At 48.9% G+C, this 56132-nt stretch overlaps 4 protein-coding genes across 9 annotated transcripts in view; 1 reads left to right on the forward strand and 3 right to left on the reverse strand.

Annotated features, from left to right (window-relative positions):
• SPATS2 (spermatogenesis associated serine rich 2) overlaps window positions 1-4713 on the reverse strand; it is a 133617-nt gene extending 128904 nt beyond the window's left edge. For 2 of the 4 annotated variants that reach the window (XM_057701433.1, XM_057701431.1), the window contains exon 1: window positions 4426-4713. The gene's annotated coding sequence lies outside the window, so the exon portion shown is untranslated. Of the gene's footprint in view, window positions 1-4421 lie in introns of all 4 variants that reach the window. The other 2 variants (XM_057701434.1, XM_057701432.1) reach the window with 1 other exon arrangement.
• Window positions 4714-14912: 10199 nt separating this feature from the next.
• On the reverse strand, window positions 14913-20572 carry DNAJC22 (DnaJ heat shock protein family (Hsp40) member C22). Of its 3 annotated transcripts, none has more exons than XM_057702822.1 (4): window positions 20312-20572; window positions 18591-19548; window positions 17464-17645; window positions 14913-15210 (listed from the first exon to the last, which is right to left on the reverse strand). In XM_057702822.1, exons 2-4 carry the CDS (start codon window positions 19428-19430, stop codon window positions 15195-15197), a joined length of 1038 nt encoding a protein of 345 aa, XP_057558805.1. In that variant the 5' UTR covers window positions 19431-19548; window positions 20312-20572; the 3' UTR covers window positions 14913-15194. The 3 variants fall into 3 exon arrangements, with proteins under 3 accessions (XP_057558805.1, XP_057558804.1, XP_057558806.1); XM_057702821.1 differs by having other exon boundaries at window positions 14913-15230; XM_057702823.1 differs by lacking the exon at window positions 14913-15210 and having other exon boundaries at window positions 17178-17645.
• A 10879-nt stretch (window positions 20573-31451) lies between these two features.
• C1QL4 (complement C1q like 4) lies at window positions 31452-34166 on the forward strand. The gene is made up of 2 exons (XM_057703247.1): window positions 31452-31988; window positions 33948-34166. Exons 1-2 carry the CDS (start codon window positions 31452-31454, stop codon window positions 34125-34127), a joined length of 717 nt encoding a protein of 238 aa, XP_057559230.1. The 3' UTR covers window positions 34128-34166.
• A 1377-nt stretch (window positions 34167-35543) lies between these two features.
• Window positions 35544-42145, reverse strand: TROAP (trophinin associated protein). The gene is made up of 15 exons (XM_057702518.1): window positions 42044-42145; window positions 41641-41795; window positions 41352-41538; window positions 40660-40817; window positions 40436-40573; window positions 40163-40245; window positions 39430-39482; window positions 38861-38964; window positions 37796-37912; window positions 37605-37688; window positions 37446-37505; window positions 37071-37205; window positions 36289-36922; window positions 35823-36016; window positions 35544-35677 (listed from the first exon to the last, which is right to left on the reverse strand). Exons 2-15 carry the CDS (start codon window positions 41782-41784, stop codon window positions 35630-35632), a joined length of 2139 nt encoding a protein of 712 aa, XP_057558501.1. The 5' UTR covers window positions 41785-41795; window positions 42044-42145; the 3' UTR covers window positions 35544-35629.
• Between the last annotated feature and the right edge of the window lie 13987 nt (window positions 42146-56132).

Genomic DNA, 56132 nt, shown 5'->3' on the forward strand with positions numbered 1-56132 from the left:
AAGTTAAATATTGCTAAATGTATTTTAATGTGCTTGCTATATGTTTTGAAAAGTAAATATAATCAGACATAAGCTAAGAGACAGCCATGAAAACTGGATAAATCATTTCCTTTTGAGACATTTCCAGTGCAGTGTCCCGCAAACTGGACAGAAAAAGTCAGTAGAGGAAACAGCAGCCCTTGAACATAAGGTCAAGTGCTACCTTCAGGTGAACACACAATAAAACCACCATTTGAATCTAACCAGGACTTTCCTGGTGGCGCAGTGGTTAAGAATCCACCTGCCAATGCAGGCGACACGGGTTCCATCCCTGGTCGAGGAAGATCCCACATGCCAAGGAGCAACTAAGCCTGTGAGCCACAACTACTAAGCCTGAGCTCTAGAGCCCATCACAACTACTGAAGCCCGCACACCTACAGCCCGTGCTCCACAACAAGAGAAGCAACCGCAATAAGAAACCCATGCACCAAAACAATGAGTAGCCCCCGCTTGCTGCAACTAGAGAAAGCACATGCGCAACGAAAACCTGATGCAGCCAAATTAATTAATTAAAAAATACAAGTTCCACAAACTTTCACAAAAAATTAAACAAAGGATTACCATATGACAGATATCAAACAGATATTTGTACACCAATGTTCACAGCAGCATTATTCACAATCGTCAAAAGGTGGAAACAATCTGTGTCCACTTTCAGATGAATAAACAAAATGTGGTATATATGCATACAATGGAATATTAGCCCCAAAAAGGAATGAAATTCTGACACAGGCTAAAACACTGATGAACCTTGAAGACACTGTGCTAAGTGAAATAAGCCAGACACAAAGGACAAATACTATATGATTCCACTTATGTGAGGTACCTAGAATAATCATATTCCTAGAGATAGAAAGTGGAATGAATAGTTGCCAGGGGCTAGAGATGGAGGAATGGGGAGTTATTGTTTTTTTTTGGGGGGGGGACTGTTTTTTAAATTAATTAATTAATTAATTAATTATATTGGCTGTGTTTGGTTTGGTTTTGTTTTGTTTTGTTTTGCTGTGCTCAGGCTTTCTTTTAGTTGTGGTGAGTAGGGGCTACTCTTCGTTGTGGTGCGCAGGCTCCTCACTGCCATGGCTTCTATTGTTGCGGAGCACGGGCTCTAGGTGCGTGGACTTCAGTAGTTGCAGCACATGGGCTCAACAGTTGTGGCTCACAGGCTCTAAAGCGCAGGCTCAATAGTTGTGGCGCATGGGTTTAGTTGCTCTGTGGCATGTGGGATATTCCTGGAGCAGGGATCAAACCCGTGTCCCCTGCATTGGCAGGCAGATTCTCAACCACTGCGCCACCTAGGAAGCCCGGGGAGTTATTGTTTAATAGGAGTTTCAGTTTGGGAAGATAAAAATGTTCTGGAGTTGGATGGTGGTGATGGTTACACAGCAATATGAATGTACTTAATGCCACTGTCCTGTACACTTAAAAAAATGGCTTAAATGGTAAATTTTATGTTATGTATATTTCACCACAATTTTAAGTAACCAAGCAAGAATGATGGTCAAACTTCTGTGGCAAAAACATATCAAGAAAAGTGGTAAGAGTCTGCAACAGGCATGCTTCACTGTCATCCTCCAGAGCCTAGATGACTTGCCTGAAAGTCAAGACCTCAGAATAGGAGGGATGGACATGCCATTTTCATGTTGCTACAGATATATATAAATCAATATCATATACTGGTATATATAAATGGGAAGCTATACTAGAAGGTGAGTTATATTCTATAGGAGGTCATTTGCTAAATAATGAATGGGCTCCCCTCCTCAACAATTAAATCAGAAAAACATAGGCTTGACCTTCCAGTCTCTAATGTAAGCAGCAAGACTGAAATAATTTTATTTCTAACAAAGAAGCACAGTGGATCCTAAAGAGTGACTTCAATTTCCCAGTTTTAACATGGTGGCTCTACAATGGAAACCGCAAGCAGCAATATAATAACAATAATAATAATAATAATACAAACTTCTTTCACCACCATCATGAAGTTAACTTAACCTTTCTAAGCCTAATTTGAAATATGACCATAATGCTCACAACTACCATAAAAGGGTTGTTTGAAGATCTAATAAAGTTATATACATAAAACACACTGAGTTCAGTCCCTAGAATACCTAAATGCTCAACAAATAAAAATTCCCTCCCCTCCTGCAATTCACTAGTATCTGTAGGCTTTGCTGCTCCTGGATCAGCCTCCACAGGCTATGCTGATGTTTTGGCCATTAACCTCTGGCTCCTCCCTCAGGCCCCAGCTGTTTCTCTCGGTTCTAGCTGTTTTACTCCTGGTTTCTAAGAGGATCCTGTCTATATTTAGAGATAATGCCAGTACCAACTGTGGATTCAACAGGTGTTTGGAGGGCACTTGAGCACTCAGCAGTTTTTGATTGTTTTCCAGAGTTAATTGGTTTTGGCTCCACAACTGGCTGTCTTGACTTCTACAAGGAAGAGTGCCACGTATGCACAGTACTTCAGCAGTACACTAGACTAAACAGAAAATTAAGTGTTGCTCACAGGACAAACTCTTAGCAAGAAGATGTTTTTGCCTATTATCTGCTCCCCAGAAGATCTGTTAAATCACAGGGGCAATAAACCTTCAATAAACTCTACAGATGTAGCCCATCAACCCAATTGTGTCTAAATCACTATATCAGACCCTGGTTTCAACCAATTCATGCTGCTTGTACTACAACAGAGATCAGGAGAAGAAAGCAAGTAGAACAACAGGGAAGATATAAAGATAGCATCAAACAGACCTGGGTCTCAATTCAGCTTTATTACTACTAGTTTTGTGACCTTAGTAAGTTATTTAATCTCTTAATTTATAAAACAGGAAATGACTGTGAGGATTAAATTAAATGACATAACACACGCAAAACAATCTTAGCACCTTGCCTAGCTTACCTTAAGAAGTCAATAAAGAGCCTCACCATCACTGGTGAGGAAACTGCACTCATTTCTTGCTTTGTTCAGTTTCCATAACACGGAAGAAAAGTGACAATTTAGATCATTATTTTTGGACCCTTATAAAATAGCCTAATTCTACTATCTGAGACCTAGCTGAGAAATGTAAACCAAAAAATTCCCAGAAATCTTAGATGAGTCAGCAAAACTTAATGCCCCCAAAATAAAAAGCTTAATGTGGACTATTTATGAACACATAATGGTAACTGCAGTTTCAAAATCAGCAATCTTGTACCTAGTATCATTCAAAATTTGATCTGGAAATCCAATTATCAAGGAAATGTAAAGATCATAAACCCAGAAATACTTTCCCACAATATTTTCAAATCACCTTAATTCAAACTGGAAGGTACAAGACACCCTGATAATTTGAAATCAACATCAAGAATCTCGAGGCAGAACCCAAACTATCTCCCACAAGCATAAAACCAGTAGCAGATGATACATGATCATTTCTCAGCAAGAAACTGTAATTCTAACAAAGTACAGACAACTTAGATTTTATCAAGGCTGTTCATCACCTTTTGGTCTAAATGAAAACAAACTTTTGGTTCTCCTCCAAACACCCTAAACTCTGCATTATCAACGACCAAACTCAAAGCAAGATGCCTGTTTTTAGTGATCTGTCCTCTCCTGCTTCATTAACCGCAGGTAAATTACATAGAGAGGGGAAATAAATATTACAAGTACGTCTTATCAATGAAATGGACTCTAAGGGATAACCAAATTATTAAAAGAGCAGCTTGTACTCCTTGGCAGAGGGATATGCCAGAGAAAGATCCACCTTCTAAAAGAACCCAGTCATCCTGGATGAATTAGGAGAAAAATGCCACCCCAGTCCACCTACTCTCTAACTGGATTTATCCTTCTGCTTTCATTCAAGCCCAAACCACATCTATTTTATTTCTTTGCCCCCTTTGCTTTATTTTCCGTTCCGTTTCCCACCCACCCCCATTCCAAGAGTGCCCTCCTACCTCTTATTTTCAAATCCCCTTTGCCCCCAAATCCTAAGAACCTCGGACACCCACGCAGATGACCTTACACATCCCCGCTGAATTCCCAGTTCACTGTACTTCTCTTACCAAATGACCCATTCTTTCATTCCTTTCCATCTCTCGTTGGTTCTTAAAATCCAGTACCCCACACACGCTGACATCAGGGTCCCCCCTCACCCCATTGTTCCCCCGGCCTATGCCTCTGGAAACCCCCCAACTCGGACCCGTGTGCCTCGGCCCGCCCCACCGACCCCAGAAACCTTTCACCATCTGGGCACTCCAGGTCCCAAAGGGTTCACGTTCCCCTCCTCTCGGCATCCCAACCCCCAACAACTGCCCCCTCCCCCGTGCCCTCCCTCAAGCCCGCTCTCTGCACCTCTGTGCCCCGCTTCATCCCCCACCAACCCCTCTACCCAGCACCCTCAGCCTCACCTACCCCGGGCCCCCGCAGTCGCCGCGTCCCCCAGTTCCGGCTCTACGTCCCGGACGCTCCGGGGTCTGAGAAGAGGAAAAGAGCTCCTCCGCCGCCTCCTCCTCCTCTTCTAGAGCCGCCGCCGTCGCCGCCGCGCTCCTCCCCCAGTTCTCCCGGAGCCGGACGCCGCCCCGCCCCCACCGCCCCTTTCCCCGCTTCCCTCCTCAGCCGGGCGGCGAGCAGAGAATCGCAGCCGTTGGCCGGGGGCCGGAGCGCCGGCCGATCCACTCCGACCTCCCCGGGGCTCCAGCTCTTCGCCCCGCCCCGCAGCCCGCTCGGGCGCGTGCGCGCCGGCCAGCCAGCGCACAGGGCGCGTGCTCGCGCCGGCGCGCACCCGGAGCGCCGAGCTCGAGGCCGTTGCAGCCAACGGGCGCGCGAGCGAGGCCCGGGCGCGAGGCGGCCCTAAAGCCGGGCACCTGAGCGCGGAGTGGCACTGGGCTGGAGGCGGCCTGCAGTCTGTCGGGTTACCGCTCCTCTCGTGACCGGGTCCCTCGCGCCTCGCACCGCCTGCTGGATAGCGTCGCCGGGGATTGGGAAGAACGAAGAAGGGAAGGGACTGGAAGCGGGGGTCGGGAACAAACTAGATGGAAGAAGGGACGGGTGGGCCACGAGCTCGCGCCCGCGTGCACAATGGCCTGTGCCCAGAAAGAGCCGGGCGGCGTGGGGTGGGGGGTAGTGCGCGGGGCGTGCAGTGGAGGGCCCGAGCTGGAACTGCCGGAAAGAGCCGAAACTCTCCCGGAGGTTGCCGAAGGCGGCCGCCTGCAGGGGAACCTCGAGAGGGGCTTTTCTCACTGGGTCCCGGCCGGGACTCTGTCTCCCAGGCCGCTCACTGTTTCGGCACTACGACTCGCCCCTCGACGGCTTAACATCACTTTTCACTTTGCCTCCTTCCCAGCCTAAGTTTTACTCCAAAAGGCCATTTCAGAGCCACCAGCTGCGGGAAACGCCCGGACATCCGGACTTCGCGGCCGCTCAGCCTCCTGGGAATCCGTAGAGGCAGATGCGGGGTGGTGGCGGGAGGATGCGCCTCCCAGGCCAGGCGCAAGGTAACTTCGGGAGCAAGTTGAGGGTCCTCTGCCCTGTCCGCCAGACACACCTGCCCAAGTCCATTTCTGCGTCGGTTTTCTGGCCTGCTCAGTTGTACGCATCCTTCTGTGCGGCTGTGGTCAGTTACACTGCCCAGATCTTTGTGTTAAATACTCTTATGTCTCTGTGGTTAGATTTCCAAGCACCCCAGTGCCAGAACCATCTGTAATATTTGTGCACCTTTCTAGCCAGTGTCTTTGATGTATTAAGCACTGACCTCATTGCTAACTGATCAGCGATCTATTGGGAGTGGATAGAAGCTGGGCATTTAAACAATCAGCATTGAAAAGGTTAATCAGAATCTGCCCCCATGTACTTATTTTTTGAGGCCAAAGCATAAGGGGCTCTGGACAGGTGCCAACGACAAGCCAGAGAGTGTATATGAGTATGTTTAGACACCATAGGCACGGTGTAGTTTTGGTTTCCACAGGTTTGTTGTTGGAGTTGCAGTACAAGCAGGTCTATATGAAGTCACCTGATCCTTTGGTTTTTAACTTTGCACGGAGTGCAAGGGTCAAAAATCCTCTGGAGTCCACTGACCCCTGGTTAATGATGCCTAACCTAATCCAACCATATCATTTACAGATCTAAAGAAATGGAAACCTAGGTCATCCAACTAGTTAGGGCACCATGTGTTGCTTACTATTACTTACTATTGAACTTTATTTCGAAGATTTAAATAGAAGCAAACCATAAAAATATCTGCTCCCTTTTCATTTACTAAATTGGTCACCCAACGAGTGGGAGTCATTGTTCTAGGTCTGGGTCACTTTCAAAGAATAAAACTAGATCATTATCCTCAAGGAGAGTATCCAGTTGTAACAGAGGATAAAAGCTATTAAATAATTAACTAAACATGTGATAAGTACTGAAACAGAAAAGTGCAAAGTGGTGTAGGAACAAAGAGGAATGAGTGACTAATTCTTCTACAATTCTCTTTCCTTCCCATACAGTGTAGGAACGGGATGATATGACCCCGATTAATAGGAAACTTCATACTAAAGAATGGGACCTGAACCAGTAGGATCCAAGATCTTATTCCATGACTGGTTTCACCTACCAAAAGTCACTTGGGAAACACCATTATAGGGCCTCATGCTGCTGCAAAGCCGTATAGTTTCTTCTTCGTGAGGAAAATTAAATCTCCACTCTTGGAAACCTTACAGTCTATTAGGAAAGACATGATGCCTTTCCTAAGAGAGTCCCTGGTCTAATGGGAGAGATTTTTTATATGTGGATGTACCACTCAAAAACAAGGGAGGTGGATAAAGGAGCATGCCTAGACAGGAATCTATAAGAGCTGTTAAAACATCACTGGAAATTGAATGGGGTGGAATCATATCTCCTCTAAACAAGAGTTCTGAGTGTTGTTGAGAGGAGCAGATTGCTAAGTCCCTGGAGTGACAGTAGGGGTAGGCTCTTCACAAGGATTTTATTCAAAAACCCTCCAAGAAGGATGGGTCACACAGAGCATATGTTTTGTTGAATGGAATTTGCAAGAGGGGTACTGCAACTCATGGCCCACCTTTGCCCTTTCTCCATACAGCACTCAACCTCTCTAAAAAGACATTGAACAAATGTCTCAAAAATACCTTTTGGAGGCTTGCCTGGTGGCACAGTGGTTAAGAATCTGCCTGCCAATGCAGGGGACACGGGTTTGAGCCCTGGGTCAGGAAGATCCCACATGCCATGGAGCAACTAAGCCCGTGTGACACAACTACTGAGCCTGTGCTCTAGAGCCCGCAAGCCACAACTATTGAGCCCACATGCCACAACTACTGAAGCCTGCCTGCCTAGAGCCCATGCTCTGCAGCAAGAGAAGTCACCGCAATGAGGAGTAGCCCCCACTCACCGCAACTAGAGAAAGCCCGTGCGCAGCAACAGACCCAACGCTGCCAATAAATTAATTAATTAATTAATTTAAAAAAAAACCTTTTGGACCTGGGCTACAAAGATTAGTTTTATCATTGTTCTTTATACTACATATACATTTTCCATTTTATATGCTATACTTCACAATAAAAAAGAAGTGATCATTGCCTGCTTTAAAATAGTAGCAAATTGTTTCAAATCTGTTTATAAATTAAAGAAATGCTGTAATAAAGTCAACATATAATACTGTGACCTACTTTGAAGAAAATAAAAACAACCAAATTTTTGAAATGATTAGAGTAACTGCCAAGGATTTACAAGAGGAGACTATTTAGAAACAACATTCATATGTCTTATGAACTAAAGGCCTTAAGGGCATTGATTTATCCCAGGTTACCTAATGACTGAGGCAAAATTAGAACTAATGATAAATCATGACACAATCGTCACCTTGGCAAAAATATTCTGCAGAAATTAACATGACCTAATTTAATATATTTTCAAATAGATCCTTGAGATCAGAACTTTTATCATGTTTTTGAGTTGATATTTTGTATCTGAAGTGTTGTCAGATTACATGTTTTTATCAGGAAAAAAAAAGAGGCTGAAGTTAAAGTCAATGTTGACTAAAGTTGACGCCTCAAACCACACAGGCATGAAGACCAGCAGAGAATATCTCATAAGGGTGTACTTTTCCCTTTGCTTGGACTACCTCTGATACCTAAGAATATTTATGTTGGCAGTCCACTGTGTGTCTTAGAAATTTAGTTTCATTGGATGCTGAATAGATGTTATCTGAGAAAACTATTCCACGTCCAAATAAGTTTGGAAAATACTGGGTAAAATCAAAATAAACTGGTTTACTTCCCAGAGCATTTAATATGGTAATGTGCTTTGTTAATATTGAAGGGACTGCAGTATATAGTATGCTTTCCCCCAAGGAAACTTTTTCCTCCTAAGAGACTTTTGTGCAGAATTAATGTTTCTTTGAACATCCACTCTATAAAGTTGTATTAAAGGGCCCTGATTAGGTTGTAATTTCCCATTTTATAGATAACAAAATTGAGGTTCAAACACATGGGTAACATACCCAAATTCAGTTGTGTATCAGATGTTTAGAGATGGAAAAGTCCTTAAATTATCAAAGGTTGAATTGTTATATCAAGAAATTAGCGGCAATGACTGGGACAGAATTAGAGTTCGAAGGAAGAGGAGTCTGAAATGATCAGTCTCTTGGCTGTACAAGAAAAGTCAACTGCTAAGAGGCAGAGTTCCTAGTCACCGAATATAAAATGAGCACGTGCTTTCCAACCCAAATTACACGCAAAAGCAGTAAACTTACACTCTGCTGTGCACCCCAGGAATGAAAAAGAGAAAGTAGCAAGGGACTTCCCTGGTGGTCCAGTGGTTAAGAATCTGCTTGCCAATGCAGGAGACGCGGGTTCGATCACTTGTCAGGGAACTAAGATCCCACATGCTGTGGGGCAGCTAAGCCTGTGCGCTGCAACTACTGAGCTGGTGCACCACAACTACAGAGCCCACACACTCTGGAGCCCATGCCATGCAATGAAGATCCTGCATGCTGCAACTAAGACCCAACACAGCCAAAGAAATAAGTAAATAAATAAGAAAGTAGCAAGAGAAGCCAAGTCCAAACTGTTGATTATGGGTAGGAAGGAGAGGCAGGGGAGTAACATGAGCCTCACTGGCCCTCAGATCTGTGATTGGGAAATCTATGAATAGACGACATCTGTATTTCCTCTATACCCTTCCCATTCCTTTCCTGATACTAATTCATTTGAAAGGTGGCTGACCTATTATTGATGGTAGGGGAAATGCCCCTTTAAGTGATGCTTGCAAAGCCAGGTTCTCATGCTACCTTAGTCATTGCCCAGCAGAGGATGTTCCCCACAACCTTTCTTAACCCAGAAATGGAACTAAGGTCTGGTACAGAATGGGTTAAAATCATTCCCTTCCAACTTTCCCACACAGGACACTGCTCTATTCTGTTGAAACTTATCAGTGAGGTTTAAATCCAAATAATCCAAGGTCTTGCTGAAAGTTATAATAGTTTTCAAGTAAGCAGATGGATGAGAGGTGGGGAGAAAGAAGATAATTGGGAGGAAAAGGAAAAGGAAAATGAAGAAAGCAACAAATTATTGAAATGAAACCTTTTTTGGCTGGAACCCTATGTAAATTTTCTGCGTTTGTTGTTCAAAACCCAACTTAGCAAAACAAACAAAACCGGTTAGTTGAACAAGTTTCAATCCCTTGCAGCGACTAAGAGAAAGAGATGGCAAGGGACATAAAGAGAATCCAAAAAATCAGCTTCTCGGGGTGTAAACCTCAAAAACCAAAGCAGTGGCATGAAATTTGTGTTCAAGCAAATCTCTAACATGAGAAGATTTCTTCAGAGTTTTTGAGGAGATCAAATGACATCTAGAAAACATGCTTCATTTAGAGTTTGCCCTGAATAACACCCAAAGCCAACTTCACAGTTTCTCTCACCTTCCCAACAAAAAGAGGGGACTGAACTCTGGTAATGAACCAGCTAAGGAGGTACCACTACCAGATCCTACAAAAAAAAGTGAACATATTTTACCCTTGTGACAGCCTTAAGGCGCCATCTGCAGTTCTCAGCTAAGACTGCAGTAAAACCAGACCTCCTGCTGGCTTATTAGGACCACCCACTGTTTAAGAAAAAAGAAAACAAAGAAATACTAAATTCCATCCAGGGAGTCCTCAAAAGCCTCCTAGGTCCTAGAGTAGATGCAAACACAGCTTGAAGACACAAGTGCCTAGGAAAAGACCTAAGGGCCTTAGTTGTCTATAAGCTCCATGAGCAACACCCTCCCCCCACCAAGAAAAGCTAATAAATTCTTAGACTGCTTGATTTAAAGGATGATATATTGTCCAAACCTTGAGAACTTAATAGCTCCACAGTACCCAGTTCTGTCTGAACACATCTGAGAATTGCATTTAGTTCTGGGCACCACAATTTAAGAGCAATATTGACAACAGTCATAAAAATGTTCATAGCCTTTGACCCAGTAATCCCACCCATGGGAATTTATTCTGAAATAATTCAAGAGTATAGATGAATTAGAAGCATGAAAATATCGATGCAGCATTCTTTGTAACAACAAATATATGTGTGTGTGTACACACACACAAACACACACACACACACACACACACACACAGCTTAAATGTCTCCCAAGAAGGTAATATTATACAGCAGTACAGTATAATTATGTTATTTAAAAAAAACTAAGAATATATAATAATAATGCACACTACAATTTGGATGAATCCTGAAAATATCATGCTAAGTGAAAGCAGCCAGACAGAAAAGGAGACATTGTATGATTCCATTTATATAAAATGTTCAGAATAGACAAATCTATAAAGACAGAAAGTAGATTCGTAGTTGCCAGGGGATGTGGGGAAGGAGAGAATGGAGAGTGATTGCTAATAGGTATGGGGTTTCTTTTTGGGGTGGTAAAAACGTTCTGGAATTAGTGTTGATGGTTGTACAACCTCATGAATATACTAAAAAGCACTAAACTTTTTACTTTAAAAGGGTAAATTTTATGTTATGTGAATTATATCTCAGTAAAATATATATATATATATTTGAAGTCTGTATAGTAATATATACATAAATGTTTATGATTCAGGGAGGGAAAAAAACTATAAAAGCATATTCCTGATATGATATGTACATTTATGGACAAGGAATAAAAGAGAACATGAATAAATGAGAACTGACAGTTCAATACAGGCGAATTTATGATGCGGTGGTGCCCATTATACTGTTCTTTCAGCAATTAAATATTTTATTTTCTTCCCAAGACAGTGTCCACAAGAGGGCAGAGAGAAGATGACAAACCAACCATTTAACATTAGAAACCCACAATGCAGTGTGGAAAGCAATCTTAAAGGTCATCTAAGTCCAATTTCCTCACTTTACAAGGAAAAAAACTGAGGCCCAGAGTGGTAAAGTGGCTCATCCTAAGTCAACAGGATGGTCATGCAAGAGGCAGAAGCAAAACCCCATATTCTCACTTCTCTATCCGTCCTCTTTCTACCAACTACAATGCTTCATTAAATAAGGCAATGTTTAATCTAGAAAAGGGAAGGTTTAGAGGGATATGAGGTGAAGGGCAGGTTCTTATCAAGAAAGGGTTTTTGTTGGTTTTTGTTCTTTGTAGCAAGAGGTGGCAGATCTAGGGAATTCCCTGGCAGTCCAGTGGTTAGGACTCAGCGCTTTCACTGCCATGGGCCCCGGTTCAATCCCTGGTCAAGGAAGTAAGATCCAACAAGCCTTGTGGCACAGCCAAAAAGAAAAAAAGAGAGAGAGAGAGACAGAGATGGCAGATCTAGAAAGAAATTTCAGGGAAGCAAATTTCAGTCCAATAAAAGAACAACAATTTTTAAATTTATTTTATTTATTTGGTTGCACCAGGTCTTACTTGCAGTACGTGGGCTCCTTAGTTGCAGCTCGCCAGCTGCTTAGTTGTGGCATGTGAACTCTTAGTTGCAGCATGCATGTGGGATCTAGTTCCCTGACCAAGGATCAAACCTGGGTCCCCTGCATTGGGAGCGTGGAGTCTTAACCACTGAGCCACCAGGGAAGTCCCCAATAACAGCAATTAAGAGTGTCCAAAAGGTGGGACAGGTAGGGGATTTCCAATTAAATCAAAAGCCAGAATGGTCATCTCTGAGGCAAGCTATTCTCAAGATCCTGCACAGATGGGTACTTGAGGTAGAGGCCTCAGTTCCCTTCCAACTCTTTAAAAGGTCTATACACTTTTTATTTGTGAGAATAGGAGAGTACAGCGTCATTGGATTTCATTACATCAACTCAGGTAGAGAATAAGGAAGACCTCTCACTTGCTAATATCTTAGTTCATTTTTTTAAAATAATTATTTTACAGTGAATTTCTGCTTTCAGCTGATTTTCACTATGTCAGGTCCTTTAGGAAGCACAGTCCCAAAAAAGTCTTAGTGATTATAATGTTCTAGGGTTGATGGCGAAGCAGAATTTCCTTCCAGAAGTTTGAAATCTGTATGATTTGTGCCCTTTCTTTCTTTTCAAAAAATGGCTGGGCTACACCATTGGCTATTAGATACATGAATATCTAGATGTCCTCTGGGGGTGGCTAGGTAGCCTAATCCTGGTAAGCACTCAATTTCAGTACCTTTGTACAGGCCAGGACAAGAGGCTAGATGAAATCCAAAGATGGTTTCATCAAACAGTCTTTCCTACTAAAAGGTAAACAGTCTTTAACCTCTTTCTCATTTCTTACCAAGTACCCCAGCCCACACCCACAAAACTCTCTCCTATGAAAAGCTTCATACCAATCCACACTGAAGTGACCAATGTGGTTAGAGTGGGGCAGCAGACCACCTATGCTATAGCATTTCATAAACTATAAATACCTCTGCTTTTCTACATAGAAGGATCGAGACTCCAGATGTCAGGGAACAGCCTCCCTAATTGAAATGAATCTGTCAAAGGACGATAAGAGAATTCTGCAAGGAGAATCTGCAGGTGAAAAAGGCCATCTGACAAGCAGTCCCCCATCTCCTTCCCATTAAATTCATCTTACCCTCCGAGTTGTCACATTCTGAGGCCTTCTGCTATCATCATTGGCCCAGAGGAGCTCCACCCCATTTTAAAATGATGGTCTGAGAATGACCAAACCCAAACCACTTCCCTGGTTCCCATAAACAGCTAAGAAAGGCTGGAATTTTCTTAATTATCAAACAAGAGAGTCTAGAGAAGGGAAAGGGACCATCTGTAATCCTACCGTCACAATACAATCCATCATTCCTATTTATTTCTTTCTAACCATTATTTGCAAGCATTTGTACACAGATTTACAGGAAACCAAGAGGAAATTTTTAAATACAAAATACACTAATACACTCTAGGAAAATTCATCCTTACAGGTAGAACCTTCATTCTATACCAGTAACTCACTAGACACTCAAGCACTATTTGCTTACGTAGGCTGAAAATGGTTTGAAAGGGAACTACTAGTTATATTTGCTCACTCTACATATGCTAGCTTCTGTATTACAGCAACTCTTTAAAAGTACATACTATTATCTCAACTTTAGAGGAAACTAAGGCGCTAAGTGGCTAAATAAACCCAAGATTACAGAGCTAAAATATCACAGAACCGGGACTCCCCTGGTGGCACAGTGGTTAAGAATCCGCCTGCCAATGCAGGCGACACAGGTTTGAGCCCTGGTCCAGGAAGATCCCACATGTGGTGAAGCAACTAAGCCCATGTGCCACAACCGCTGAGCCTGTGCTCTAGAGCCCGAGAGCCACAATTACTGAGCCCATGAGCCACAACTACTGAAGGCTGCACACCTAGAGCCCGTGCACCACAACGAAGAGTAGCCTCTGCTCACCACAACTAGAGAAAGCCCGTGCGCAGCAACAGAAACCCAACACAGGCAATGAAAATAAATAAATAAAATACATTTATTTTTTTAAAAAATCATGGAACCAGATTCAAATCCTAATCCTAATCCTCTTGACTCTAAAACCCCAGCTTAAAGTCCAAAGACCAGCCACAGGCTAGGGGAAAATATATCCAACACATATGATGAAGAACTAAGGTCCCTAATTAAGCAAGGATACCAAGAAAATAGATTTCACAGAGAACAACAGGAACACACAAATAAAAAAAAAGGTAGATGACATGATCAGGTAATTCACTGAAGAGGAAATGCAAGGGCATTTGAAAAGATGCTGAAATTTACTAGGAGTCTGGAAAAGGCAAATTGAAGTCATCAGATACTGTTTCTCACCCATCATCTTGGCAAAAAGTAAAAGAAAGACAATATAGTCCATATCGGTTGCAAAGAAAGGACCGCCTGCACTGCTGGTGGAAGTGTAGCTTGTTTACAGTCTTTTCCAAAAGTGCTCTGGGAGAGTACCAGTCAAAATTTACAGCACACGTTCTGTTTGACTTTACATTATCACTTATTGGAAGCTAGCCTCAGAAAAACAAAAAGCACATATTTAAAGATATTTATTGTAGCATTGCTCATGTTGGAAAAATAGAAACTGCTCAATAGTTCCCATTTGAATAAATTAAAATATAATTTTATAGCAAAATCTCATAAGAAAATTTGAGAACAGTAAAATAATTTTCCAAATCAAGTAAAGCCCCAATCACTCTTTTGTCTCTTTTTCCTTATAGACTATTTTTAATGTATTTACATTTTGCAGATTAGTACTACATATCATGTTAATAAATTACTAATCAATAGCTTATGAAAATGCCACATGATAATTTGACAAATTATGTTCTTCAAAGGAAATGTGTATCAATTTTTGGCAACTTTAAAAAGGTGTGACGTAAATTAGCTATACTTCAATTAAAAAATACTGACAAAAAAACAAAAATATCTTTTTTTTAATAAATTTATTTATTTATTTATTTAATTTATTTATTGGCTGTGTTGGGTCTTCGTTGCTGCACATGGGCTTTCTCTAGTTGCTGCGAGTGGGGGTTGCTCTTCATTGTGGTGCGCAGACTTCTCATTGCGGTGGCCTCTCTTGTTGTGGAGCACAGGCCCTAGGGGCGTGAGCTTCAATAGTTGCAGCACACGTGCTCAATAGTTGTGGCTCACGGGTTCTAGAGCACAGGCTCAACAGTTGTGGCGCACGGGCCTAGTTGCTCCGTGGCATGTGGAATCTTCCCAGAGCAGGGCTCAAACCCGTGTCCCCTGCATTGGCAGGCGGATTCTTAACCACTGCGCCACCTAGGAAGTCCCAAAAATATCTTGATATGATGAAACATTTGAGTAAATTAAAAGTAAAAAAAAAGATGTGAAAGTTAATTTGGTCTTTGTTAAATTTATTTATTTGTTTATTTATTTGTTGGCTGTGTCGGGTTTTCGTTGATGGGCACAGGCTTTCTCCAGTTGCGGAGAGCAGCAGCTACTCTTCCTTGCAGTGCACAGACTTCTCATTGCGGTGGCTTCTCTTGTTGCAGAGCACAGGCTCTAGGCTTCAGTAGTTGTGGCACATGAGTTCAGTAGTTGTGGCACACGGGCTTAGTTGCTCCACCACATGTGGGATCTTCCTGGCCCAGGGCTCGAGCCCGTGTCCTCTGCATTGGCAGGTGGATTCTTAACCACTGCACCACCAGGGAAGCCCTGTTTGTTTGTTTTAATTTATTTTGGCTGTGCCAAGTCTTAGTTGCAACATGTAGGCTCTTAGTTGCAGCATGTGGGATCTAGTTCCCTGACTAGGGATTGAACCCTGGTCCCCCTGCATTGGAAGCTCCAAGTCTTAACCACTGGGCCACCAGTGGTTTGGTCTTAAAATCATGGTATATAAATTCACTGGCAAATTGTTTTTATATATGGATGCAAAGAAAAAAAAATCTACAAATTTCATTCCTCTCAATTCATCAGACCATTTTTTTATAATCAGAGAAAACTAGCCAAAATAATTCTACTTTTTAAAAATACAGAGCTTCCTAGGTGGCACAGTGGTTAAGAATCCGCCTGCCAATTCAGGGGTCACAGGTTCAATTCCTTCTCCAGGAATATCCCACATGCCTCAGAGCAACTAAGCCTGCGCACCACAACTATTAAGCCCATGTGCTGCAACTACTGAAGCCCACACACCTAGAGCCCATGCTCTGCAACAAGAGAAGCCACGGCAATGAGGAGCCCTCGCACCACAACAAAGAGTAGCCCCCGCTCGCCGCAACTAGAGAAAGCCCACGTGCAGCAATGAAGACCCAACAGAGCCAATTAATTAATTAACCAATAAACTTTTTTTAAAAATTAAAAAAAAAGAAATTACAGCACCCCCCTAAAAAAATAAATAATAATTTAAAAAAATACATATACTGCTCAGAGTTCACTTCCAAAAAAAAAATAAAATAAAAAGAGTGAGGGTTATATACACAAGTAAAGAAAAGCAAGAAAGCTGGAGTAAGTGTACATAATTTTAACATCATGTTCCTGGTCTCCAGTCTTCCTCTGCAAACTGAGGCATCCTGGGCTGTTCCTTCCACACTCGGGAATTAAATAAGGCCCTCTTGAGATGCTGAAGTTATTGGCTCCCTAGGGTTTCCCCAACGTCCCCATGAAGGCATATGAGATATAAAATCCTGAATTTTCCCATGAGTCCCCATAAAACAGTGTCATCTGTCCCTTCTGCAATTTTCTAGTGCATTCTATTTACACCTCTTAGGACACAGTTCAAAATACTGAATGAGGTGGACTTTGATATCTGTGTACCTGTGTTATTATCCCCCACTGGATCGTAAACAACTAGAGAGCAGGGTGTGTAGCTCAGAAGCAAATCCCAAGTTTCAGGAAGACCTGATAATTCAGCCAGTCCAACCACCCCTGTAAAGTCTGAGGGCTCTCCACAATACTCCAAGCAGAAGAGTCTGTGATGGGGGGATTACCCCCTACCCCCTACCCCACAGTAGCTTGTTCCTTCTTGGGAAAAATATAGTGCCTAGAAAGTTCTCCTATAAATGGAATTACAATATTTTTCTGAAATTTTGAAACTTAACCCCAGTCTTACCCCTTGGTAGCCCACTAAATAGATCAAATCCCTCTTGTCACAAGACACCTTGTGAAATAGTAAAACCCTTATATTTTTCTTCAATCACCTAACAGTGCTTTGCACATTAAAAAAAAAAAAAATTTAAGTAAACTTCCTCCATCACCCATCAATGTACCAGGGGTGAAATAAGGTGGTATAGTCTCTAAGAGATATTTTATTGGTTTTATAATACCTCTTGTCATTTCATTATCTTGTTTTAAGAAAAAATCAGGAAGACAATAGCCAAGAATTCATAAATTCAAACCACAAATACATTCTTCCACCACAAAAGCTTTCTCACCCCTTTAAGGTTTTCTCATCTCCACTGCAAGTGACAGTTTCTTTAACGCTGTTGGAATGCCTCATGTGGGTGAAGCTGGGCTGAGACAAGCTTCCCAGCTCTGCCAAGAAGAGTCCATCCTCACAGGGAAGTTTCTTCTCACCTGCAGGATCCCCTTGGCTTCATGGGCTGACTCAGGACTTCATATGCAGCCTGAATCTCCAGGAAGTGCCTCTGAGCTTCCGCCATCTGGTGCTGATTGTGGTCAGGGTGCCAGATCTTCACTAGCTCCCGGTATCTGCGACGTATTTCTTCATTTGTTGCCCGCTCTGAGAGACCCAAAACCTTAGGGAGGCAGAAGCTAACAAATTAGAACCCCATAAGTTGTCAGGGCTCATGAGCCTTTACCTTCCTCCCTTCCAAAATCAGGCTAGAATTGGCTTTCACTTGCTGCTGGGAAAGGCACAGAGCCTCAGATTAGAATTCCAGCCTCCTGAAACATGGACAACCTCCACATTTCATGGCAAAAACTGGGATTTGCTTTTAATCACAGATGCCCATTTTCCAACCTGGAACTTAGCATCCCTAACAAGATCTCCTACTTGCAAGAGAAATAAGCATATATGTCTACCAAAGACATGTACAAGAATGTTTGTTCCAGCTTTATTCAGAATAGCCCCAAACTGGAAACAACCCAAATGTTCAGTGACAAGAGTGGATAGATAAATTGTGGTATGTTCATCCAATGGGATACTATGTGACAATGAACACAATTTATAATCCTATGCAACAGTAGGAATAAATCTCACAAACATAATGCTGAATGAAAGAACTCAGACGCAAAAGAGTACACACTGAATGATTCCATTTATATGAAGCCCGAGAATGGGCAAAACTACTCTATGGTAACAGAAGTCAGAATAGGGGTTCTTTCCCAGGAAAGGAGTATAGATCGGGAAGGGGCCTGAGGGAACCTTCTTATTGCTGGAAATATTGCATACCTTCATCTGAGTGGTGCTTACATAGGTATTTATATAAAATTATTGTACTTTATATATGTTATACCTCAGTAAAAGTAAATAATATACATATATCTTTTCCTACTCCCTATTAGAGCCTCTGAACCTTCACCCATTGCACAGAGAAGCCCAGGGAAGCCAGGACACCCTTCTGGGGCCTGATTCAGCAGACATGAAAACAGTACTTCCACATTAGGGGCACCAGGTCCAATAAGGCTTAGCCTAACTCCTGGAACCGTTCCAGACATTAGCGAAAGGGAAGAAACCTTACCTGGTAAGCCAGCTGATGCTTCTCATCCTGAAAACTGTGAACAAACTCATAGAGCTTCTCCCACTCTTGGAAGTAGCTGCTGCTGAAGCCATGATCTCCCACCAGCAGCTTCCAGACTCGGTAAGGCAGAAGGAGGACAGATTCCATCAGGCGCCCAAGGAGGGGGAAGAAGCTGAACCAACTCAAGAAGGAGCCAAGGGTCTCTGCCACATAGCTGAGGGTGGCAGCTGTGTTGCTGAGGGTGCTGTACGCCAGCGGGCCTGTGAAAGCAAGGTAAGCCAAGCCCAGGCGGAAGAGCCGCACACTGAGTGTCTCTGATCCAACTAAAGATTTGTAGCAGCGATGCTTCTGGGCTGTGATGCTGGCAGCCAAGCTGATGGGCAGGATGGCTATGGGGCGGCCATAGAAGATAGGGGAGGTAAGAAATGCCGCCCCTAGAGTGTTCTTAAAGTCTGAGGTCTGGTTGCCAATAGCAGCCACCAGCAAGACCCCTAAGCCAACTGCCAGTGGGAGGCCCACAATATAGAAGCTTGCCATGAAGGAAAGGCTAATGAGAGCCACAAGGCCAAAATAGATGCCCACTATCATCTGTGCAGCAAAGCGAATGGGACTCAGAGGAGGTGTCCCCCCTCCTGAGCTCTGCCTCTGTCCCTGGGCTCTGTTGGCCTGAGCAACAAAGCTTGGGAGCTTCCAGAATTCCCAGAGCCAGCCTAGACCACCACCACCCAGGGTAAGCATCCAGAGCAGTGCGTGGCTGTCCCGCCCCAGGTACAGGTGGTGGAGCCCAGCAGGGCCCCCTACAGCCCAGAGGGCATAGGTCATCAGGAGCCCTTTGGCCATTCTCTAGGAAAAGGGTCTCAGAACAAGTCCAGTGGCACCTGCCATTGCTCAGAATGAAGAAATCTTGGATCCTCTGTGAGAATCATGGCAGTCATGGCCCCAGAGTTATCCTCAGACCCTAAGACATGGAAAAAAGCAGTTGTAAGATTATATCCAGTTCCCAACACAGTAACCATTTCTCCTTTCAATATTAGTCAAGTCTAGATCTCTCTGAGTGTCCCTGAAATTGTGGTTCTCCCATACCCTTAGGTCTAGCACTTCATCTCTGTTTTTCACAACCACAGTGACTCCAAATTTAGGGGAGAAGAATGTTTTTAAATGTTTTCAGTTGAGTTACTGAGAACTCAGCACACGGACAAAAAAAGCAGAAGCCTAAATTTCAGATTTCCCTTCAGACCACTGACCTCCTGAAATGACTCATGGGTTGACGGGTGCGGGGGTGGGGGGTGGGGGGTGGAATGAACAGGAGTGAATACAATGTCCCTCTAAAGTTCCTACCCATTTTTAAAGTCCCCCGCCACACAGCCCCCCTCCCCCCACCTCAACTCCGACTGCGGCTGCCCTGGACACTTGGCGGAGGTTTTAGCCCCTCTCCAGCCTCCCATCTCTCCAGACCAGGAAATCTTCCCACAGGTCAAACTTGAAAGAGGTCCTGAGTTCCCTCCAGCTCTGAAAAACTACCTTTTGACCTAGACCCTGGCACCCCACAATTCAACCATCCCCTTCCAGGGCAAAATTGTAAAGTCTCTGCAGAGCGGCCCTATGAATCCCCAGAATATCAAACCAGTTGCAAAGTGCGCCTGCCAGTCTCTTGCCTCTGTACAGAGTCGGCCTCATGACCACCAGCCAGTACCCGCTAGTCCCAGGGTGAGCAGCCGTACCTGGGTACCGACAAATCAGTCTTTCCTTTGACCACAGAGGCAAAATGGCCCCTGTCGTTCCGCTCCCATTTCCATCCAGATGGACTTTGTCTTTCTGTGTTTGCTGTGTCAGGCCTTCCTGGCCAGGCCCCTCCCCGAGGCCCTCCCTGGCCCCTTAGGGATAACCTTTCAGGCTGGGGCTCCTCTCGGCCGCCCCCTCGGGTAAACTCAGTTTAAGGTTTTCCCGGCGTATTCCGCGTTCCCAGGCTCAACCCTGCTGGCGCAGCGCCCACTCCAGGCCGAGAGCGCCTACACTGCAGCGACACGACCGCCAGGTGGCGCTGCCGCTTGCGAACGGGAGGTGCGGGGCGGGTCCCCAGACTCACCTTGTCCAGATGCCCCCGCAAAGCAGCCCAGGGCGGTCCCCTATAAAACCAAAAACAAGCCCTTGATCGCTCCCTTTCCACTCCCACAAACGGGAGGGTGGCTCCTCTCTCCCTTCTCCATTACCGTTCAAGATTGCCTTGGATGGTTCCACTTCCAGTTCCCCTAAGGCAGAGACACCAGTGGACAGGCTGCAGAGGGGGACTCTTCCCCTGAGTTTGCCTCACTGCCCCGCCTCCAGGCCTGCCAGTCAGGGGCACTACATCTAAATCTGAGCCTGAGGCCTAAGTAGCCTCCCGATCCCTTAGGAACCCCAAGTCAGCTGTATCTCGCCGACTTTGGCGAGAGGGAGAACCGGGAGCAAAAAAGGGATGGGGTGAGGGCCTCCCCACCAGGGGAATAGTCTGCGTCCTCCCGCCTCGATGCTGGGTTGGAACCGGGAAGCAAGATGCCTTCATTTCAATGTCGTGGGCTACAACCCTGACCTTGGCTAAGTCTTGCAGCTTCTTTGGGCCTGTCTCCTCCTCTATAAAGGAAAAGCGTGGATCTCCAAGGTCCACCAGCTTTGACTTGGGGGTGGGGTGGGCCTGGAGAGCCTCACCCCTGTTGCCTCCCTGCAGTCGGCAGAGTGCGTCTGTTCCCTCCCACCTTCCCAGGCCCTTCAGTCCTTATTCTGGCCCGGGAAGGGAATGCGGCTCCCCGTGTTGTCCCCTAGGGCTCACTGTGGGGCCAGGGCTGGGAGGGGCCTCAAAGCGACAATGGAGCAGCCAGCTGGGGGGGGGGGGGCGGGGGCGGACGGGGGCGCTGAATAATGAATGAGACTTAATTGGGCCGGCACTGCGCGGCGGCACGCTAAGCTCGGCAAACAGCTCCAAGCGGCGGCCGCCGCTGGACAAACAAACTGACTCCAGGCGCAGGGAGAGGGGTGGGAGAGGCAGCGGCGGGAGGCGGAGGGAAGAGGCGGGCTGCCCGGACCCCGGGGCCGCCTCGGGCCGCTGGCTGCAAGGCGGGAGGACCCCCTGTGTGCCCGACTGCGCTGGCCTCCCAGAAAGTGGGGACCGGGGAGGAGGCTCAGGGCTCGACCTCAGGAAGCCGGGACTGGGGAGGGAGAGAAGCGGATTGTTCGGTGGGAGCCAGGGCCCCAGGGGCGACTGAGCACGAGGAAAAGATGGAGAAACAAGTGGAGGGCGGAGGAGAGAGAGAGAAGTGAGAGGGGGAAAAGCGCACCGGGGGAGGGCCTGCGGCGCGGCGGGGGCGGGAGAAAAGCCGTTCCGGAAAGGAAGGAGAAGAGCGATGGAGGAACAAGCGAAGGGAGGCGCGCGGAGCCGGGAGAAGAAGAATTGGAGAAGAGTCAAGGAGAGGGATGGGAGATGACCGGAATGAGAACGAGAGGGCGGCAGGGCGAGCGGGAGGCGCCCCTACCTCCGCCTCGCCCCGCCGCGCTCCCGCCCTAGCGCTCTCTCCAGCCGCCCGCACTCACTTTGTCACAATTACGGGGCCGTCACTCGGCCCGGATTGTTTTCCCCAAATTGTTGTTCTATAAACTGGCGCAGGGTTGGGAGTGGGGGGATCTGACAAGCTGAAGCTGGAGGGGAGGGTCTGAGCTGCGGTGGGGGACGTGCTGGTGTATTTACCCGCAAGCGGACCCGGGGCGGACAGGTGAATCCAGAGACCCACGCGGGAATTCTGGTTGCTGTCCCAGCCTCGTCACTGACATCGCTTTTAACCATCCTGGCCCTTCTCAGCCTCGGCTGCCTCGGTTTCCCCAACAGAGAACTGAGAGGTTTGGAGGGCAGGCGGAGAAGGCTGTAGGTGGGGCCCGAACTTGCCTTCTCAACCCCATTCTCTTTTGTTCTCTGCTACCCTGGTCACATGGAGAGGGCTTCTATCCAGCTTAGTCTCCCCAGAGCGCCCTCGGGTGCCTGCTCATCCCGGCTGGATGCCAGACTCTCACCCCCGACAGGTCGCCGCCCCCCGCCCCGCCGGCGCCTCCAGCGCTGGTGCCGCGCCGCTGGGTGCCCACGCCACCTTGCTCTCCCTCAATTCCGCAAACATCTGTTGCGCGCCCACTGTGAACGAGATCCGCGCCAGCCTTCCCCCCACTTCTCCCCCGCCACCCTCCCCTTCCGGGCCGGCCTGGCCTGTCGGCTTCGTGACAGCCGCCGCCAAAGCCCAGGCCCCGCGGGAGCGGCCGGAGAGGAGCCGCCGCATGGCTGGCTCCGACACCGGCCTCCCCGGCGGCTCCAGGGGCGACGGAGGGTGGCGGCCGCTGAAGCGAGACCGGAGCCGGCCCGCAGAGTTAGAGTTGGGCGGGGGAGCGGGGAGCCCAAGGGCGGGCTTGTCTCCCGGTCTCTAAGGCCTATCTGTCTCCTCATTCCATTGCCCTGGTGTTGGGCCGGGCCGGGACCTCGCCTGGCTCGGAGCGCCTGGGAGGCAGTTGGCTCCCGCGCCCCCTCCCCCAGTTCGGGTGATTTACACGCGGGCTCCGCTCAGCGGCCGCTTCCCAATCAGGAATATCGACCCCGGGCGGGGCCCCTGGGCCGCATCGATCCCTCTAAGGCTCGGGATTTAAAAATGTCAAATTTGCCTTTTCCAGGCGGGCGGAGGGGGTGGGGGCCTGGAGGAGGGCGGGGTAGGGAGAGGCGGACAGCTGGGCATCGACCAGGTGCTTGTGCCCTGAATGAGAAGCGAGCCCTCCGTGGCCGGGCCTTGACATTACCTAGCCATCCTTAGGTTGCAGTCACCACTGGATGGGAGCAGGAAGAATTCCCTACTCCCTCTCCCCATCCCCATGAGCCTCACTGTTGCGCTGGGGCATTCCCAGAGGGAGAAGCCCCAAAGGAATAAAGATACCCTTGAATACAGGGAGACAAATGTGGAAGAGATTCCTAAATGTGGAGACATACAGACACAAGGAGAGGTGCAGAGACAAAGATATAGAGCCTCCAAGAGATACCCTATTTTTAAAAAAGAGCAAGGCAAAGGGAAGGTGGCTCAAAGACACACTGAACAAAATGGGGGACCAGAGACCCAGAATCACCTCAACTCCCTGCTCTGTAGACCTGGGAGATTCAGGACTGGGAAGGTCAACCTTTTGGTGTGTTTGAAAGTGGGGAAGGACAGTGGGGACAAAGTCAGGTGAAGAAAGAGAGTTATTAGGGAAAGAAATTAGAATATAATTAGCATTATCCTCCCAACGTGTCAACTAGTAACTGGACCTGAAATCCAAAAGGTAAGGGTGCTAGAAGCACTAACCCAGGCCCCAAAGAGGTGGGCTCTCTTAGAGGTCTGATGGCCTGCCCTTTCTCTTCCTGAGATCTACCTCCTCTTCTCGGTCCACCACCAGCCTGGGGAAGTCAAACGGGTTGTAGATCACATCTTATATTGGAGACTGTCTATGTGGTGGAGACTGCATATATGTCTATATGTATGTGGACTGTAGAAAACTCTGGTAATAACCACTTCTTCCCCTGGAGTTAGCAACTAGGTCTCCAGACTTTGGAAAAAGCATCCATTACTTTCAGGAAGCTTGGGAAAGGAATGTTGTTTGGGGTGGAGGTGGTGGAAGGGAGTAATTGTCAAAACCAGCACCTTCACGGTTAACATCTATCCCCCCACCCTCAGCAGCACACCTCGGCTGTCACAGTGCACACTGCTGTTTCCTACAGAACTGGAGACAGGGAGCTGACAGCATGGGGGGGAGGGGAGGGCAAAGACACGCAGGGAGAGATGGCAGCTCATCCTCAGACACACACAACACACACCTCCACTGACAAAATCAGGCCGACACATCCCTAACACCGACATACACAATCACTGACCCCCACACGCGATCCACACCCATCAATCCCTGTCACAACACACCACCTCTGTGTGCGCGCGCGCACACAATTCCTCAGAGGTCAAGCGGAAGTGCCTAGTCTTAAAGCCTGTCTCCACACTTTCTTGACATCTTAGAGCTTCAATCGCCTAAGCCGAGCAGAGGGCTTAGTTCCCCGTCCCCGCTCCCCAAATTCTGCACCCGTGGCCAGCTCCAATAGCTAAAAGGCTGAGCTCAAGGAAGTCAAGTACCAGGGTCGAGGCAGCTGACCGGGCCGTGGGGATGCTATGCGCCTCCCTTATTCTTCCTCCTGCCACTGCCTCTTTCCCGGCACGTCCACTCGCGGCCAGCCCGGCCCGCCGCCCGCCTGTCAGTCGAGTAATGAATGCGCGCTCGGGGCCCGGGGCCCCCTCGGAGTCGTCCATCACTGCCAGCACCGCCCACCTTTCTGCAGCCCGCGGAGAGGGCTAAGCGGCCCAGGCGGCTAGAGCCCCTCTCTCCCCACCTCGACTACTAATTGTCAGATTGAGATGTTGATTTGTCAGCTGGGAGCTAGCGCCAAAGAATCCGCAGTAAAACCCGGACTCCTTTAACTTCTGGCTCCATTCGGGCTCGCCCAGCCTCGGAGCTTTTCTGGATTTGATGTGCCTGTGTTGGATTTCACTTAAGAGATCCGGGAATAGAAGCGTGGTATCGTTTTACTCCAGTAGGAGGCGCACCAGGTTACAGACCCGAAGGGGGCTCGTCCTGAGCTTGGTCCACTTCTGCAGACCCGAGGCCCTAGGGCTTCGTCCCCCAGCCTCCCAGCAGGGGGCGCATAGGCCACCTTCCTCCTCTCTCCCGCAGCTGAAGTCCCCGCTTCTGTACAGAAAGCCCCCAGGCAGCAGTCCCCCAGTCCGCCTTCAGGGATCTCGGGCGGGCGGGCGGGGGGCCTGTCGTGCCCTCTTTCTCCTTCAGGTGCCTCCGGCTCCCGCAGTTCTCCATTCTCCCGCAGGAGGCGCCCCTGTTGCAGGTCCGCCTTGGCCCTGGCCCTAGGCGCCTAGGCTGCAGTCCCACCCCCGCCCTCCCCCCGCCCCCGCCCCGGAGCTCCCCGGCGGCCGGCTGAGTGACGGGCGGCCGGTGGTTATGCGGAGGGGGAGCGGGGTGCGCCGCGGGCGGCAGCGCTGACCCTTCACATTTCCGATCCGCCGGGACCCTCATCCATCCGAAGCTGCTCTTTGTCTGGCCGCCTAATTGCCGGCGGACAGGATGGATGGCGGGACCGACAGCCGCGGAATCCCTAATAAAGGCCGCGGCCGCCGGGGAGGGAGCGCGAGAAGGAGGGGGAGAAAGAAAGAAGGGATGGAAGGAGGTGGGAGGAAGCACCGGGCCGCGGCCGCCGGCCCAGAGCCTCTATGAGCTGCGCACAAGGGAGCCAGATCTGCTTAGGGTGCAGGATCAGGTATCCCGGGTCGACCCGGGTCAGGGCGCGGTGGGTGTGGGGTTTGTGAAGTCTCCTGCTCGTTGGAGAAAGGAAAGAGCTAAGGGCCCCGGGCAGAAAGCATCCTAGGGCTGACTTCGTTTTGCCTGGTCTTCGAAGATTCCAGCTTGGTGCTGTCTCCTGTGCTCTGGGCTCTCACCAGCCAGAGCCCCGCCCTCGGTTCCCCGCACCGCCACTCCTCTGCTCACCTGTCGGTCTCCCAGCGCGGGATCCAATATCCCCGCGAAGACCTGAGGGGTCTGACAGCTGTCTGTGCGGCCGCTCGCCACATTTCATTAACTGGAGGCTGGAGCTGGTGGACGGCGTGGGGAGAGGGGAGCAAAAGGAGGTGGAGAGAGAGGCTAGGATGAGGTGCCGCACCTGGCCAGGGTCAAGGGCTGCTGAAGTAAGTTAGCGTGATCTGGCCTGACAGATACCTTGGAAGCAATCCCTACCTCCTCCTTGTGGAGCCAGGAGCCTGTTCTCAGCCCCGTGGGCTCTGGCGGCGACCCTTTGAACCCAAGGCTGCACGGAGCTGCGGTGCCAGGAGATCCGTGCGGCGCATGAGTGGAAGCTCTAGGCCCGGCGGCGTACTTGCTCTCTCGCCCCTCGCTGAGGCCTGTCGCCCCTCTGCGGCAGAGGGCAATGAGTGCGCCGGCTCTGGGGCCGCTACTGTTTTCCCACCGGTGATGGGAGGAGAGCGGACCTCAGCACTTCGGTCAGCTTTTTCCCTCTTGAGGACATTTTTCTGCGGTTCGCTCGTTTCCTTCTCCCTCCCTTTTCTCTTCCCGCTCCTCTTCGGACTGAACAGCTCTTCTCGGCAGTTGACTTCGACCCGATGTCCTTTAGCTAACAACTGAGCACCTGTTGGGTGTCAGCTCTGGGGGTGGGGGATAGAGGACAAGCTGAGCCAAGGCCCTGCCCCGTTGGCCTCACACATATAGGTCTCCCCTGAGACCCATTCAAATCTCTCTCCCCACTCCTGTCCTGCTTCTCTCACCCTTTCACTGCCTTGGGTGTCATTTCTCTTCTCCAGGGCAGTGAGAAGGAAGCCAGGAGATCAGAACTCTAGTTCTAGGGCTGCCACTTACAGGGTAATACAGGACAAGCCATTTCTCCTTTCCAGGCCTGTTTCCTCATCTGTAAAATGGAGACAACATATCCACCTCTCAGGGATGCATTGAGGATGCAATGAGTACTTGCATGTAAAAGCCCTAAAATACTGTAAGCATTCAGTAATGTTATTCCCTATCCATGTTATTCCCTATCCTCTCAGGTGGGCAATTTTCTTTCTTCTTCATACCAAGGGTCTGCTACCAGGCAACCAGGTTGCTTCCAGTTCTTTGTGATCTTACATGTGAGATCTGAAAGCTAGGGTGTGTGTATGGGTACGGGAGAGGGAAATGGAGAAGAACTACACTCTGGATGGCCCTGAAAGGTGAGGAAGGAGAGGGGGTGGGGTATTTCCTTAGATCTTAATGTAACATCAATCAGCTGGTTCCTCTGCTCTTACAAATGAGGAAACTGAGGCTTGTGAAGGTTGTACTGCAAGTAACGGGTAGATCACACTGCCCGGATCTTTCCTCCCATGAGTTTTCTATTGCTTATTTCCTCACACCCTTTCTTCCCTGGAAGGGGTCTGGGTCAGTGACAGGAGTGTGGGAGAAGGAACAAAAAGAGGAAAACTTCAAGGAGGCAGGACCTTTCCACTGGACTTCATAAAATTTTAACAAGAAAACTTCCTCAGCGTGGAAGGTGCATATGACATGCAAATGATATGCTAATCACATGCTAATATAAAGTCTGGTCCTCAGAACTCTGACACACACCTGGCTGTAAGTCCTGGGGGAAATTCTTGGGAGACCCCTGGGTTCCAGGACAGGGCAGTTGGGGATGGGTTCCATTTAGAGTCAGGTAATGGAGTTAGGATTCATTTTAGGACTGGAGAGGAGTCAAGTGTATTCTTTCGGATTAGGGTCAGGGTTGGTGCAGAGTCAAGGGCAGGGGATAAGGCAGGATTCAGATTAGGCTGTGCTTTTAAATAGGGGAGCCTAGGGGACGCAAACACTTTCTCTCCTCTCCCCTCCGCCACTGCCCATTCTAGGCAGCATACCTCTTTGCCTACTTTCCATTCCCAACCACACCACCTCCCTGGGGCCTCCCAGTTTGGCTGCCCAAGGAGCTCTGGGTAAATTGCCCCAGACCCCAGCCAGGGCTCCAGTATTTCCTCTTGAGCCCAGACATTTGGCTTTTGGCCCCAAGAGTGCTAGCTGGCCTTGACCCTACCCAGATCCCTCCTCGGCCAAATGTGACAGCTGCAGGGGAAGCAATAAGGACCGGGTGAGCTGGCAGCTTCATTCCAGAGCGTGGGGAAAGAGCAACAGAACATGAATAAATTCATGGAGCTGGCCCCTCGGCTCCCTGTGAGCCAAGCCTGCTTCCCCACCACACACACTCGCTGCCGCCTGCAGCACTGCTGGTCACCGAAGCTCACAGCCTGGGCTGGGGATGGGAGGAGAAGGGAAGCTCCAGAGAGAAGAGGGCTAGGACCTGAAAGGGGCTGAGGTGAGGGGCTCAAAAAGAGGGCCTTGGTGAGTGGGAGAGAGGGATGGGGAACGGGTTGAACAGAGAGGGCCTTTACTGAGCGGGGGTGGGGTGGGGTGGGGGAGGGGAGAAGGGGTGGGGAGAGAGGGGTAGCAGGACCTGGGGTTGATGGGGCTTGAGGATTGGGCGGGGAGGCCAGTGTGAGCCCTGGCCTGCTCTCTCCCCTCTGATCCATCCATCATCCAGCCTGGGGGAGCAGAATTAGACATGCACGGGGCCGACATGGCCCTCAGCCCCCCGAGGAAGACAAATGGCGACAAAGACCTTGAATAAAATTTGTATTTATGGTCAGAGGCCCCTCCCCCACTGACTGCCAGTCCTTTCTCTCCTAACCCTTTCAAGCATGTTGGGGCCTCCCTCCACACAGGCCCAGCCTCAGCAACCTTTTTCTCCCTGCACCATTATCGGCTGGAAGTCTCTTTTCCAAGCTTTGTCTCTGTCTCTGCGTCTCTATCTGGCTTTCCATCCCAGGAAACAAGAGATAAGGAAATCACCTTCCACCCAATAATTATGCCCTGATGTGCCCTGTGCTCTCCATTTTATGTAATGTACTCTTATCATCACAGTGCTGGCTTATCCTAGTCTCTAAGATATCCATCTCCAGGGCTTCCAAATACCCCACTTTTGCCAATCCTGGAAGCTCTTCTCCAAGCCTCTGTCCCTGGAGTCCCTGTGAGCAAGAAATTTCCCCCAGAGGGTCAGACCCTGAGGAAGGATGCAGACCCCTCACAGAGAGGATCTATCATAGCTTGTGTTTCCTCTTGGTCACCCAAATGACAGATACAGTCACCTCTGACAGGAGGGTGCCTAGCACTGAACCTGCATTTTAGTTATATGACTTTGCATAACCAATTTCAAATCCCTCCATCAAACATTTACTATGTGGGGTTCAACTTCTCTGAGTTTTCATCAACCACAGCCCTTTGAGGAAGGGTGAAGGGTCAGAGATCCTGGGGCTGGACAAGGTTTGGGACCAGGGTAGGGGTGGGGCTGGGCTGGGCTGGCAGGGCAAGAGCTGCCTTCTGATTCTTCCTCCCCAGTAAACTCTCTACTCTTCAGTCCTGAGATAAGACAGATAACATTCATGGGGTTCCAAATTTAGGGACAAAGAGGAAGACAAATATAAAACCTCCCTTCAAACACACCTCACACATACACACACAAAGACAATCCACAATCTACAATCCCACTCACCCAGGGACACACAAGGCCAGGGTCCCATGGACACGTCCACACTTGCCAGCACACTGTCACAATGCACGGGCCCAGAGCCTACCACACTGCTCCAAGAAGCGCCCCGCCTCCGCATCTTCCCCACAGTTGATATGTCACATTGGAGTCCGAACACGGACCTGGGTGTCTCTCTGCAGCGCGCCATTTACATTTCTCTCTCGATCTGTCAACCTGTCTTGGCTTCCGTCTCTCTCTCTCCATCTCTGTCTCTCCCTCTCCCCCTCTGGGGCTGTCAGTTAGTCTCTTTTCCAAGCTTTGTCTCTGTCTCTGCGTCTCTATCTGGCTTTCCATCCCTTTGATTTCTCTGTAGCTCCTCTGCTTTCCTGTCGGTTTCCTGCTGGCTTCCCCAGGCTGGTCTGTTTTCTCACTCTCTCTGTTCCCTCACTCTCTAGATTGCTCTGCACCCCCCAACACTGAGAGTCTAGGGTAGAGGTGCCTGGGGATTTGCCTTTTCCAGTTCAGGCCAAAACGTACCCGTTGAACCCTTTGCCGTATGTTATTCGGTCACGGGCACCGACTGGCAAATTTCTATTTTTTTCTAGCCCTTTTTGTTTGCTTGTGGGCTTTTTCCTTTTTCTTTTTTTTCGGGGGTGGGGAGGAGGGGGAGCCGGGGAGGGCTCGTTTTAGCTCTGGAATCCACCTCTGCCTTCTCTGTGTTTCTCGACCGCTTTTTATCCCATCCCCGCTTCTGGCCTCCTGCGGGCTCTGGGAATACCAAACTCAGGGCAAAGGGTGAAAGTAAGGATAGGGTGGGGGCAGTGAATCCCTGCAGAATTGGCTTATAGCCGGTCAAGAACCGAGAGGCTGGGGGGACGCGGGTGGGGGCCGCGGCCTCCCCCGCCTCCGTGCTTCCCTCTCTGGGCGCCAGGGGTCGCTCCGCCCCCCCCTCGGCCGCTTATAGCGGCTCCCGCCGCGCTGCTTCTCACACCACCCGCACTGCCGCCCAGGGAGGGAGGGGAGGAAGGTTAGGGACGCAGAGGGGGACAGCGCTAGCAGGAGAGACGCGGAGCCGGGGCTCCAGCAGGGGCTGGGGCCGCGGCTAGGGTAGAAAGGTGGGTCAGGGCTCGCCAGACCAAACCTGTGAGCCAGAGCGCAAACCTGAGAGGCGGTCGCGTCCGGTGGGCGCCACCCGCAGCGCAGAGCCCGGGAAGTCCAGAGGGCGGAGAGTAGTCCCAGCGCCGGCCCTGCGGCCGGGAGCGATCCGTCTGGGTAGCCGGGGACCTAGGCTCCGTCATCCTCGAGAAAAGCAGCTGTCCAGAGAGCAGGCATCCTAGATCTGTAAGAAACCAGCCGTCCGAGAAGCCTCCGATTTCAGGCGCCCGGGAACGTTAGACTGCAAGAGAGGGTAACAGAGGACCACGGACTCTGAACCGTCGGGAGCTGCTCCTGGTCCAGCGCACCGTGGGGGGGACCTCCGCCTTGACGGAAGGTTTGGGGAACGGCACCGCTGAGGCGGGAGCCCGCAGGGACTGGGGGGCCGGGCGCAGCCGTCGGGGGGGGGCCCCGACTCAGGCCCGAGCCCGGCCACCGCCTCCAGGACCCGCGGAGAGCCCCGGGCCTCCGCCACCATTGCGCCGAAGAGTGAGGAGGATCTACTGGCCCTGGCCGCGTCGCGGCTGAGCCGCCGCAAGCGGGTGGCGGGCGCGGCCGTCGGGGTGGCCATGGTGCTGCTGCTGCTGGTGGCCATTCCGCTGCTGGTGCACAGCTCCCGCGGGCCGGCGCACTATGAGATGCTGGGTCGCTGCCGCATGGTGTGCGACCCGCACGGGCCGCGAGGCCCGGGACCCGACGGCGCGCCCGCCTCCGTGCCGCCCTTCCCTCAGGGCGCCAAGGGAGAGGCGGGCCGGCGCGGGAAGGCAGGTCTGCGAGGGCCCCCGGGACCGCCAGGTCCCAGAGGACCTCCAGGAGAGCCGGGCAGGCCAGGTCCCCCGGGCCCTCCCGGCCCCGGCCCCGGCGGGGTGGCGCCCCCTGCCGGCTACGTGCCTCGAATTGCCTTCTATGCGGGCCTGAGGCGGCCACACGAGGGTTACGAGGTGCTGCGTTTCGACGACGTGGTGACCAACGTGGGCAACGCTTACGAGGCGGCCAGTGGCAAGTTCACCTGCCCCATGCCGGGTGTCTACTTCTTCGCTTACCATGTGCTTATGCGCGGCGGTGACGGCACCAGCATGTGGGCCGACTTGATGAAGAATGGACAGGTGAGATGCCCCTCCCCCGGCCAGCCCCAGGCAGGGTAGCTTTCTAAATCTCGCTGCATTCATTACACAACCCGAACCTCTTCCCTAAACAGAGTCATTAAAGCCAAGAAGGCCAGGTTGCCAAGAACTTAGAAATCGCTTCATTTAGCCAAAAAGGAATTAGGGGCCAGAGAAAGGAAACGACCTGCCCAGGGTCTCACAGGGCGTTAGGAATGGTGTCACAATTAAAATTCAGAGATTACTGTGAAAGAAGTTGCTACCTCACACTCCAACTATTGGCAACTATACACCAAACCTCGTTGGTATCTCACCCTGCCAATTAGCCTCTTTTCTTGTCCTATCTTGGGCAGCCCTCCTGGCCTTTGGGTTATCCAGCCACTTGATAGGTAAATTACTGGAGTCTGGCTCCTTCGAATTAGAATGGAATCCGGGTATCAGGCCATGGCAGTTTAGCTGTTCCCATGGCGGGGCATTAAGCTTGGGTTTTCAAGGATAAGGTAAAAAAGAAAGGAAACACTTTCATTTTCCAGGCAACTCTATTGCTAGTCCAAAGGCCTGAGGTCAGTTCTAGAGTGGGCCTTACCCTCAGCTAATACTGAGTCTGCAGGCAGAGGTGGGAAATGTGGCAGCTGAGGGGCCAGCCAGGTGGCTTGTAGGAATGAATCTGGGAGAAGGAAAGAGGCAAAGGACAGATAAAGCAGAAGCCTTGGACCCTGGCCTGGTCCCTGCTCCTGTGGTCAGAGTCGGAGTCCCTGCCTTAGCTTGGAAGAAAAGCTCCAAAGACTCAGCTCAAGGTGCGAGACATGCATAGAGGGAGGAGAGGCCACAGGGGTGGGGGTGGGGACATGTGCCTGGGCTGCGCAAGATGCAGGGTGTAAGGTTAGGGCTGAGCTGTGACCTCCGAATGCCCCCTGTGCAATGGGGTGATTTGACCATGGCACATCAGGCCTGCTCATCCCAACGGTCCGAACCCCAGGTCTTGCTACCGCAGCAGCACCCTTTAGCCCCAAGAGCCGCAGGCACTACATTGAGGTCTCCTCCCAGCAGGGCCGCCCCAGGAACCCAGCAAAAGGGAGTGAGAATGTATGTGCGGGGTGTGAATGTGTGAGGGTGGAGCGGTGTCTACCTGTATGTGGCACTGAGTAGGTGTGTGTGGTCTATGCGGGGTGTCTGTGAGAGGCGGAGGGGGTGAGTCTGTATCTAGACTGTGTTGGTTCCCGAGGGGGCGGGGGCCGCGCGGCTCCCACTCTGTATTCCGCGGTGCAGGCGCTGCGGCCCTGGGGACGGTAAATAGTGATTAGAATAATGATGAATAATTAATGAGTTAATAACCAGCCCCCGGGGGACAGGAAGAGGGGGGCTGGGGAAGGGGCTGGCAGTGCGAGGCGACCTGCAGCCGCGAGGCCAGAGGGGAGGAGGGGCTACCTGTTGGGGGGGAAGGCGACCCCCACGTCGGGGCGCTAGGAGGGGCGAGAATACATCATGGCACCTTCCCACGGCCCGCACCCTTGCTTGCACACGCACAGACATACTGTGCCCTGTCACTGGGGGAAGGGAACACAAGTTTAGGAGGTCAGAGACGGTTTGGAATCTTAGAAATTATCCTACAGTCTAATTTTATATTTTAAATGATAATAGCAAAACCTGTGTAGCCTTTTCTTTGTGCAAAGCACTGTTTTACACACTTCACACGTAGTAACTCATTTAATCCTAAAAACAAGGCTCTATTATTACCTCCCACCTTATAGCTCAAATTGAGGACCAGAGAAGGCGTGGAACTTGCCCGAGTCCCAGCAGCTAGTGAATGACAGTGCCTGCGAAGCATCTTGCCCTTCCCAACCCCTGCAGCCTGCTACCCTCCCGTCACCTTCACAGGGCCAGCTGCACCTCCTCGGCCGACCCCTCCTCACCCCAGCTCTGCAAAGGGCGTGAGTGCGTTGTTCCGTTCTCCCTCCCCAGGTCCGGGCCAGCGCCATTGCTCAGGACGCGGACCAGAACTACGACTACGCCAGCAACAGCGTCATCCTGCACCTGGATGTGGGAGATGAAGTCTTCATCAAGCTGGACGGCGGGAAGGTGCACGGCGGTAACACCAACAAGTACAGCACCTTCTCTGGCTTCATCATCTACCCGGACTGAGCCGGGCCCCATCCCCCCGCGCCCCCACTCGCCCTTCGCCTCCGCTCCCCTCCTCACCCACCTTCAGCTTGCCCCACCCAAGGCGCCACTCCTTCCTTTGAGAAACTGGCGGTGGGGCGTACCCTTCCGCTCCGGAGGTGGCCTTTAAAGGGCTGACTTTTGGTGCTCCAGGGTATAACTAAGTGGCTGCGGAGCTGAGGAAAGCGGCCACAGGAGCAGAGCGGCTTGGGAAGGGACCACCAGCATCTGTGCACATGCCTTGTGAAAGGCAGGGCAGGAAGAGGGGCGCAGGTCGTGGCCCTCTAGCATCCGTGCACATGCCTTGTGAAAGGCAGGGCAGGAAGAGGGGCGCAGGTCGTGGCCCTCTCTTCTGCCGGGAGCTAGAAAACAGTTTCACTAGCTGCAGCAGAAGCATGGAAAGCAGAAAACAGAAGGGAAATCCTGGCTTTTGGGGAGGGAGAGAACAGAAACAGAGGAGCCCATCTAGATGGGAGGAGGGGAGACATTAGGACGGGGTAGGCGCTGGTCCTCTGTCATGACAACTTCTCTGCCATCCCCTCCTCCCCTCATCCCCATTTTCAGGCTTCAGGCTCTAACCTTGGCAGTCTTCCTGTGAACTGGAGGAACCAGTGAATTGTTTCCTAGCATTTAAAATTCATCCTGTACAGTCCCCATTTCACCCCCATCCGGGTTAGGCCCTGGGGCTACAGCTGCTGTTGCCTCTTCCAATAAAGTGAAGTTGGAGAATGGGTGTGCCTCTTAACTTGGTGCACAGAGTGGGGGAAAGTGGCTGGCCCTTTTCTCGCTCCTCTCAAGGACCCCTACCCTATCACTCTCTGCCAGAGGCAAAGGTTTAGTTATTCCTGGCAATGCCTGCCTCTGCAGGAGCAGAGGAGGGGAGGAGCCCAGGGTTTCTACTCTGACACAGGGAAGGGTATCAGCTTCAGGAGAGCTTTGAGGCTTTACACTGTAGGGAGACACCAACCAGAGTGACACTAACAAGGGAGGATTCCAGAGATATGGGTCTGGTGCTTCCGCTTTGGGCTGATAAGGGGAGAGTTCTAGGGAGCTCTAGGTGATGAGGGAGTTGCTGGCAGCTCCTGGGAGTAGCCAAGATCTCAGGGAGCAGAGAGAAAAGCAGGCCCCCAAAGGCCCACATTTGCTCCAACCCCCCACAGAACACTCACTCATAGAGCTTGCTGGGAGGGAGGGGTGGGTAGGAGTCGGATGACTTGGGACAGCTTCTAGGTGAGGAGGGAGCCTTGGGGAGCCTGAGACCCCAGGGCTGGCCTCTAAGCTGGAGGACACTGCCACCATGTGGACAATTGAAGAGCGACAGCAGTAGCTGGCCTAGGTAGGACGGGAGGAAAATAGTCATTTGGACATTTTAGAAACTTTATTGAAGGACAAAAGGGTGTCAGTTTCCAGTCCATGGTGTGGAAAATAAATAAGGGTTAAAAGGAAGGAGAAAGGCAGGACAGGAGTGGGTGGAGGCGAATGCTTCACGATGGAGAGTCCTGTGGGGCAGCAGAACTGACTGGAACAAAACACTGGGGAGAAAGAAGACCTCATCACAGTCCAGCCATCCTTGAACTGTAACCAGCTCTTCCCACTGACCTCTGTAAAAGAGCCAAGGTTGGCCCCCTGCCCCACTTCCTACTTCCCACAGGCCTCTGCGCTGGACCCGAGGCTCACCAGGGCGTCCTGCCATTCGAGCAACGTGGCCACAGGGTTGCTGCAGACCCGGGTGAGGCCTGAAGGAGGGGCTCGGCTGGTGTAGAAGGCACACTCGTCATCCAGGCGGGCCTCGTGGAAGCAGTGGATGGCGGTCAGACATGCTTTGAGGCGCTGCCTCAGGGCCAGGGCTTGAGGGGCCAGATTGCTGGGGCCTGAGGGCCAAGAGCCACAGAGAGTTCAGGGCAGACTCTGGAGTCCTTGAGTCCCACCAGATACTGCCCTTTGCCACTTCCCCACCAAGGGCCAAGCCAATTAAAGCACCGGGCTGAAGGTGCAGCCCCCGCTCCTTCCGGTGGGAGAGCCAGGCTGGGACAAGGTAGGTAGGGGACAGAAAGCGTGGCATCACCTGGTGCAGGGCAGGCCCTGCTCCCAGCAAGCGATGAGGACCTCCTTTGTTCACAGCCTCTTCTAACCAGCTCCTTACCTGTCTGGCCTGTTGGGGGCTTCAGAGACTGGAGTGAGTGGATAGGGGGGCTGGCACAAAGTGGGCGTTGGGAAGAGAAGGTCAGACTGGTGGTCGCTGGAGCCCACGGACGGCAGCAGGGCCGTGGGCTGGTCTCTGAACTTCTGAGTTCCGGGGAGCAGGCCTCTGATACGCCAGGTTCTACCCTAGGGGAAGGCTCTGGGAGTCCTGTCTGCCCCTGGGGGCAGGCCTGAAGGGGTCCAGGCTCTCCTGGAGGGCAGGGCTCTGACGCCTCAGGCTGTTCCTGGATGGAGGGCTCTGATACCTCAGGCCCCCTCCTACGGCAGGACTCTGAGGGCCCTGGCTCTGCTGGAGAGCAGAGTGGAGCTACCTCAGGCTCTGCTCCGGGGCAGGGCTCTGGCTCCCCACACTCCTCTGGAAGGTAGGGTTTTGGTGGCCCAGGGTGCTCTAACGGTTCAGGAAGATGAAAAGCCCCAGATGTTTTTTCTGGAGCATTCAGATTTCTAGAAATCTCAGCCAGCTGGGGCTGAAGTTCAACCATATCCAGAGAGGAGCCTCCATTAAGGGGGGCACACTTGCCCTCCGCCAGCCCCTCTACCTCCTGCTGCAAAAGCTGTTGCAGGATATTGATGCGCTGTGGGTGAGAGAGAGTGTGATGTCAAGAAGTGCGTCTTGTACCCACACTGTCCTATTCCCATGCCTGCCCCCCCCCTCCTGTTTCTTGCTTTCCCAGCCCTGTCACTGCCCATCAGGCATCGAAGCTGTTTCCCACATGAGCCCACCTGCATCTTCAGCTCCAGGAGGTTGGGGGTTCTACTGGGGTGGGGTCCATAAGGAGTGGACACAGGTGGCTTTCCAGGCCCCTCCTGCAACCTTACACAACTCTCCTGGTCAAATAACCGGACTGCAATCTGCTCCTGCCACATGGGAGGAGAGGGACCACATGAGGACGTCAGGCTGGGGTAAGAAGAAGACTAGTTTGAGTCCCCCACCACATGAGAAAGGAATCAGGCCCTAGACTTGGATTAGGAGGGGCAGCAGAGAAGCGGGAGAGGTAGGCCGCTTTTCCAGAGAGCCCACCTGCTTCAAAACTGCTGGGCCTTAGGCCAAGAGGACAGAGCGAAGAATCTCAGCATGGGAAGGTTTCAGATACTTACCCAGGGCAGGGTAGGCTCTTCGGGGCAAGGGTGAGGGGAGACGCCACTCAACCATCGGGCCTGGGATGGAAGTGAGATGGCATGACTCTCCTGTACCCATCCATCCCCTTCCTCCCCCAGCCCTGGTCTATGCCAGCTACCTCCCCTGCCCTCTCTTACCTGCTGACCTCTGGGGGCCGACGGGAGGGGCGTGAACTGGGTCTTGGGGCGAATGGCAAGACGCCGCAACACTGAATACGAGGCCTGGGGAGAGATGAGGGTGGCTAAGCAGGGACAAAACTGAGACCTAGCAGGGGTCCCAGCCAGACTGTTCTGCCCCTGCCCAGCCCCCAGGAGCTGTGGATACAAACTGGAGCTGAGGGGCCAGGGGAGGGTACACGCTGAGCCCGTCCAAAGGGTGATGGCCGGATGACGGCAGGTGGCACCACGGGGCCAGGGGAGGGCATCAGACAGGAGTCATGGCCATCCTGTGGAGAAGAACAGGTGGAGGAGTGATCCCTCCAGCTTGGCATTGCTCTGTCTTGTTCTCACTTCAGCAGCCAGTGTGATTCTTTTAAGATCTAATCAAATCATGTCCCTCCCTTGTTCATCCTCCCTCCCCACAGCTTTCCACTCATTGCAAGTAACAGCCAAGGTCTTATACTGGTTTATAAATCCTTACCCAACCTGATCCTGTCTTTGCTCTAACCTCTCACTTCCTGTCCTTTTCACTCTGCTTCAGCCATGCTTTTTTGCTGATCCTTAAACACACCTGGTACATCCTATGTTTGCATCTGCAGTTCTTGTGGCCTGGAACATTATTCCCCCAGATACCTATGTGGTTCACTCCCTCAACTCTTTCTGCTCTTCACTTAGCCACACCTCAATGAGATTCCCCTGACTAATCTACCTGAAATTGCAACACCAGCCATCCCCTTCCACTTCTCCTTCCCTTTCAATGCCTTACTTTTTAAAAAAAAAAAAAACAGATAACTTATCACCATCTGACATACTATGTATTTTATGTGTATGTTAATTTTTTGTCTCCCCCTTCTAGAATGTGAACTTATTTCCTACTGTATATCCAGAACCTAGAACATCATTTGGCACACAGTAGCTGGTCAATAAACCCTTGTGGAGTGAATGAATGAACTGTCAGATCTGTCTCACTCTCAGCACTGATCTGATGGTGATACAAATATATACCAGACTGTGGCCTCTCACTCCTAGGCCCCAGACACCTGGTAAACAGAGGCCAGTCCCACTCTGGAGAGGGTTTGGGTCCATCTAGGGCAAACCAGGACCCAGTTAACATGCTGAGATCCAGGCAGAGACTGCCTGGTTCTACCCACAATCCTCAGTTCCGCTGCTGCTGGGGAATCACCCCATGCATCTCCTCTGTTCTCTTCCCCCAGCCCAGGAGGGTCCCATCTTACCCTGGTGTGGGTTATCTCTCGGGTTTCTTTTAATGGTACCCGCTGGGCCAGATGCAGGGGGCCCCCTCCTCCTTCATCTGAGTGAGTGACAACTTCATGTTCTCCTTCAGGGAGAGAGGAAGTTAGGAGGAGACAGGAAATTTGCTTTAGTGTCTGGAACACACATCGAAATCTGGCAACCTCAGAAGAGGGTATGCCAGTTTGACAGCTCCCACCGCACAATCAGGGGTGGGGACCCACCCAGCATCCCTTTGAAGCCCAGCACTATTAATGCGTAGTCACTCATTAATCTGAATACCGAGTGGGCTAGGAGAGTGGTAATGGCTTTTCGGGGCTGAGGACAGAGCAGGTAAACCTCGCAGGAAGTGGCAGAGAGAGGGTAGAAATGCAGAACACCTCCTCTGACACAGGTACAACTGGGCCAACCTCTGGCTATCAAGACGGTCTCTTCCTCTTTGTCTCCTTCTGATCTGGCCTTCCCCCCACAGCCTGCTGAGCTTTCTCTTGTTTTGCTCCCTACAAGCAGCTCCCCCTGCTCCTGTCCTTTCCCCATGGCCAGACACACTCACCAGGCTGAACAGAGGTCTCCAGAAGCAATGCTGAGGCCTGGCTCCCTGAAGTCCTGATGACAGTAAGGACAGAAGCCAGCAGTCACTGAGTACCAAGTATGAGCTGGGCACCATGCTAAGTGCTTTACAAACATCCTCTCACTTAATTCTCATGACAACCTCAAATGATGATACAAACATTATCCGCATTTGACAGAGTAAAGAAATGGAATTGGGAATTCCCTGGTGATCCAGTGGTTAGGACTCCACACTTTCACTGCTGAGGGCCCGGGTTCAGTCCCTGGTTGGGGAACTAAGATCACACAAGCCACGCAGCAGCGCAGTCAAAAAAAAAATAAATAAATAAAATAAAATAAAATAAATAAATAAATAAATAACTGAAGTTCAGAGGGTAAGGCAAGTTTGCACAGCTCGTAAGTACTAAGAGTCAGGAATAGGAATCAAACCCAGATTTCATTTACTGCCATAGTCTATACTCTAGCCACTAAATAAAAGAGATGGCACCTTTCATTCTGTCCCCTTCCTCACCCCACAACCTGAAGAAACTGATGGCATGTTGAGGCCTGTCTATGAAGGCCTGACCCCTACTGTAAGGGCTCACCTTCAGCACTCACAGGTTTCCCCCTTCCCCCCTGGGTTGGTGGGAAGTCCTAAAGCTACCGGAAGGCCCCAGCTCTGAGGGACCCCTATATCAGACATCGAATCATTCTTTTCCAAATGACCCTCTCCTCACTTGCTGCTGCCACCTGTCTCTCTTCTTAGCTCCTGGAAACGGGAGGGAGCGGAGGGGTGAAAGGAAGGTCCTGCAGGTGGAATCTGAGCCATAGGAACAAGAGAAAAAGCAGAGTCAGAGGCAGGCCCCAAACCTTCAGGCTTCACCACCAACCCCATCAGCCTCCATACAACCCCTCTGGCTCATCAGGAGGTACCTTCCCTCCTAAGGGTCAGCTTTGTCCTTGGAAGGAGATCCCAGAGCACTGAGTACCAGCCCCTCAAGGGCACTCACCAGAGCCTCTAGCCTCTGAGGACACAAGTTCCGGCCTCGAGGTCCTGGTCCCTCCAGCCTTGAGAAGCAGGAAGCCCTGGCAGGGTCCAGTCGGTGGGTGGGGGTTCTGGGGGCCAAATATGCAGAGGCCCGGGCATCCTAGGAGCCCAAAAGAGGCTATCAGTACAGGCTCAGGATTCCCTCCTTGGCCTACCCCAGCCTGATCTCCTATCCTGGCTCTTTACCTGGCCCCTCCGGATGGTGCCTCCCTGGCTCCCTCGAACCAGTACTCTCTGAGCCAGACTGGGCTGGCGCCCCAGGCGACAGCTCTTCACCCCCTCACCTGACAGGATGGTGGCCAGGGCTGCAGGGTCAGCCACAAACTCTATGTTCCCTGGAGCCTCTGCAAGGGAAGAGGAGAAGGAAAGGTGAGGAGGCACAGGAAGGGGGGAGGCTGAGGGGCCAGGGAACCTAGCACAGTCACCTTGAGGTGCAAGAGTGAGCCGAAGAAGACTCATATAACCAAACTCAGCTCGCTAAAAATTCACAGGACTTTACTCTGTGTAAGACGCTGTTCTAGGCACTAGCACCCAGCGATGAATAAGACAAAGCCCCCCTTTTCAGGGAAGCTATCATCAAACTATACAGAGGTAACAGATTCAAACCAGAGTATGGACATGTTAAAAAAGAAGCACAGTAAAGCATTAGAACACAGAGCAATTGCCTGTGACTGGGGGAGCCAGAAAAAGCTTTAGAAGAGATGACACTTCGCTGAAGATAGGAAAGGGCTTCTAAAAGCAAACAGTTTTCCAGGAGCAGGGATTAGGAATTATAGTAAGCAGAAGACCCAGGGACTGCAAAGCCCCCAAACCCCTCTGCACCCAACCCATTCTCCTACCCAGTCAAGGAAACTGTTTTTCAAGCCTCCAACAGGTACCTGTCTGGAGAGGGGGCCTAGGCCCCACATTTTGTCTCCCAGGGCTAGGCCTGAGCTCCTCCAAGGGGTTGCGAAGCTGAGTACTCCCCACCAATTTCTCCGATTGCTCTGTTTGACGTGTGGCTTTTGGCCTGGGGCCTGCTGAATCAACCAAGGGGCGTTGAATACTGAGCTTCTGCACCAACTTCTGGGGGATGGGAGAACAAAAAGCTAGGGCTCAGCATTGGGGTGCATTGCTGGTGTGTGCTACCTCCTTGTAGCTACTGTCTTCACCCCCGACCCCTCTTACCCTTGGATCTTGGTTCTCCTGGTCCACGGCGCTGGGTTTGACTTTGGGGAGAGGCGGGCGTCTCTGAGAGCGAACGGGAATCTTGCTAGGCGTAGGAGATACACCCGGGAGGAGAGGATCCTTCGTGGCTTGTTGGGTGGTCATGACGACTACAGCTGAGACAGAGAAGAACGCAGGATCAGGGATCAAAGGTCAGCCAGTACGGGGCTTGCGTCCAGACAACCCTGATACTCCCACCTCCGCCCAAATCCATGCGTCCTGAAGACCCGCCGCCTGCAAGGCCGCTTTTCTGGGAGTCTCCCCCTGGCACCCTGAGCCTATTCTTTCGCTCCAGGACCCCGAACTGCCTCTCCTCCTTACGAACCCCGGCAGCCCTCATTCCCTCCAAATCCCAGTGCCGCACCTCCCCGGAACCCCTCAGGGTCGCCCCCAGTTTCTTCGCTTTTTCCCGGGGCTCTCTCGGCTTTTGCTGCAGGTACTTCCCCAGTTTGTAAAATACGCCAAGCTCCTGATTGGCTCGTCGGCGCTCCCGCGGAGGCACGTGACGCAGGACTCAGCTGTCCAATCCACAGGCTTCGGAGGCGGGGCTAAAAGGACTCATTGCGGAGCCGCTTTCCGGCCAGGAAAAAAACTGACCCGACTCAACCAGCCAATCCGAGAGCGGAGCGCGGGGTGGAAGAGGAAGGAGGAGACCTTTCTGAGGCCGGGAAAAGCGTGGGCTCGGAAACTGGGCGACAACGGGCGCGGGCGTACTCTCGCGAGGTCTCGGGACGGGTGCGGGAAGGACCCCTCTCGCGGCATGGTGGGGAGGGCAGGCGTCCTGAGTGATGCTCACCGACGGAGTTGGAGGCTGTCCCGAATCCCTGACCAGACTCTGATCAGAGTTCGCCGTCAAGCTTTGGGGACGCCGCTCCGGACACGTTGTAAGAAACGTCTGTGTGTTGTGCCTGGGCCGAGGAGCTGCTTCCAAACGGGCGGAAAGGGCTGGAGAAAATTGAACTGAGGCTAACAATAACAAAAAGTAAAGAAACAGTCGTTTTTTCGCTCAGGCTTTACAAATGGTGAGGTGTGGTCTCCATCTCACAGATAAGAAACAAGACTCAAAACATTGGAGCTCAACACAACAGGCCTGGAGGACTGGGGAGAGGTGTAGAACCTGCCTGTTGTTGGCAGGCGGGGGTGTGAACATGAGGAAACGTGGAACACCCTGGTTAGAATGGCGGAGGTTAACCTCTAATGGGAAATGGGCGATGGATTCTCCCCCTGACTCCAGTGATTCCTGTTACACAAGCCAGGAGCCTAGGAGTTGTTCTTGAATTCCTCTTTCGCTCCCCTTCCAATTTCTCTTTCACACCTTTTCATTGTCTTTGAAATTATTTTATTTTCTTCCTCTTCATTACCTCCACCCTAATCTCACCTAGAGGATTGCAAAAGCCTCCCACCCTCCATTCTTTCTTGCTCTCCACAATAATCCGTTCACCATATAGCAATTAGAGTAATCTTTACGAAATGCAAATCTGGTCATGTTACCACTGTGCCTTGACCTCTCCCCACTCAAATTCCCCATCTTGTACCGCTTTCCCCCGTGTTCTCTGTTTTCTAACTCCATTGCCGCTTCCTATCCCTGAAATTTGTCATGTTCCTTCTACTCTCTGTCTAGAATACCTTCCACTTTGCCTATTCATGCCTCCAAATTGTTGTTCACTGTTACTTTCTAATAGAGGCCTTCCTTGAACTCCTCTACTCACAACCCACCCTGATCTAAAAAAAGTTTCTTTAGTTGTGTGCTCTCAACAGTGTTTCCTCAGAGAATGTATCTCAGTTGGTAATTGTGTATTCACCAATGTGAACATAATATATCATCTTTATGAAACCTGATCTCTCCTGCTAGACCTCCGTGAAGGTGATGACCTTTTATTTTTGGCTTACACTATATTTTCAATGCCTTGCATTGTGCCTGGCTGTAAAGGTGTTCAATATTTGTTGAATGAGTCAATGGATGAATGAATAATTGATCAAATGAATACATGGAGAAATAGGGAAGGCCTCTGAAAAGTATTTGAACTTCCCCTTTAAAAGAGAGAAGGCTCTTCTAGTCACTCTGAACAGCACTTGCAAAGTCAAGGAAACTTGGAGTGTTCAGAGAAGAGGAAGTCCTTAGGGATAGATGCAACATAGGATAGTAGAAAATAAAACTAGAAAGATGGTCTGACTGAAAGGAAGGGGTGGTCACCTCATTCTACTAGCAGGTACTGTGAATGAGTCAGATCCTTACTACTAGATCAGCAGGGATGGCTGCTGACAAACATTGTGCACCTACTGTGTGTAAGGACCTTTGTCAGACACTGAAGGATACATTGAGGAATAAGACTGAAGTTTGAAAGATGGGGAGGCATTAGGATGGAGGTTGGCTGCACAGTGGCTTTGCATGATTCTAAGGTGGTCAGCACAGTCCAGGTCCAAGTTCACAAACCTGGAAACTTGAATTTGTCAGGCTACCCAGAGTAGGTCTTGGAGTCGCACTAATCAAATTCATAAGAGAAATTGAGTGATTTACCATGAGCGATATACCTCTTGGTGACCAAAATATGCCTGTTCCTCAGGGCACCACCTTCACAGAATCAAGGTACAAGGGAGACTGATTTTATATCATAAGTCTTTAAAAGAGCCAGTGTTCAGAATATCTGCTACACCTAACAGTGTCAAACCTGTTTTCTATGCTGTAGTCAGAGCGACCTGCTTCTGTTTGCCTTTGCTGGACCTCGAATATGGGGAGGTACAAGCCACCTCTCTTGTTTTATTCTCTCACCACCCTTCTCTCCCTGTCTGCTCTCCGGCAAAGACACCACTCTAATGTGATTGAAATAAGTTCTTAACTATGCATGTGTGCCTATGAAATATGTAGGGTTATATATTTGTTTCCTGTTGCTACTGTAACAAATTGCCACAAATTTAGTGGCTTAAAATGATACAAATTTATTCTCTTACAGGTCTGGGGATCAGAAGTCTAAAATCAAGGTTTGGCCTGGCTCCATTCCTTCTGAGGCTTCAGGGGAAACTCTGTTTGCTTGCCTTTTTCAGCGTCTAGAGGCTGCCAGCATTCCTTAGCTTGTGGCTCTTTCCATCACTTTAACTGTAATAGGGAAGAATATTTTGTATTCTATTACAAGTTAATCACTAAAGGCATGTTGCCTATAAGCTTAAATTACACATAAGGGCCTGTCTCTGGGTCCCCTGCTCCCCGGGTAATGAGCATTAAGCTAAAATACCTTTGTTTAGCTCACATCCTGACCAGGTCCACCTGTGAGTGACCGCAGGGAGGAAGAAATTAACACATCCCCTCCGGAGGCTGATGAGAACCAGGAAGTGTTTGACTTTACTCTCTCCCCTTTTAGTATAAAAGGAGCCTGAATTCTAACTCAAGCAAGATGGTTCTTTGGGGGCACAAGCCCACCATCTTCTTGGTTTGCAAGCTTTTCGATTAAAGTTGTTATTCCTTGCCCCAACTCGTCTCTCGATTATTGGCCTGTCATGCGGTGAGCAGTACAAGCTTAGACTCAGTAACATAACTTCTTGCTTCTGTTATCACATCTACTACACGCTGTGACCTGCCTCCCTCTTATGAAGACCTTGTGATTGCATTGGGCCTACCCATATAATCCAGGATAATCTCCCCATCTCAAGGTCCTTAACCACATCTGCAAAGTTTCTTTAGCCATATGAGGTAACATTCAGAGATTCAGAGGACTGAGATGTGGACATCTTTGGGGGGCCATCATTCAACGTACTACAGGATGTTGAGTGTATGTGTTTTTAATTTGCATAAATGGCATTGCTGTATGATTCCCCCCCTCCCCCCGCGCCGTGCGGTTTGTGGGATCTTAGTTCCCCAACCAGGGATTGAACCTGGCCTAGCAGTGGAAGCACCGAGTTCTAACCACTGGACCACAAGGAAATTCCCGTCATACGATTTTTTAAAATTATTATTATTATTTGGCTGCATGCAGCTTTTCTCTAGTTGTGGCAAAAAAGGGGCTACGCTTCGTTGTGGTGTGTGGGCTTCTCAGTGCAGTAGTTTCTCTTGTGGCACACGGGCTCAGTAGTTGTGACACTCAGGCTTTGTTGCTCCACCGCACGTGGGATCTTTCCAGACCAGGGCTTAAACCCGTGTCGCCTGCATTGGCAGGCAGATCCTTAGCCACTGAGCAACTCCCACCATATGATTTTATTTTTACTTTTTTTTTTGTCAACTCTGTTTCTAGAATCCATCCTTATTGCTACATATAATCTAGTTCATTGCATTTAACAACTGCCTAGGATTCCATGGTGGGCATCCATCATACTTTGCTTATTCATTCCCTCCTTCTACAAACAATGCTAGAAAATTATCTTATGTTGCCCCCTCCGAACCTGTTCAAGAATTTCTCTGGGACATACATCCAGGAATGGAATTTCTGGATCATGAAGTTTATGAAAACTTAGTTTCACTGAGTACCTCCAGATTATTTTTCAGAAAGTCTGAAGCTGTTTACACTCTTAACAATGTTACTTGAAAGTTATTACCTCTGTCCTCTCCAACACTTGATATTATACAACTTTCTAATGTTTACAGTTCAGTGGGTATTAAGTGGACTCTTGGTTATTTGAAATTGCATTTCTCTGATTACTAGTGAGTTTGAACGTTACTTCATATTATTAGCTCATAGAGCTCTCCTTCTGTGAAATGCCTACTCATATACTTTATGCATTTTTTCTATTGGTTTTCTTGTCTTTATTCCTGTTGACTTATAAGATTCCACTGTATATTCTGCTTATTAACCCCCTGTTCACTTTAGACACTGCAAATATTTCCTTTAGGTCTGTAGTGAAATATAATTGATTTCCTATCTGGCAACCTTAATGAACTCTTGCTTTTCCTAGTTTGTCTGTTGATTCTGTTGGCTTTTCTATAGACATAATTATGTCTTCTGCAGATCAAAACAGTTTTATAAATTCCCTTTCAGTCTTTTACACTTTATTGAGTTTTTAGTTGTTTTGCTTTGTTTGATTTTTTTTTCTTACATCATTGTGCAGGACATCCAATATTATATTAAACAGTAACAGTGCCAGGGGCAGCCTTGACTCATGGGAAACCATCTAAAGTTTCTCCAAAGAGTAGCCTTTTTTTTCTCACCTTTTTTTGTGTGAAATAATCTCAAACTTACAGAAAAGTTGTGTGAGTAGTACACAAAACTTTTTTCTCAGCCATTTGAGAGTATGTAGCCTTATCTCCCTCCAGTATCTTAGTGCATATTTCTAGCTCACAAGGAGATTCTCCTACATGACCACAACGCAACCATCAAACTCAGGAAGAGAACACTGATACATTCCTACCATCTAACACTCAGACCCCGTTCAAGTTCTGCCAGTTTTCTAAGTGATATCCCTTATAGCAAAAGGATCAAGTCCAGAGTCACATGTTGCATTTAGTTGTCATGTCTCTTTAGTCTCCTTCAATATGGAACAGTTCTTCATTCTTGACTTTTGTGACCTTGGCACTTTTGAGGATGACATGCCAGTTATTTGCAGAATGTCCTTCAATTTGAGTTTGTCCTGATGTTTCCTTATGATTAGACTCAGGGTATGCATCTCTGGCAGGACTGTCACAGAAATGATGTTTTCTTTCTACTGCATCCTGCCAGGTGGTGCCCGTTTCCATTTTTCTATAACTTTGATTACTTGATTAAAGTGATATCCGCCAGGTTTCTTCACTGTAAAATACTCTTCCCTTTGCAATTAATATTTGGGGCAAAGTACTTTAGGATTATGTAAATATTCCATTCCTCATCAAACTTTCACTTTACTTAATTATACCATCTTGGATTCATAAATTCCTATTATATTCAATGTATTGTTGTCCCATTACTAATATTATTTACTCTGTTATGCAAGTCATCTCTAATTTGCTCAGTGGGAACCCTTTCAAGTTTTCTGCTGTATCCTTCCGGCATGTCTGTATTCTTTAGCATTCATCGTTTTTGAGCATTTTTTTTCTTTCCGGTACAGAAACATGTTTCAGGCTCAGTTTATACTTTCCCTGCATCAGCTCTGGAATCAGCTATTTCTCCAAGGAGCTCTGGTTCCTTTTAGAGGAGAATGTTATTTAGAAATCAAGATCTGGACAAAACTGTGCTCAATGCTATTAGGGTATTGTTGCCCACAGGCCCTCTCAGTGGACAGAGCTGAGCGTGTATTCTACACACACACACACACACACACACACACATTCATCACATTTACATCTATATTTCTATATCTAAATGTGTTGAAAACTATGAATTCAAGACTGGCATTTACGGCTTCCCTGGTTGCCCAGTGGTTACAAATCTGCCTTCCAATGCAGGGAACACGGGTTCGATCCCTGGGCTGGAAAGATCCCACATGCTGTGGAGCAACTAAGCCTGTGCGCCACAACTACTGAGCCCAAATGCTGCAACTACTGAAGCCTGCGAGCCTAGAGCCCGTGCTCCTCAACAAGAGAAACCAGTACAATGAGAAGCCCATGCACCACAACAAAGAGTAGCCCCGGCTCACCACAACTAGAGAGAAAGCCCGCTTGCAGCAATGAAGACCCAACACAGCCAAAAAATAATAACAGTTCTCTTTTAAAAAAATTAGGATTTAAATTGTTGGATAAATAAATTATTTATTAAAAATAGGGGGAGTTCCTTGGCAGTCCAGTGGTTGGGACTCTGTGCTTTCACTCTGGGGGGTGTGGGTTCAATCCCTGGTCTGGGAACTGGGATGCCATGCTGGGGGTGGGTTGGGGTGGGGGGCAGGGAGGACCTAGGTTGCCTTGAACAGACTGTTAGTAGAAATATTAATGGCCTCAGAAGGAAGCGAGGAGCATGGTAGAACATACCTGTATTACCTTAGAGAATACGTAAATCATCACAAAGAGACTGTCGGTAGAAATATGAATGTTAAAGGTGCTGCTTGCATTGAGGGCTCAGAAGGAAACAAGAAACATATTGTTGGAAAGTAGAGGAGAGAGGATATTTTTTATTTAGTAGGAGAAAGCTTAGTAGAATTGAATCTTACATTCATGTGAAAAGCAGAATTTGTAACAATGAACACTGTTGCCAAGTGCTGAAGGTGGCGCCTGGTTTCTTGCTGCTTACAGTAAAATCTGAAAGGAAAGAGATAAATTGAGAGACGAAATATTAAGCCAAAAGGAATCAAAACATGGTATTTGGGAAATTCTCAGCCTACCCATATTGCAAAAGATGCTAAAATTAAGTCATTCACTGTCAGGAAAGTGTGTTCTGAAGAGAAATCCAAGGATGTACCTGGACAATCTCTTGTTAGTGCCTAGGAAGGATCAAAGGTCAGATTATTCAGTCACACAAAGGGCCATTTGAAGAGATTAGCCACGTGACTCATGGATCTCCTTAGCCATCTGAGCAGAAACCAAGCATAGAAATAGGATTATCCAAAAAGATTTGTGAAAGTTCCTCTTGTCTAGTGATGTGAATCCCAGAGACATACACAGGACACCCACACAATTCTTCAGGATGTCATACAAGCAGAGACACTGCCAGCTTGTAATGAAAGGGACAGAGAGAGGGCAAAATGAAAGAAAGCTGTCACACTCCGAAAACTGTACAGCCAGGAAACAAACGTGAAAACACATGGAAAAGAAAGGATGACTCCAGAGGCAAGGCTGCGAGGCCAGAAGGTAGAGCCAGGAACCACAAAGGATTATTCCCAGGCCTTAAAGCTTAACATTGTTTTCCCGGCTAGATTTTGAAATGGCTTCAGAAACCTTTTTTCTTTCCATATTCTCCCTTTTTGAGTGGGAATGTCTACAACTGTTATCCTATTCTGATCTCACCATTGTATGTTAGGAACAAATAACTTGTTGTCTAGTGTCACAGATGGAGGGGAATTTACCCCCAGGATCAGTTATTCCCACAGCCTCACCCATACTTAATTTAGGTGATTTAATAAATGATGAAATTTGGGACTTCTGAGCCGATGAGACCAAAATGAGATTTTCTTCTTCAGTTGCTGATGTAACTGAGACTTTTGGGAACCTTGAAATGGGGTAAATTATTTTGTATGTGAGACCAACGTGAATCTTTGGAGACCAGAGGGCAGACGATGGTAAGCATGATAACACCCTCCCCCAAAGTTGTCCACATCCCAATCCCCAGAACCTGTGAATGTTTTAAAACATGGCAAAAGGGACATTGATGATGTAAGTTAAAGATTTTGAGATGGGGAGATTATCCTAGATTATCCAGGTCCATCAGTGTGATAACAAGGATCTTTATAAGTGGGAAGCAGCAGGATCAGAGGCAGAGGGGATATGCTAACTGAGGCAGAGATCAGAGTGATGTGATTGCTGGCTTTCAAGATGAAAGAGGGCCACAGGACAAGGCAGTCTTTAGAAACTGGGAAAAGGCTCCTCTAGAGCTTCCAGCAGGAACACAGATCTGTTGTCCCACGTTATGTCTTTTAAATTTTTTTAAATTTTAATTTAATTTAATTTTTTATTTTTTGGCTGCGTTGGGTCTTTGTTGCTGCACGCGGCCTTTCTCTAGTTGCGGCCAGCAGGGCCTATTCTTCGTTACTGTACACTGGCTTCTCATTGCAGTGGCTTCTCTTGTTGTGGAGCACGGGCTCTAAGTGCACAGGCTTCAGTAGTTGTGGCACGTGGACTCAGTAGTTGTGGTGCATGGGCTGAGTTGCTCCTCGGCATGTGAGATCTTCCTGGAGCAGGGATCAAACCCATGTCCCTTGCATTGGCAGGTGGATTCTTAACCACTGTGCCACCAGGGAAGTCCCCTCTTGTCCCACTTTAGACTTCCGACCGCCAGCACTTTAAAATAATAAATTGCTGTTTTAAACCACTAAATAAGAAATTAATGCAGTATGAAAAAAACTGTGCAACACATGCTCAAGCTGTCCCCTTAAAACAGAAAACAAACCAAAAAACATACCAAAAAAAAAAAAAACTTTGGACGTTTACACTGTTGAAGGATAACTAGAACTGTGATCTTTGGTTTACAGTTTATGTCGGGTCCCACACTACCCTGCTGAGGGAAGCAGTTCAGGAGGCCATATTCTGAACCATGTCACTTCGTTCTCCTGCCTACAGGATCACCAAATCCACTCAGCTCTGCATGAATCACCTCATTTAATCTTTACAAGTCTAGGAAGTAGCTAGTATTGTTGTCTCCATTTTACAGATGAGGAAATGGAGGCAAAGAGAGGGGCAATATCTTTTCCAAGGTCATCTAGTAAGAAGACGATCCAAGATTTAGATGCAGATTCTTAACCACTATGCCATCTGTTCAATAAAAATTGCTATTTTCACACTCTTTCATTAGTTTAAAAAATATTTACTCTGGGATTCTATGACAAGTATAAGTGTCAAAGGTTTAGGGACAAATACCACCAACATTTGTTATGCATTGAACAACACTTGTTAACTGTGAGAGCAGAAGTACACAGGGGACAAAAAGCTCAACAGGCTTCGGGTATCTGTCCTTGCATCTCACATAGGGCGTGGAGACCGTTGATGAACCTGTCAAGGCTGGTAAAATGGGCATCTTCTGTGATAGGAAGTGAGCGCAGAGCCAAAGAAAGCTCCAGAAGTCAGCACGCAATGGCTAGCAGGCCATGGAAGCCCTGGGACAATTGAAGCAACTAGTAAGAAGAAACTGAGTCAGCAAGAACCAGGGCAGAAGGTGAGGTCATTTGCTCATTGTGTCGGGAGCAATAGAAGCAGTAAGACCACAGGTCAGGGAGCCTTGTGCTTATGCAGCCCAGGGGGCTTCCTGTCACCTGTCATCAGGCTCGGTGAGGCCTGATGGGGCTGCAGGACCCGTGTCACACAGGTGTTTCTGGGTTCCTGTGAAGTGACTCCCCACTCTCCCCAGGCAGCTGCAATTCTTGTCCCCCTTATTTCCATGTGTAACTTCACAATGAACTCCCATTTGCTTGAGATATTTAGTTAGTCTCTGCTCTTCAAAACTCAGATAACTGAACCCCCTTTTCCACCCATGGTAGGTGACCCCTGAGGAATTATTCCACTACAACAGTGGGTACCTCCCTGGTTCCCTCTAGGAACTGTTAAGTAAATGTGGCCACATCCTCACTTTTGAGGTGACCTTCTTACAGATGACATGAAAACTACCTCCCTTCTTCCAACAAGCGAATACAATAAGATCAATATAGTATAAGCTTTCTTAATTACAATCAAATCCCAGCCCTATCTTCTTGAGGTTAACATCAGATCCCTTGACTGGAATTGGATTTTGAGTTTTCCTAAAACTCTTCAATCACAACCAAGTCTGAGGTTTTATCATTTCAATAGGTGGCTGGATCCACCTGTGATGAATTGATTCTTTCTAATTCTCCCCAGCGCTTAAACTCATTCAAGTCTGGTCTTTTTCAATTGTTTTCCCCACAATCCAAGATTAAAAAATGTATTGTACATGAAAACCCAGAACATATATATATAAATACATTGAAAATAAAAGTTCCACCATATCCTAAAGCTTCTATTCTTTTTATTTTAAATGTTTGTTTTGACCCAATAATTTTTATTACCATGTTTCATGACCTGCAGCTTAAAAACTACTGGTAGGACTTCCCAGGTGGCATAGTGATTAAGAATCCACCTGCCAATTCAGGGGACGTGGGTTCGATCCCTGGCCCAGGAAGATCCCACATGCCGTGGAGCAAATAAGCCTGTGTGCCACAACTCCTGAGCCTGTGCTCTAGAGCCCACGAACCACAACTACTGAGCCCATGTGCTACAACAAGAGAAGCCACTGCACTAAGAAGCCCACGCACTTCAACAAAGAGTAGCCCCCACTCTCCACAAATAGAGAAAGACTGCACGCAGCAACGAAGACCCAACGCAGCCAAAAAAAATTAAAATAAAAAAATTCATTAATAAAAAACAAACTATTGGTATAGTCTGTCCTTTCTTCAAAATTTCACTTCTCAAACACAGATCTTTCTTGGCTCTGGCTCTTTCTTTTCCTTCAGCAGTCAAAAATCTCACTCTTCAGTTGACCATGTTTTGTCTCTGACCCTACCCTGCCCCATCTTGCCGATAAATCCCACATCTCCCTGTTGTTATCCAACCTGGGTTCCCAGCATCCTCTGATGCAGCTAGCTGCTGCCTCCAGAAGCTCTCTCTTGCCCTGGCTTCCTGAGGCCTCCTACCTGTCTGCCAGTTAATTCTCAAGATTCACTTCCTCTGCTCCTCTATGAGTCTCCCCAAGGCACTTCTCTTTTCTCACTTAATACACCGTTCTTGAGTGGTTTCATTATTTTCTCATGTGAGACACCTGAGAAACCCCAGACCCTTCTCCTCAGCTCACACTCTTCCTTCTATCCAGTACAAATCATAGGCCACAGACTTTTTTTCTTTAAGAACGTTTATTGAGATACGGTTGACATACAATAAACTGCATATACTTAAAGTGTACAATTTGATACTTTTTTTCTTATTAGTAATGTGTATATAGCAATCCCAATCTCCCAATTCATTCCTCTCCCACCCCCCGCCACTTTCCCCACTTGGAGTTTATATGTTTTTTCTCTACATCTGTGTTTCTATTTCTGCCTTGCAAACCAGTTGATTTGTACCATTTTTCTATATTCCACATATATGTATTCATATACAATATTTGCTTTTCTCATTCTGACTCACTTCACTCTGTATGACAGTCTCTAGGTCCATCCACGTCTCTACAAATGTCCCAATTTCGTTCCTTTTTACAGCTGAGTAATATTCCATTGTATATATGTACCACATCTTCTTTATCCATTCATCTGTTGATGGACATTTTGGTTGCTTCCATGTCCTGGCTATTGTAAATAGTGCTGCAATGAACATTGGAGTGTATGTGTCTTCTTGAATTATGGTGTTCTCTGGGTATATTAGGCCACAAACCTTTAAAACATATTTATTTATTTATTTACTTACTTACTTCTTTACTTGGCTTCTCCAGGTCTTAGTTGTGGCATGCACGAGGGATCTAGTTCCCTGACCAGGGATCAAACCCCAGGCCCCATGCATGGGGAGCATGGAGTCTTAACCCCTGGACCATCAGGGAAGTCCCTAGGCCACAGACTTTGATGTGAAAGTTTTCTAACTGGAAATTTTGCTCACTTGAAAATCTAAATATTTGAAACTCCAAATCTTTTCTCTGCTTTTCTTCAGTGATATGTCTCCTCTAAGATAACAAATGACACTGAAAGAAAAGGAGAGAAGGCAAGGGGTATAAAGAATGTGCATATGTGTGGAGGGTGACAATGGGGCGAAGCTTGAGTAATATTTGCAGTGGACATCATAGTTGATCCCCAATGTCCATTCCATCCCAGATGATTAGCCCAAGTCAGTGACTTGGTGACTGTTGCTGCTCCAGGACTGGACACACCAATGATCCTTGCCAGACAGTCTGAAGGAAGGGACTTATATCTCATACCTTGAAGGAGGGTTTTCTCTTTCCTCCACTGAATGAGAAGGCAGAAGCATCACCCAGTAGCTGCTGGCACCACCTTCGGACAATGAGGAGAACCATCCCAAGGGTGAAACTTCCCTCCAAGGAGGAAGGCTGAGCAGAACCATGGACAGAGCCTGAGTCCTTGAGATTATTGAGCTGCTGAATCAACCAAACTCAGAGCCCACCTACCTCTGGCTCCTTTTACACGAGGTAGTTTACTTTCTTTTCTCTTAGAAAATGAGGTTATATGTTACTTGTAGCAGAAAGCATCCTGATAGATTTAGTATCTCAAAATATTCCATCACACCTGAACTCCAGACCTGTGCACTCAAGTGCCTGCCAGCCCTTCCCCTTGGCTGTTCCATAGCATCTCACACTCAGTAAGTCTAAAACTGACACTGTTGTCTTGGGCCCCCTTGTCCCCCTACATCAGTCTTCCTTGTTTCTGTGAAAGGTTCCACCATCTGCCTGGTTGTTCAATTCAAAACCTTGGATCATCTTTGCTATTTCCCTTTCCCTCACACTGACAATCCCTCCTTAGAACTGCAGATTCTACCCCCTGAATAGTTCTCAAACCTATCCACTTCTTTGCCCACCACCATCTCTTGCAGGTTTCACTGCAACCACCTCTGAACTGGTCCTCCATCTCCCTCCAAGTGTTTCTGCACACCACAGACAGAGTGATCTTTCTAAAATGCAGATTTGAATACTTCACCCATTAAACACTTCGCTTTCCCTTTTCCTCAGAATAAATCCTGAGTGCCTTAATACACCATATAAGGCCCTTGGTGACCTGGCCCTCATTGCATCTTTCCAACCTCAACACCATTCCTTCCTTTCTGGCCTTCATTCCAGCAATGTAGAACTACTTTCACTTTCCAGATTTGCTCTCTCTTATCTTCTGGCTGATGTATCTACCTAGAAAGTCCTCCTCCTCTTCCTGCTTCACCTGAATAATTCCTGCTCATTTTCCAATGCTCACTGTGACGGTGCCTCCTTTAGGAAGCCATCTCTACCCTAAGGCTGAGTTAGGTGCTCTTCTTTTTTTTTTTTTTAAACTTTTGGCTGTGTTGGGTCTTCATTGCTGTGTGCAGGCTTTCTCTAGTTGTGGCAAGTGGGGGCTGCTCTTCTTTGTGGTGCATGGGCTTCTTAGTATGGTGCCTTCTCTTGTTGCTCAGCAAGGGCTCTAGGCACACGGGCTTCAGTAGGTGCAGCACGTGGGCTCAGTAGTTGTGGCACATGAGCCCTAGGGCACGCAGGCTTTGGCAGTTGTGGCTGGCGGGCTGAGTTTCTCCTCAGCATGTGGGATCTTCGCGGACCAGGGATCGAAACTGTGTCCCCTGTATCAGCAGAAGGATTCTTAACCACTGTACCACCAGGGAAGTCCAGTGTGCTTCTTCACGTTCCCACAACACCATCTCCTTATCCCAGTCACATCATTCATCATGAGGTTGGAAATTGTACGCTTATTTGTCTATGCCCCCACCCAGACTGTGAGCTCCTTGGGAGTGGGGACTCTGATTTACTCCCTGCACCTAGCACTAAAATTGAGTGAAGAAGATCATCCTAAATTCAGAAGTGGATTTTGACTTCAAGGCAAGGCTAGGATGGAACGGAGTTGGAGGACAACATGGAAATAGACATTTTCAAGCAGGGGGAGGGGTGGTGGCAGCAGAATCTGATCTGCTGGCTAAGTGTGTTGAATAGGTTTAGGTGGGTGACAGAGCCAGGATGGGAGAAAAGACCACTGAGGCAGATGATGTAACCCAGGCAAGAGATGACAGTGGCTTGGACTAGGGTGGTGGCAGTGGGGATGGGAAGAACCAGATAGACTTGAAAGAGTTATGAAATAGAATTAACAGAACTGGGGGTGGGTGAAGAAAAGAAAGGGGTATGAGATGAGGTGAGTTGTAATTTGGGCAACGAAGTTCCTAGTGGTGCCTTCATCTTAGGATGGGGAATCCAGAAGGAAGAACATGACTG

The sequence above is a fragment of the Hippopotamus amphibius genome, chromosome 12 (genome assembly GCF_030028045.1).
Source record: "Hippopotamus amphibius kiboko isolate mHipAmp2 chromosome 12, mHipAmp2.hap2, whole genome shotgun sequence".
Taxonomy (NCBI): Eukaryota; Metazoa; Chordata; class Mammalia; order Artiodactyla; family Hippopotamidae; genus Hippopotamus; species Hippopotamus amphibius.

Excerpts from the sequence above, each read along its gene's own strand:
- C1QL4 (XM_057703247.1), top strand. The coding sequence starts at position 31,452 with ATGGTGCTGCTGCTGCTGGTGGCCATTCCGCTGCTGGTGCACAGCTCC. Across the intron at positions 31,989-33,947 it reads ACTTGATGAAGAATGGACAG|GTCCGGGCCAGCGCCATTGC; the intron begins GTGAGATGCCCC and ends CTCCCTCCCCAG.
- TROAP (XM_057702518.1), bottom strand. The coding sequence starts at position 41,784 with ATGACCACCCAACAAGCCACGAAGGATCCTCTCCTCCCGGGTGTATCT. Across the intron at positions 40,818-41,351 it reads TAGGCCCCCTCTCCAGACAG|AGGCTCCAGGGAACATAGAG; the intron begins GTACCTGTTGGA and ends CTTCCCTTGCAG. Across the intron at positions 37,506-37,604 it reads CGGCCCCCAGAGGTCAGCAG|GCCCGATGGTTGAGTGGCGT; the intron begins GTAAGAGAGGGC and ends CTTCCATCCCAG.
- DNAJC22 (XM_057702821.1), bottom strand. The coding sequence starts at position 19,430 with ATGGCCAAAGGGCTCCTGATGACCTATGCCCTCTGGGCTGTAGGGGGC. Across the intron at positions 17,646-18,590 it reads AGCATCAGCTGGCTTACCAG|GTTTTGGGTCTCTCAGAGCG; the intron begins GTAAGGTTTCTT and ends TGCCTCCCTAAG. Across the intron at positions 15,231-17,463 it reads AAGCCAAGGGGATCCTGCAG|ATATTTTTGGGACTTCCTAG; the intron begins GTGAGAAGAAAC and ends CATCATATCAAG.